Below are 72,089 nucleotides of genomic sequence, written 5' to 3' on the forward strand. Positions count from 1 at the left end.
ACCGGAGCTGCTATCATAATGGACGGAATCGTACACGTGTGTTTTGTTAATTACACATAAAAGTGACAGTCATTGCGCAATTATTCCACTCAACGCGTGTGACATTAAAACTTTTGAACATAACAACAGTGTGTAGGTACAGTTTCCACTGATCGAGTTAACCCGTTTTCGCGAAACGTACTGGTTTCCTTCGGCGGCGGGCGTCCGTCGTTCACACAGGCGTTGTATTATTTACATTAGATATAACTACATCCGTGTAATGTTGATAACAAAATAATAATAAAATAGAGAATATAATAATATTTATAAATATATTTGATGCACAATATATTATCACTAATGTGTCCCAGAGCAGCTGCTGCTGTACGCACGACGCATACCGATCGTCCGCAGTGGTCTTTACGCACAGCTCTGTTACAGAATGCGTCCGAAAAATAAATGGGAAAAAAAGAAATAATAAAAAATTAGGTCGGCCGAGTAAAAATGTATAATATATAAATCTATATACGAAGATATATATATATATATATATATATATTTTTTTTTTTTTGTATTATTTGTTGCGTTGACGGACGGGTATAACACGGATATAGGCAACCGCCGGGAAGATACGGACGCTAAATAATTGTCTCATTTGCCCGACTAAAAACACTCCGGAGCGCAGGCATACAACAATAATATATTACATTGTACATTATACTTATGTATAATATATATATAACTATGTAGGCAACCGCGGCCGCTGACTGTGGCGAAACGCGTGAGACAAATGAATTGGACGCGTGGTATTCGTCTTGGTCTACACTAAATACCTTGTACCGTCGATCTGGTAAAATCCATCGTTACACTATGTACTTGCCCGGTCCATCGTTGATATCGTTATTATTTTTTTAATGGTACCCGGTATATTTTAAATTACGTCGGGTCCAAGCATATGATTTTCGGCGGTTTCACGCTGTACGACGAATAATTCAAACTTAACGAATCTGCGTCAAAGTCAAAAGTCTAAAAAGTCAAAGTTCCACGTTTCCATCTGACTATTGGAATTGAAAATTTTAATCTGCACCAACTAACATATCTTTTGACGGGCGAGGGCGAAATCTGCCCCTCATCAGCGTACCAGCTGTGTAATTTATGCAATTAAACATTTTAAAAACGTGCCTGATCGGAAAGAATATTGGTTCCCTTGATGAAAATGTTTACTTGGTCTAGATACCCTTACGGTACAGCGACTTCATTTCAAAAAAGTAGCGAGGAAATACGGTATCGGCTCAGGAATTGATTCGGTTTTTGGACTATTATTTGCCCTCCCCACGCCTCATAACCCTCATCTGTGGTAAGGTAAGACCCGCGGCGATCGTCGCGCGCCTAGCCAGGGGTATTGGCCCAGTGAACTCGAGCCGGTACCTAAATCCAAAACACAAGGGGACGACGTCGGCATGCGGAGAGACATAATGACGGTTTACGCGGAAAGAAGACTTTTGTGATTAATCAACGCCGCGAGAGAGCAGACAGAGTACAAAAAACAATAACCATGCATTGTCATCGCGAAGGATCAATGAAAACACTATGTGTATAGGAATTAAATAGCTATACCCACATGCGATGCAGATATGTGTATATTATCCGGCGGCCGGTGGTACAGGCGTATTTTAGGTGTAGGTATATAACTATATACTTACGCTGAGCTATTTAGCCACATATATTGTAATTTATTTATACTATATAGGTACAGCCTGTACACCTACTTGTGCGCTCTACACGATTGTCGTGTCCAAACAGTAAAAGTCGACAAATCAGACCATGTAAACACCTCGACGTTTCGGTGTTTAACCGCGGTTGCTCGTTGGAGTAATCATAATTATTACTGTGCTTTCTGTGACTTTATTTTATCATATTATCGTTATTACTAGTATAATTTATTTTTCTTCTCAACTATCGTCGTCGTTGTTGTTTAAACAATGTAATAATTAACGAGGCGCATTCGGCACACTAACGTTGGATACCGTGAAACGACCGTAACCATTTCGGTTCATGATGATTACTCAGTATTAATATTTCGGATAAACGATTCAAATCGGCCGTTGTGTTATTTGAACAGTACGGTCATTACCTATATCATTATCGGGTAAATTGAGCAGGAGATTTTGCGACCATCGCGTGTGCGTCCAAGCGCTTTCTAATCTGAAATCGCCGAATCATTTATAATATTATTATTATTATTATTATATGTGTCCGTGTAGACTCAAAAAGCAATTGTTTATGCATAAATATATTATTTCCTTTTTAATGATTGAAAAAAAAAACGGAAAAACACTTACGCTGTCTTCGCGTAAATAGATTTGCAATGGTTGTTATTAAAATCAGTAATTTAGTAAATATTGTAATAAAGTGAACGCATATAAAATATTATTCGACGTTGGGTTTTTTAGATTTTATCCATTTTATGATATTTTGCCAAATTATTCGTACTCATTGCTACTGGTTGGGATGGATTATAAACGTGTTCAAATCATTTTCGTTTAAAACTTTTTGATAGTAAAACTGTGGACAAATAGATAACGTTTTTTTTATGTTTATTATAGTCATCAGCTAGACTTTATTATCAAATTCGTGAACCCAAAATTGTTAAAACAAATAAGGGGAATAACAGGGTCCAGGGAACTTTTGACTTTAGGGCTGTTCGAGGTATCAATTATGTTTTCTGGTCCATCTGTGTTGTGTGACCTAATGAAGAAATCGGTCAACTGATTTCTGACATATTACATAAAAGAAGAAAAAAAAACATGAATGTAAAAACCAATAGCCCCACAGGTCCACGTAGGATCTAATAAAATATAAATTACAATAACGGGTTTTCAAATTTTGCGACTTGTCACGAATCCGACGCGTCACGGTAATTATTACTGTCACCGACGTGAGTTTATTGTGTACTCATCAAAATAAGTAAACATGCTTATAGATATTTGCTAATAGTTGAAACTTCAATGTTTTATTATTTTTAATTGTTAGATTAATTATTTAACCTTATAAGTGATTGCTTTACAAATATGGGACAGGAACTGCAGAAGCCTCCAAGCGGATTTTTTTACAATTTTTTTTTAGTATATAATATAAATTTTTGTGAGTTGGTATTATTGTACCAATATTATTACTCTAGCATTTCCCGAGGATCCCAAGGCAATACCTATTAACGTTTTAAATATTAATATGCCTGTAACCAAATTGATTCAACGCCAATATACTTTTATGACGATATTTTAGATATTGTATTTTATTAAATATTTTACGGAATTCCTTTATCGGCGTTTCAATAGCGAATAAACACGGTTTGATTTAAAATAACGAAGAGGAAAAATGGAAAACCCGGTAGACTGTCAGATATATTATAATATATATATATATTTTTTTAATCTGACATTCGTGAATTGCACATTTGTACCTGTTATTACAATTTTACTAAACGTCTCGAAATACTATGTAGGCCAATCGTATTATACTGTTTTCTCACATTCTATGAATATTATCTACAATAATAATATTACGGATCTAATTGTAATATATATATATATATATATACATATTTTACTATTATATTGTGTTCGGGCCGGAGTAGAAAACACGATCATAATCCTAATATATATATATATATATAACAATAATAATAATAAGGATTTGGTCGATGCGAACAGACAAACGCGTTGTCTATGATCTGTCGGAATATCGTTTGCGTGGATCGACTTATTTTGGCGTATAATAGTAGACAATTGATGGACGTGATGGATTTGTACAATAAGGAGAAATGAACATTGTTAGATTTAAATGTTTTTTTTTTTTGTCTAATTCCAGGGTAGCTCTTTTGGGCTCGATGATATTGTGCGCGGTCAGTTCAGAAGCACCGCCACCCCCGTCGCCGGCGTCGCCACCGCCATCGGCTTCCTCGACCGAAGCGTCTGGTTTCCGTATGCTGTTCAACGCGTACCGGCAGTGTTCGGACCAACAGGACACGGTGGTGTGCTTGAAAGGAAGAGCCCTGAGGATGTTGGACAGAGCCACGCAAATGGAAAACATCCAGCTCGCAGACGGTAAGTACTAACGCGAAAATCATCCACAAAAACAGTAAATCATGATCATATATTAGGTGCATAATACACTGTTTCTTTGACAACGATCGATGATCGACGATGCCGCACCAAAGAGGACTATTTGTTTTCTCAGCGCCGTCGCCGCAGTGCATACTCGATAACGGCACTCGGTTAAACATAATATAACATATACATATATACATAGTTGGTAGTAATAATAACGATAAGTAATTAAATCTGACAGGATGAGTGTCGAAGTGTTAACAATAATAATAATTAAACGCCATGATGAACGACGCGCTCATCTTCGAAATTTACTGTTATTCGTTCTCGAAAACCAAAAACAGTGTTAGGGCTTTAACGTATATTAGCTGTTTATTATAATATACAAAGTGCTATATATCAAGCAACAGCTATTACAACAGACGAGTTCTGACTTTTTGCGACTAATCATGCGACTCCACGATGAGCACGTTATAGTTTCTATTCAGCACTGAGATGCAAACGTACGGTATTGTTTCAACCCAAAAAAACTTCATTTCTACTCAGCGGTAATACTATTAAGCTTGAATCAGTTTAGTCAGATTCGTCTTACTCGTTTAAGACATTTTTGAGTTGTCGATTTTCTATGATTTCTTTTAACCATTACGCCATTCGACATAGACCAGAATTAATTGCCACTTTATACGTTTCTATTTGAGCACTATCAATATATACAAGTTGTTTTTTGATAAAATATTACAGTAGAGCGAAACTCAAATAACCAACGATTATGAGAGAAGGAGAATATTTATTCGTTTTTAAATAGATTTTGTTTTTTTAAACCTAGGAAAAAATTGACAAATGTTTTATGTGGTCACAAACTTAGTTAAATTTTTTTAAACGTTTTGTTACACCAAAAACAAACCAGCAGATCGTATAACAATGCATAAATGACCATTATAATGCTGTATGAAACTGTACCTATTTAATGACAAACGTCTTCTGATTGTGTTATTGCAGGCGTTTCGCTGGTGAAAAAATCTGAGGCTAACGGCAGATCTTTGGACGTGGATAACAGCGAAGTAGCAGAAAACGTCGTGCCCGAAAACTCGGCCGAGTTCAGCAAACAAGTAGACTCTATGTTGTTCGACAAGATCTCTAGGTTTGCCCGGTCTAGGTCCCTTCAGCTGACCATGCCTCAGTCGTTGACTGAAGAGGGTAGAGACTTCGATGACGGTGTGTACTTGGCCGGTAATGACAACAACGTTTGAAGCACACGTCCAAAGTAAACGTAGTCGGCACGATTCGGCTACGTTCAAAACAACCATAATCAAATTTTAATACTAAACCGATTAAAAGATACATTAACAAATTATTAACTTTACTAACTACGATTAATATATATTTTGTAATTCACCCAAGGCTGGACAGCGTGAATACCTACACTTTTTTTTATCATAAAAAAATACATTTTTTTCCTTCAAAATGACTCCATATAGAAAGTATTAATTTTCTCCTTGATTAAATTTCTTTCTACAAAAATACCTTTCATTCATACCTCGACTTTGAGTTATATTTAACGTTTAAGTAATTGCAATTATCAATATCTAACAGCCAAAACTGATCGCGTGGTGTCATTAACTATCAACCGTAAACTGATCCAGCTTTGCGTTTGTACATTTATTATTATTAACAATACAACCGTAACGGCTTTTTATTTATTATTCAACGCGTTTATTAGTTTTAACAAAACGGGTGCTTGAAATGCTCTTACCGTAATGCGGAGACGCTTACAGACTATCGTTAACGCAATGCGTGTCGATGTAAGTTTTTCGATATGCGACTTATACGATATTTGTTTTCTTTTTTTTTAACTCGTAGGTCGCAAGAAGAAGAAGGACAAGGGCGGTCACGTTTACTTGATGATGCTCAAGGGCGGTCTGCTGGCGTTGGCCTACAAGGCGCTGGCGCTGTTGGCCGGAAAAGCACTGTTGGTGAGCAAGATAGCGCTGACGCTGGCCATCCTGGTGGCGTTCAAGAAACTGTTCAGCGGACACGGGCATTCGTCCAAGACCACCTACGAGATAGTCAAGCAGCCCGTGCTGTCCCATTCCCATCAGTACGCCGCCCCGGGTGCCGTGGACACGTTCGGCAGCTACGACAACAGCGGACCCTACGCCAGGAGCATAGCGCAACCCGAGATGCCTTACCCGCAGTTGGCTGCCTACCGGGCACACATTAAGGGGCCCATGATGTCGCCATCCGGTTCGTCGCCCGTCGTTTCCGGTATCCAACACGACACGAGTCTCAGAGACGAAGCCCTTTGAGAGGCCGCCTCACACCTCACACGCGATTTCCACCATAACATGACATCGTAAATGTCTTATCTAAACGGTGTAAAAAAAACCCTTAAACGGTTAAGATTAGAACAATAAGACTATAACTTATTATTTTTTTTTATTATTATTTATACGATTTTTTATGAAATTATTTATTTATTTTAACTATTGTAACATCGTACTTTGATGATTTTTTTTTTATACTAAACATATTTATTTATTTATTTATCGTTTTGTTATCGATTTTATGTTGTAATCTTTTCGCGCTCAAAATATTTAAGAAAATCTTGTTGAAATATTGCCATGATTTGACGTACTTATACAATAATAATAATAAAAAAAAAATGCGATTACCTTTTCATATTATATATTTTTGTTATCGAATTCCTTCTAATTACACAGTAATGATATTATTCGTGTTTTGCAAAAGTTACAATCGTTTTATATTATTTCATAGCTCTTCGACAAAATAAAATATTTTTACATAATTGTTTGGGTTCCGTCATTATTTCAGTCTCACAATAATTTTAAACCATAGCATTTAAAATGTATATAGTTTACAAAATACGAACTTCAAGTTACAAAAAATATAAATGTAAGGAAAACAATAATATTATGTTTAACAGCATTACCTTAAACAGCACATTTTACAAAACTCAATTATGAATTATTATTATATTAAACTATAACAAATATAGTTATGTTATCCCTTGTTCACGAGCATTAAAACGATTTTCTTATAACTTAAATTAGTGTAAATATTCTTCTAATTTAATGTATTTTTAATAATCATATCTTCGAAATAAAATGGTTTCTGTTCTGGTAAACAATTAAATTGATAATTTGAATAAACTATTTACATTGATTTATGGTTAGCAGTAATAGTTTTGAATGAAAACAAATAACTAGAAAATAAATATAAATAATAATTATACGAAGCAAACATATTTAAGCCTCGTATTCCTAAAGTCAGGCAATGTCGGACATGTTTACCAAATTAACATATTTAAAAAAAAAATTATAATATTCATACCATACTATTTATTGCATAGCATCAATTATTTATAAGAACAGTTTTTTTTTAAATGTATTTATTATATAAAAAAAAAATGTTATAAGACATTCCATGGCTCACCCACCGTACACCATTACCTGACTTTTGGATTTTTTATTTTGCTTAATTTGATTACACGTTAATACCTATAAACACATTTTTTAAAATTGTTTTATCGCAAAAAGTTCACTATATGGTATGTTTTATACATTCTTATATGACATCAAATACTTGGTGGAAGCCAACACTCTTACAAAATTTACTTATGTCAAGCAATAAAATTGATACACGCGTTAAAAAATATATTTCTCATGTATAACAATTTATACTGAAACAAAAAGTGTTGGCTTTTAGTGTAAAGTGGTTTTTTTACGTAACGTTATTGTTTTTTTTCGATTTTCCCATAAAAAAATTAATTTTGTGTTGGTAAGTAATAAGTACAGTATATGTAGAATATTTATTTAAACACGATTTTAAATTTTAACTCTTGTTGTACAGACGATTTAAAAAAATACTTAAAGATGCGATTTTGTTTTGAGTAAAATTATCAATTTAAATGATCATTGTAAACTATTGTCCTAACTCATAAAATAAACATGCATAAAAAATAAATAAAACTAGTATTATAATTTTGTAATATTAACAATATTATTCAATTATAAAGTATTTTGATATTTATAATTATTATATCGAATTTTTATATATTAAAACAACTAAATGTATCATTAATAATTATTTCTTTTACTTTTTTTAAAATACTTTTTTGATTTTATTGTTGTCATTATTTAATAACTTTTAATGTAATAGATATAACGATTTAAGTAAATAATAATTATTTATTGTAAATAAGATTAAATTTAATTTTGAAGCTATTTAATTACATAGTCTAAAATATAATAAATATCAAGTGCAGGCATTAGTTGTGTACACGATTAAAACGTTTTTGCACCATTGCATATTATTATATTGAGTTAGACACCACTTATCTACAACGAAACAAATTATAATGTTTACTTACCTGTTGATTATTTTTATTGTTAACTTGAAACTTATATTATTACTATGGTAAACATATAATCTGAAATGTAACGCTGGTGCTTCCCATATAGGCAAAAACTATTTTTATTTAGGAATGTAGCTAATTGTCAACTTAATATTTTCAATATAGCGATTAGGTTAGTATAATACGTACTGCAATAATTTGAGGGTTTTATGTAACCCGAACTATCATTAAATCAGTCATTTACTCTACTTATCAAATGTTAACAGCTCTATTTAAAAAAAAATCATATGTCATTTACATAAAATAACAATACATTTAGAGGAATAAAAATCATTTAAAAACGGCTTAACCTCATGATCAAAATTTTCTCTAAGTATTCCAACCTGTATAACTTTGATAGTAATAATCAAAATTTATCAATTGTGTTAGTTCAATAGATTGTTCTAACTTTTTTCCAATTGTGAAGGGTAGTCTGTCATTGTAAATGTATTTAGGAGGACATGTTGGTTCGTTTTGGTCTAAAATGAGGCCTCTAATTTTTGTTGCCCCATTTTTAATATGTTTTGCTGGTCATTTATAAATTCATTTTTTTCATATTCAATTACAAAGAATGTTTTTTTTTCTGATTTTAAAATTTAAAAAAAAACCCTAACTGTACTCATCCCATCTTTGAACTACGGCGAAAACATTTGGTTTGAGCGTCCAATTCTATAAAATAAAGACGTTTTATAAATTTTAAAAATATTACTTTCTTTGTGTTCTATTCAATTTTAAAATATTTATTTTAAGACACTATAAGTTTGTAAAAAGTTTTCAAAAAATTATAGACCAATCGGGTCATTAGTTAATTATAAGACCGCATATTGTACACATGTATAAATTATATTAATCGTTAGTATGCGAAGTTTTTGTACAACGCTTAAGTGGGTTCAAAAGTAAACAAAAATGTAAAGATATAATTTTTTACTAAAGTATTGTGTATTGAATTCTTACATAGGCGTTAACTCGGATACACAATTTTTTTTTACTTTAGAAAAATACGTTTTGTGTGATACTTTGTGTACCATTGCCACTGCTTACGTAAATGAAAATATATTATTCGTTTGTATACAATAATCTTACACATTCAAAAGACTGTAGTAAACATTTTTTAGATTTTTGAGTTTGCGTTATAATAATGCGCACCTAACGTCAACAAATGCAGGATTTTTAGAATTGCATGGCCCATCTGACTTATTGACGATTTTCTAAAATAATGAAAAAACGACGATATTTGAATCATTTTTGGTTTTCATCATACAGTAATATTTTAAGGTCATTAGAATTTTTTTTCCTTCGGTAAGAGGATTTAGGGAGGAGCGATATTAACAGGTCGATAAGTAAATATTCAGATTGTCAACCCACACAATGTTTTCAAAATGCACACTTACAGTGTTTGAGTCAATTTTTGGGTTTTTCATTATGAAAAAAAAAAATGTTTTTTCACATTACATTATGTTAGACCTATCTGTAGGTCTAACTTCATATAAAAGAAAAATGATATACTTGATTACACTTGCCATGTAAATTAAATACTTGCAGTTCAAAACTTGTTCCTTTCTACATAGTTTCGTATAGTAGATATAGAGTTTAAAATATACCTACCTGCAATAAATATAAACATAGGGGGATTTAAGAGTGCGCACGGGGGTATTAGCCTCCCCTCCATACCAATTGGCTTTTTTCTTTCAGGAAATGTTTTATTTTTATTTAATTACGAATCATTTAACACTAAACAACGTCTGATATTTTTACTTCATATTTTTTTAGAACTTATATTAAATGATTAGAATTTTAATTTTGTATTATATTATTTTAACTTCGTATTTCTAAGGTATTTCTATAAAACAATGTTTAATTAATTATACTTTATACACATGCTAAAATTATAATTGAGTAATTAAACTATATATTTTATTACAAACTATTCGATATTTACTTATTATTTGTTTTAATGTTTAATTAAATACTTTTTTTTTTTTAATTCCATCACTTATTCGAAAAACAAAGTTAATATACATATTCATATAATTTTTGTTGTTGAGTATTACATAATATTGGAATCTTAATAAAATAAATCCAAATCCTTTTGGTAATAATTCATAAGCAAAAATGATTTAATTTGTTAATTATTCAAGAAATTATTTTTAATCGAGTTATGAATAACAAATATACTTTTAATCGATGATAAAAAAATGTTAAGTAATCAAGTTAATTTTTGATTAAGCAAATTAATATAAATAAATAATAATACATTCAAAATAAACCAAGATAATGGTTCATCTACAAATAACAAATACCTATTTTGTACCTAAAATTTACCTATTGTAATAAGTATTAAATTTTGTCCAACTCTGCTGCATGTGTGATGTGCCCATCTACCCATGGTTTGGTGTAGGTATAGTAGCCATCTCGTGGCCATTATTATATTATTAAGCTCTTATACTGCCCACCATATTAAATGTAATTTAAAAAAACCGGTTGTGGCTGTCGTTTAATGGGTGGAAACGAAAAAGATTTAATATCCGTTTATTAGTGGAGCTCGTGAACTTTGTGCACCAATGATTTGCTTAATATATTTCAATAATATTGAACTACATCTGTTGTGTTTAGATAATATATAAACAATTATTGACGTTTAATACCAAAAAAATGACTCGCGTTACGGTCGACTTAATTACATACAGTTTACATCGTTCGGGCCGGTTACAAACATTACAGTATTATTATGTTAAAGCCGATGAATTGACAGAATCTCCGCCCCGTGGTCGTCTTCTTTTAATTTACAGCGATTACATTTAATGGACTTATAAATGGTCAACAGTTACTTAAGTAGAATACTGCACTTTCACAATACATCAAAATAGCCTACTGGGTTTGCTCGTAGAAGAATACACGATTGTTTTAGCTTAGTTTTTTTATAAGTTATATACATAATTTAATATAATGATGATCTATTTTTTCAACGCGAAACGTGACAGACGCCGTAACTGTATATTATTATATCTACTAATTGTAAGTGTTGCTATAAACAATAACAATTAGTAATAATTATAAAAATGAATTTATATATTATGTTTAGTTTAATTTACTATATTAATTTCTTCCTCTTCACAAATCCATACCTTTTAATTAAATAGGCAATTTCGAAAAATAGTCATGTTTCTAAAATTAAACTTTACAGGATAAAAAAAAGAAAAATGGAAATAGTGGGTCATTTTTCAAAATTGGCGTTCATTTACTGTGAAAGTTGTTATATTCCAAAATAATTATAATTAAACATAAATTAATTCTACTGACTTAAATGTCGGGAATTTAAATTGCTTAAGAATATTTTTAATTTAATTTTTAAATTAGTTTCATGTGTCTCTGTTGTTTGATTAAATACATGTGAGTATTATTTTGTATTATATGTTCCGTTATGAAAAAGAAAAACTCTAGTTGTTTTTTATGAGGTGTTCTATATCGTTAGTAATTAAAACATGAGAAAAGTTGTTATTGTATTGTAAACAGAGACTGAAGAAAGTATAACGCCTAAATAGTGAATGTAAAGGGAACTGTATGAGTAGGCGTTAATTGTAATGTCTTTTTATAAGTCTAACTAAATGTATTGTATGACTGGGTCTAAACAGATTCCGTCTTTGTCTATGTATAAATGATAACGACCATTCATACTTGAAATCTAGTCAATAGATAGTTTATAGAGTATGAGAGTTCAATAATTTACCATTTATCTTATTAAAACAGAGCAGTGCATCTAAAATCCATTTAGCGTTCCGGAATTTTCCAAAAAAATGTACCAACAATTTTTCAATATAATGATTATTTTTTTTCTAAAAGACAAAGTATTTTTTCCAGAAAATAATTGTTCATTTAAAATTATTTAAAACTTAAATGTCTGATTCGTTAACGATACCTTGGGCATTAAATGCAGAGAACAGCAATATTGTTCAAGATCTTTTCGTTGATTTCATAGCTGTTAATAATACAGTAATGGCAAATAAAAATAATATTTTTCACGTGTTGATAATTTCGTTATATTTGACTACACATGCGATAATAATAAATTAATAAAATAACACACAAGACATGAGATGTCGGCGTCGCGGTTATAATAGGCACGCGACCGCTAAAAAAACTAACTACGCTACAAATAAATAATAATATTATGATCAATAAATAATTTAAGGCGCGATAATAAATATGAAAATCGTTAACATCGTTGATTTTATAATATACAAATAAGCCACTCGCTGCACATAAATCCGGCGCGGCAACCGTTTTCATGCGGGATTTCCATATTTTAATTTTTATCTGCGGAAATACCGTTTGAAATCGGCCGCCTTCGGGTTCGTGTATAGATCAGTTAAGTCTGGTTTTCTGTGAATATTATAAAATCAATGACATCATACACACAGAGACGTTGATTAGTTAAGTTGTTCGCTTTGATGGCATCTTATTGCTTGTATGAGCTGTACGCCATTTGATTGGCCACCGACGCCGACCTCTTGTCCCATCCACCGCCCGCACCGCCGCCCGACGCCCAACCACTTGACGGATGCGCCTCGTGCACCACGTGCTCGGAGGACTTGCTCATCATCAGCTTCTTGAGTGCGATGATCAACGACAGGATCAGAGCGATTTTACTAATGATCAAGGCTTTGCCGGCCATCAGGAACAGCACGCCGATCGCCAACGGGATGATCATCATGGCTTTCATCGCCATGCCAGTCATCATCATGCCCATGGTTTTCTTCATTTTTCCTCGTCCTGCAATTGAATAACGACATCAAAATTAATTTAATCTTATACCTGCAACAGGATATCTTTTGTCGTTTTTACATGTATTAATAGCTGTAGTAATATTAGGGGTGTCGCAATGATATTATTGCATTGTTACATATTTTATTGTTATAAATGATCTAGGATGCGTACACCGAGAGCAAGATTTTTCTTACATTCCGTGTAATCAAACAGGTGTCAGCTGTTGATACAAATAATGCCGATAAAGTTGGAAACAACGCCGATCAAGACAGATGGATGGAACATAACAGATGATCAATCACTATACATTCTGTACACCGGATTACCGGATATTTCTATTAGATTACCAATAGGCCAAAAAACAACACTTAAATAGTTTATTTGAAAAAAGGCTTATATTGTCTACCTTTGCGACCACATTTCGATCGCGGCGTTGTAAGATGCCTTAGAATTCGGATGATCCGAAAAATGTGAATGATTCTAAACTATATATTATGTATCATTAAAACTTGTTTTATTGGATGATAAGGTATGACGATAGCGAGGAAACCCGGACAGTTTACAAAGGTCGGGAGTGTAAAAGGGATAAAATATGTCTTTTAGAAGCAAACCGGGAAAGAAGAACTTTCCACCCTCAAAGGTAATTCATAGGACTTTTCGCCTAGCAGCATTGACAGTAGACAGTAGGGAATGTAGGGAAGCGTGTGAAGAATAGGCCCTGGAATTCGTGTGAACTGTCACTTTTGTTTATCGGGTAGGCCAGGAAGAAGGTACTTGATATCATACACTAGTATGACTGGTAATGGCAGATTCTTGGTAGACCTACCATTAGGCTGTCCGTCAAATCGAATTAAAATACTTGTGAAATGTACTTTGCCGTTACGCAACTAGGCCCAAGCGCAAAAATTGTACATACACCGAAAATATATAATTGCGTAGGTCGCATCTATAACACCACTACAATGTACTATGTTGGTATGAAAATAAATAAATACGAGTACTGCATAGATTATAGTTATATGTACGTCTAGCTGTTGGCGTATGCTTCGAATTCGGCGTTCCGTCGAATTATTATTATGTTATTTCGGTTCGGTTCGGACTCGAAATGGAAACGGAACCGACCTAGTCGTATGTAAAATCACAATGTTATCACGCTGGCGGAAATATCATTGTGTAAAACGTGTATAACAAATAATAATAAATATAAATAATAGTAACAATGGGCCAATAACAACGTGCATGGTCTGACACGGCAAATAGAGTACCTTCGTGTTAGTAACGGACCACCTTATGCGATTGTGTGTGTGTGTGTGTAATATTATATTAGTAAGTATATATTATTATATATGTAAGTTGGTCATTATAATATTAGCTGTAGGTACAATATAGCTGGAGTATCTTCGTTACACTTATTTTTGAGTCGTCCGAATACAATATACTGTTTTCGGGTCGTTAAAACGGGATTGAAATTGCCGGCCTGGTAGAAGTCATGATATTATTATTATTATTAGTGCTATGCGACTTATAATACACGGTGTGTACAGAACACAACCCGTAAAAATCGTAAGTCACGAAGAAGCGTCGCATATATTAGCGAAAATAATAATAAGTTCTACCGGCCTGGTATTGTGGATAAAAGAGCTATTGCTTAGTAATGTATTCGAATAATATGTTAATGCTATTTTTATTTATCAGTGTGGTACTTTTGAAGTTACACACATTTTTGTTTGGAAAAGAGGAAATAAAAAATTAATTTGCGTTGGAGTTGTTGAAAATGCTAGGTGGGTCTCGCCGCTTTTATCCGGCCTACAATACAATAATTATTGTGGCGGATGAAGTACTAATTACATTAACACTGGATTGCGCAAAACTTTATTGCTCTCGTGAATCGTGTTCGAATTTAACGCCTAGTACTAAAAATATAGAAAAATGTAGAAAGTAGAAATAATATTATTTATGAAACCAATTAAGTCTTTCACAACCAGGTATTAAGAGTATTTTTTTTCTAGAGAATTTTTATTGTTACAGTTGTATTCTAATTTAACTATTTGAGTGCATCAAAACCAAAATTGTTATAAAAAGTTTGCCATACAGAGGCAGGGATTAAAACGATTCGAATTATGTATGATAATTATAATTAGGTAAATCGCTCGGAAAAATAATACATTATCGTTGGTATATCTCGATAGAATATAATTATCAATTATTTTAATTTAAGCCTGTAATCAAAATCATTATATAATATTTATAATGTTATTGTAACGACCATATTTTTATTTTTATATTTTTTGTACTGTGTCATTAATATAATAATACATATTTACACATTTAACCCTCTTTTTAGGACGTCTGTGTATTAAAGTAGTAATTTCATCAGTAACTCGAGTGTTTAAAGGTATCACAAACGAACCGTGTGCACGGTAAACGATTTTTCTCAACGGTATTAAAACCACCGTATTGTTTTCCTTACACTAATTTCACCTCGTTAAAATAGCGTATAAAATAAATTAACTAGACAAATTTTCTCAAACAATATTTTAAAGCAGTGGCAGACTGGGCTGAAGACGAGAGGGTAATCGGTCTCAGGGTCTCTGAAGTTTTGGACTTCTCTAGCCGTTATACTCATTATTTATAAGTATAAATTAACTAAAAAGGGATGATTTTTATGTAATAGACCTAAAGTCCGGATTTATATGTTTTTACATATTGTTACTGAGTATATGCAGTCTTATGAGGGTAAAAAATGTGGACGATTCATTCATCACAGAGTTCATAGGAAAAAGTTTTTTTTGCATATTTGAGAATATTTCATGGTTTAGGGAATATTTAGCTTATTTAGCATATTTTGGAATATTTTGTAAATTGTGAGAAAAACATAATAATTTATTTTAATTTTAAAATTATTATAATTAATATTTTCATAAAAAAAATACACGCAGTGATATTACTATTAAGTCGCCGCGTCGTGCCGTGCTGTTTACCAAACATGGTGGCTAACCTGCATACTGCATCGTTTTCATGCTGATAAGAACAACAAAAATTTACAAAATGACCAATAACCTGGTGAAAAGGGTAACATTATAAAAACCAAAGTGACTCAATTATGTGGAAAAAATAAAGGTTACCAAATGTTAGGAAAAGTTGGGAACATTTTATCTGGAAACAATGAAAATCTCCCAGAACATTTCACCCCTAGTGTAGTTGCTGATATGAAATTTGCTCCTTTAACATCAGTTGATGTTGAACGTTTATTTAGCCTCTACTAACACTTTTAAGCGATAGAAGAACTAACATGAGCCCAGAGAATATCGAGGAATACATAATTATTAACTCATATAATAAAATTTAAATAAGTGGTAAGTAATTTAAATTGTACTTCAATTTAATTCAAGTCAGAATTAAATTTAGAAGAATATTTAGTAAATATTCAATTTCAATAAAGGAAATATTGATTTTCATTCATTATTTTTGTTTATTTTTCTAATTTTTAAGAGAATATATGGAGAATATTTGTAGGTTTTTTAGAGAATATTAGAATCATATTTTAGGTGTTTTAAGAGAATATTTATCCGGACCTTAAGACTAATAGTAGACCAAATTTTAGAATCGCTCGGGACGATATTTTATCACAGTCCGTCCATGCTTTTAAAGTTGACGCCTTAAGTCTAAGTTTTAACATTGGTAATTGTACACTTCGCACCTTTTAGGAAATTTGTGTTTATGTTTTTATTTGAGAAATTAATTGAAATTTAAAATTTGTTACAAGTGTAATTTTTTGACTATCAGTTAGCGTAAACAGTGGTGAGTAAATATAGAGTATTGCCGTGCAAACGGTTAAGTGGGTTTACCTTCTTCGATGGATGTCCTCAGCTGTTCGGGTGTCATGCTGGGCAATCCGATTCTGAGCACGTAACCGTTGATCAGCCTGGCCACGGTGTCGAACAACATGCGGTTGAGCTTGTCGTGCCTGGTGTCCGGATCGCCGGCGGCCGGTACCGCGGCTTCGAGTTCGGTCTCGGTGACGGCCCTGCCGGCGCGGTCCGGACGGTCGCCGTCCCGTCGCACCAGGCTCAGCGAATCCGCCAGCGGTATGCTGTCCGCCCGGGACGCCCGGTCGAGCGTGGCGATGGCCTTCATCTTGAGGCAAGCCACCGGGTCTTCGGCGTGGCCGCAAGCGTCCGACCGGCCGAACGCCAGAGCGGCCACGCACAACAACGTCCAACGTCCACCGCCGCTCGTGCTGCTGCTGCTGCCGCTGTTGCTCCTGGAAACGGTCATCTTGATCGGGTGCGTTTGCGTGATGTGCGTGTATGCGTGTGTGTGTGTCCTACGAATGTACCGACGAAACGTGCACTGCATCGGCTGTTTGCCGCCCGATAGGTTTTATACACCCGTCAGAGGGGGGCCCGGGCGTACGCGCGCTCTCCTAGGGCCGTCTCCCCGCCCGGAACACGCTCGCACTTGACCTTTAACACTCTGCCGGCGTAAAAAAGCACTTTCATATTCCCACAGCACAGCCGCCGACCATTGTTGTGTGGCGACAGATTCGGTCTCGCTGGGCCGTCGCACGGTAAACCACGATACGCGTGTCTCTGGGCGCAAATCGTGGACTCGCGACGGGACGGGGTTTATAATAAAACATAAATAATAATGTCATATAACGATGCTGATTATCACTGTCGTGGTACTAACTCCTAGTTGTCACAAAGTCAGCGAAAAATGCACAAGAACAACACGAACGCGTGTATCATGTATGATCTTCTTATCTGTACAACGAACGATACTGAAGAATTTTTATTTTTTAAGTGACTTGTCGACTTTCCATTTTTTTTTTTTTACAGAAATAGCACAAACATGTTTTTGATTATTTAGAAGAAAAAAAACTACAATATTATAATATACCTTCTACGTTTTCGACAATTATTACACTTAAAGGACAACACAAAGTATCTAATATTAAATTAATACTAGCATGTTAATTGACAGCGACATATTACTGACGGTTTTAAATAAGGAAAACGGATACTTGATAAATTGTTTTTCCATGTAGAGTTTTTATTCGATTATACACAAAATATGACTGACTTGTAGCCCGTAAAAAATATATAACTAGTATATTATACCTTGGGTCTAACTTTTGACGAATGAGCTCCGAAGTTTCTATTTTCCAATACGCTCTTTATTAATTTCTGTGCCAAAATATATCTCATAACATTTTTCAATTATTGTCCTAAAAGCGCCATTTTGTTAGTAATCTAACTCATTATAACTAAAATTTGTCCTTATTTAACCCAATCTACAAATATGAATATCATAAAACTAAAAGCTCTTATGAATTATTAAATTGAAGTAAAAATAAAAATGTACATTAATTGTTTACACCCTTTTAGTTTTATTTCAATTCAAGACTACTAGGCTGGTACATCACACAGTGGTTAGACGATCAAAGTTTGTTATTTGGTAACTAGGACTAGTATATAATATAATAAGTATAAATGGATAAGTAGAGGACAGGTTGTTTTGGAGACAAATTTTTCGTGGAATACGAATCATCATCAGTGCTATGCTGTGTTGTAGATCTCGCTAAGCCACTCTAAAATAATGGACGGACAATGTAATAGAAAAAAGTATTTTACTCGACGTTAACGTAACTACCGAAGTTTTGTGAAAGAGTACAGTGGGACATACAGTAATCTACTATTATATGTTGAAGAATTTTTACAAAAAGTGTTATTTTATCTGCCCCGGACTGATGACCTTAGTAATTGTATTTTGCGAATAACTAACGTCATTTAGGGGAGCTGCTCTGGGTCGACCTAGATACAGTGGCGGTCGAGGCTTATGGCTAATGTGCCGAATAGGTCGTGTATCTTCTTAAGTGTTTGATTGTCTTATAAACTCGAGTGGGTCTACTCCAACATCCCCACATGTGTTTGAACTCGGCTCAGCTCTGAGGGTCTCGCAGTAATATTGTTATGAATAAGCAATGCGCTTTATTTGTGGTTTCACCGACACGGAACACGTTTTTGACTTTTAGGTCAGACAAACATACCGGGTTGTAACGACATTACTTTTTCATATTTGATTGTAATATAAAAAGAAAAACACCGTAGACTTTCGCCACGTCTCAAGTACAGTAATGTCGTAGTACGTCGCTTGTTTATTCAGCGATCTCGGTGATTCGGCGATTTTTGTTCGTCTACATAAATCTTTGACTGACCATCGAACGGCGTGCATTAGTCTTCGACGTTTCTCGACCTGTCATATAAAAATTAAAAATGTACAATAATAGTTTTAAGATACACTAAAAAATATTTAACAGTTACCCAGCTATCCGACTAGAATTTATAGTTTAGAACGCGTTGTACACGAATCAAAATATAAACTATAATTTTCTAAAATAAAAGTTACGGTCTACTTAAAGTCTCACGTTTGAGATTATAAAACATGGAACATGCTTTAGCCTGCTTGAATAGTGATTATTTCTGATCTCCTTGTAATTTATTATGATAGTATAGTCTTAATTATATGTTCTGGCCAAATAAACAATATTCTTGTTGCTTAGTTATTCCGCTACTTTAGTATCGCCATTTAGTGTCGTTTTTTCGGGCTGGGAGGCCAAGGCTAAAGCATGTTCTGTGCTAATACGTAACAAATCTGATTTATGTTTTTTAGTTTTTTAAAACAATTGTAAATTATTTTCCCTCCCTAACAACTAATATCTTTCAGTCCTGATAGACATCATGTTTCCTTTAGAAATACAGAGCAGAATGATTATAGAATGTTTGTTTTTAAAAACGATTTTCGCAACATACGAGCTTCGAAAAATATATCCAACGTGTCACATTTAAGCCAACATATATCACTGTTTATCACTCAATAACAACATATTGGCATATGGTATTAGAAGCTGCCTAGTTAAAACTCTTTCCAGAGATTGACAGCGTTATGAATGTCGAGATGAAAAATGTATTCCAATTAGTAATTTTAAGTGCAACGTTTGATTAAATACGGATTTAGTGTACAATCTCTTAAGCTATATTGCTCTGGAAACGCATTTTAACACAATCGACTATCTTGACCACCAAGCAAACTGTGGTCAACTTAATTCATATTTCTTTTATTTCATATTGTCCTGAACTGAAGAGTTGTCTAAACGTGGAAACTTTTACCCAAATATTCAACATAATGTAACGCATGCAAAAAGAGGATGTCGATGATTCTCGTACTCGCGAAAAGTTTCACTATTTCTTATTCGAATTCGTTTTCTTTCGCTTTCGAATCGGCCGAAGAAAATGTACAACATAATACGATTATTACAAACTCAAAAATCAACATGCCAAAAATAACAAGGCACTTCCCGTGGTCGAGACTCACTTGCGTTTTCGTCTTGTTGTACCAAAAAAAAAAAAAAAAATACATAACGTGTGCGCTTACACCGTGCGATAGGATGTCGAGTGCTAATTGTTATTACCGTCTTTGGGAATTCTACTGTACGAGGTTCACACGTTACCAATAACAAAATGAATATATTATTTTAATTTTTTTTTTTTTTGATGCCAATTGGTCTCGCACAACGACATCCGGCGAATATAATCCATTTTTTATCCACACAATATTATATTTTGTTGTGATACGTACAATATAAGAAGCACCGGCCATAGCACAACGTCATTATATCATGATAATAATAATATTTATATTTATTTATAAATTGTATTGACGGAGAGATTTGCTTTCGGAGCCAATTGACCGGTACCTAGCCGATGGCCGGTGTTAACGGGCCGGAAAATAATAACAACAACAATAATGCTGAAAAATATGAAACAAACCGAAAGCGAACACGATGCGCAAACGGAATTAGCCGCGAATAAAGGCGGTCTGCTGATCGATTAGAAATACTTTCTACATACGCGCACACACATGCACACACCGTGTTCTGGCACCCAAACACATGATACCTATTAGACTGCACTTGAATGCCGTCTATGTATTATCAGACGGCTCGCAATCGGTATCGAAGCATGCAAATCGGAACGCCGTTTTCAATTTGTCTATTCCAATAACAATAGACCAACGGCAGCATAATACTTAGACACGCCGACAACAGCTCAGTCGCCGGCGCTTGCCGTGGAAATTTAATTGGAAACTCTCGTGGACCGGCAGATAATGATGAATATATTTCAATAGGCCGGGCTTACTGTGTGTACATAATATTATTATTGTATATTCGATCTTCACCGCTCTAGACTGTACCGGCGACCGGTTTATAGTCTTGTTCTTCATCTTCGCCTTACACTGCCAACTACATGGGACCGGTTACCCTAGTCCTCCACCTCCACGGAGCTCGATATCCTACGGGTTTACTATATTTAGCCTATCCCTATGTATAGTGACAGTTACACGAGTCTCCTGAACCGTCTGCGGGACGCCCGTTTACCCATTGCCCATAGGAGAACACAGACACCATACATTCAGGGACTCCTGAATGAGACCACAATAGAAACACTCCAAAGGGCTCCGGGTACCTAAAGAGATATGTCTGTACCTTTGGTCTTAAATGCTCAAAGCTCACACCATCTTCCTTGTGATAACACATATATTAATTATTAATATGGCCATATTTTTTTTATAATAGCATGCCGATGTAATTATTGCAGTGTATAATTTAAAGAAATGACGGTCAAGTGCACGACTTTATTCGAGGTCTTATAATTGAAGGTTATGGGAAAAAATGGCTCCGGGTCGTCAGACTCCGATAATAACAAATGTGTAATATTATTATAATGGAAAAAATTGCGATAATAGACTCTATTTAATAAAGTTAATTATCATAACCGCCGTTTGGAAATTATTGCTGAAACTAAAGTGTATATAGTCGTGGTTATGTCGAAAATAGATTTTACCGTTAGTTAATAGAGACTGCTGCTTAAGTAGGCATAATTTGATTAATTAAAAATTATTATTGAAACGAATCATAAGTGAATAACTTTATCGGCTTAGAGTCAGACGATACAGTTCACACAATAAAAAAAAACTGCATTAGTAACTCAAAAATATATATTTCAATTATAAAATATTTTATCATTTTAAAATTTTTAAAGCCCCATAAATCTATTTTCCAGGACCCGTTTTGACATCAAAGCAATCTGCGGATTGATAGCTATAGATGAGAAGTTTTCAGTGTTAAAAGTGAACCAAAGAAATAAGTGGGTAAATGTGATAAATAAAGTCATGGAGATGTGTGGAATAATTAAATAAATAATGATGTGTACAGTGTAGAGATATTTTGTAAAAAGGTTTTAGTTGGCGACCTCATTTCTAAGAGATAAGACTAAAAAAAAGAGAATTTAATTTTTTTAAGGATTCTTCTAAAAATTATAAACAAAATGGTTTGTGTTGTTAGATTTTATATGTTACTATGTATGTTTCAAGGAAACTTGTAAAAGTAGTGTTAATATGTAAATACTATTTAGTGGCTACAATTTTAGGATTTAAAACAACTAGAAATCTAAATATATATGTTGTTTTGTATTTCTTGGATTAAACCTGAAATCCAAGTTAGCTTGCAAGTTGCGGTAGTGCGTGAAACTAGATTTTTCGACTTCTTAAATAGGCATAATATTATATTATTATTATTTTATAAAAAAAAACACATAATTTATGATGGGACAGTTAAGTACTTTATTCCAAATAACTAGCTTGACTTAAAAGACTAGATTAGCATTTATCACAGTGAAGTTCTTAACATACTAATCTTGTGGTGTAATTAAGCGGCAAATCCAAAAGGTCTCAATAGGTGATAATTCTTCACATAACGGCAACATTAAATTATCATTATAACTTCAACGATCAAAGAGGCGCACGTAGCACATTTTTCATAGTAAACTGCTCTTACAGATTGAGAACAGTAGTTAAACTTTATAATAGCGTCAGTTTCACATAAGTCCTTTGTGAAATTTAGAGTAGTTTTTCAAATGTTTTTTCAGTCTTTTGACATTTAAATAACAATAGTGATACAACTGATATTTGATTAGATTTCAATAGACTGACAATTGTATAATTAACTGTTAGTACAGTCACAAATAGTACTTAGCTTATTTAGCTTGTACAGGAATCGTTAAGTTAGATGGAGTCAGGTTAGATTTGTCAGCGTTGTGATTGAATACATACATTTGAATTCCAAGTCAAAGTTTGTATGTCGAAATGAAATATTTATCGGCAAGTGCTCGGGGAAACTTTAATGCACGGCCCGAAGACCCCCAGGTTAGTTTTATAATCTTAGGATTTGCACGAAGATATTATATTCACCCGTCTAAACGGTGGAATGCACGTTTCTATACACGCATTATGGTCGTCATTACTATAAACCTCGTTTCGGGTAATAATAATCTTACATACGTCTTGCCAGTTTTATTGTTTTGTTTTACTCGCCCCGTTTACCAAACGCACAGTAGGTATCTCTATGCGGTCACTATTATATTATATTTATTTACATATACAAAATAACATGATATTTTATCATGTACGTCGCGTTTGTTTGTAACATTCTGAAAACATTTGATATTTTTAAATAATTTTGATAACTTTTTCAAGATTATTCAACGGAGACTTGATTTGGAACCATCTAACAGCCCTCACATGCACCGGAACCGGAGTTTAAGTGCATTATCTTTGCCGTCATCTTCTCTAGGCGTATAATATTATCATGTGAGTTATATTTCCACACAGTCATCGCTGTTTACAAAACATTTAAATATTCTGGAACGGCGAGCATACGCGGTTCTTGAAAAATAGTTTAATGCACAACACAAAACTGCGTGCTCGAGTTAAACTAATAAAACCGACCTAGATTTTTTTTTTATCTTTTTCGTTGTTGTAATAATAATAATAATGATAATACCTAATAAGTCGACCGTCTCGACATGGGATGCGGTAAAAACGAAACACCGTTCGGTAGGAATAATTTTAAAAGCGAATCAATCAAGGACCGAGAAAGGTTCAGCACAAGAAGGTAACGCACGGTCGGCCGACAAAGAGACCAAGACGTTATACGAACTTATTTTCAATTCTGTGTATTTATTATTATTATATATTTTTTTCTTATTCTTTTCGCCAAACCCAAATTACTCACTCGGGTTAATCGCGTTTGCAGGACGGATGGAACAAAAAATTCGTGCTAGGCGACAAGTCCGCCTAATGCATAAACCATTATAATGTAGTTGTATTGTTTGCGGGTCTAAATTAGTACCCGTATATTATTATTGTTATTATTATTATGATTAAAAGCGGACAAGATTGCCGAGCGGCAGTGAAAGCATATATACATATATATATACATATACACCTGACAATGGTCGCAAGAAAATCAACAGCGGCGACCGGACGCGGCCAAAGTACGAACGGTTTTGCTTTTACGAAAAGCGACAGTCAATTAGTCGGCCACGGGAATGTGTTATACATACAAAGTGATTTATTTAAAATTAAATACCGTTTCACTTCGGTGAGGCGTAATTTGCTTTTTTTGTTCCCCGGCAAAACTCGTCCGCGGCGCCCGATTTTCCTTTTTAATTATTTTTTATCGGCCACTGTTTCGCATGAAATATGTGTATTTGATTAGGAAGACGACTCGGCGACCCAATTTGTTTTCCGCACTATAAACAGATGACATCACACACACACACACACACACACATATATAATTACAGCTGCTGATGCGGTCGCATTTATTCAATCCGTAGAGGCCTAACGTTCAACTATTTCGGACACGTCTGTCACATTCTGCATATTATCGTTTCTCGTTATTACCATTGCATATAGGGCCGAGGCAGACGGTGACCACGAAAACATATGCGAAAGAATTCGCAGTGCCCTACACAGTTTCGTCTACAAAGTAATAATAATGACACCTAATAACAAAAACATTCGTACACATAACACACAAGACGGTGTTTGTGGTAATGAACAATATAAAAAAATTGTCTAGCGGCCGAGTTGTGTGCGGAAAAACACCTGTAGATTTCTTGCCTCGACAGCTCCACAAGAAACTCGCCAGACTCTTGGAAAGCTCTTGTGCAGTCTTTTGCATTTTAATGCACCATAAAAGAACCGGCGGTGTAACTAGGACAAATTATCGTGGTCGCCAAGAAGGTCATAGGCTAAAACCCCCCATAAATTTACATACTATTATAATACTTTATGTCACTCAACGCCGTCGGGAAATGGAATGGGGGGGGGAGGGGGCTTTGTCTACCACACCTTCAGTAAGGCGTGGTTATAATTATATCTTGTTCGCCAAATGTTGTTGTACATAGACAATAAAAATTAATAAAATCACTGAAATCGACTTACACACTTATTCACAGTTGTTACAGATATATGCAATATACATGCATAATATTGGAATATTTTTTCATATTAATATGATATAATACTAATTACTATCTTATTTTAAATAATGTAACAAGACGATTTAAAACTGAATCAAATTCACTGAAAAATGCCCTTTAATCTTATTGGATTTTTGAAATTATTTAATAGGCAAAAAAGGAAATTTTAGACGTAACAAAAGTATACTTTTACCGCCATGACATATTTTTTGGAGTTACTCCTTACTTCCGCCAAATGTTATGGTTCGTTACCATATCATAACTAATATTACATTCTTAAGAGGCCTTTATGTTAAATATTCTGTTTCTTACTCGCACGAGCCATGCAAAACGCAAACAGACTTTGGGAGAACAATTAACATTAGCAATATTTGCAACAATTATTATTGAGAGCTTTGGTTTTTTGTCTTAAATAAGTAAGATTATTGTTTATTATTGTTTACTGGTAAAATACAAATTAGTTGTCAATTCTGGCACAATAGTTTGATTTGTGTAACAAAACGAGAACCTCATTTTCGTCATAACTATTTCAAGAATATAACTATATTACTCTTACCCACATTTAAATGTAGTCTTCAACTACAATCGTCAGACAATTTAATTATGGGTATGTATTGTCGAGCAGTGCCAGTAACCAGTAAAAGTGATCTAGTTACTGATCTATTATAAATAAAATAATATCTGACGAATGAGACTCTTTTTTCTATGTACATTATACTAGTGATAGTACAGAAATAATAGTATAGATTACGATCTTGACCATTCAAGTTAAATAGTACTTTGTCTGCACCAGAGGCGAGCACGGAACACGTATAGAATAATATTTCGTATTCTTCAGTAAAGCGAGTAATTAAGTTTTGGATAGGTTTACTCTGGTTATTAAAATTGGCGTGGAAATAACCTACAATAATATTTTATTGTTGAAAGAAAATTGGAAAATGTTTGGCTGGCGACCATAATAAAATAAACAATGATACAATTAAATATATTACCATGTTTATATAATCACACTAAACATGCTGTAGTACCTATAGATCTTAAGGAGAAAAATATTATAAAATGGCAAAGTACAAGAATTAGTATTTTTAAATTATAAATTTGAATTGGAGATTTCTAGCTAGTGGAGAGATTTATTTTTCAGGGGTTTTTCCAAGGAAATACAGAGTTATTCATTAAGTATAAGACACTCATTATCTCTTAAAATAATTGCAGTTTTGTAGTTTTAATTTTTCGAGTTACTTTAGACTGTGTATTGTGCAATGTTATACAATATTCAAATGTGTATCTTCTTTAATTTTTTCTAGAGCGTTATCAACTTTTTAAAATTAAATGGGAACGTATATATTTAATTTAAAATATAGATTATACATCCGAAAATGGGAAAAACTCAAAGTACAAAACTCTGTATATATAATTGGCAATATAATAAAATAGTAGATTTTTCGAATACACAACATCGTTTTATTAAGGCGCAGTTCATATGCAACACATATTGTTTGTGAGTGTAGAAAACAATTCGCCTGAAGATCGTGATATTTTTCTATAATAAACGTAATAGGTATTTTAGAAATTGTTTGATATTATTTTGTTGGATTAGAACTGATAATAATGTAAGAAGATTTCTTATGCAAGGTTTTGTAAATTTAAATAAATAACTATAAATTCGAAGAAAAAGACTAGGACATCGTGCATGCAATATGAATAGAGAAAACAAAATAATTAAATAAATAAGTAGCAAAAGTATAGTCTTAGTAGATAAAAAAACACATTTTTCAGGAACCAAAAAAAATGTATATAATATATACATAAATTTGTTTTGTAAAAAATCAAATTTGTATGGTCTCATTCCTATTTTTCGACATAATTATTATAACTGTTTACTGGGTTGCTTGCAATGGTTCATCAAAAAGTGTTTTAGGATATAAATTTAATATAACATGACTGGAAGACAATTTTGGACAATTTAACCTGAAGTATGTTTTTGGGATGAATACATTTTCGAAAATCGTTCAACGTTAAAATGAAGTAGCTTATAATGTTATATCTTTTTGAATCTTGTATAACTATACCGTGGTAAGGGAGGATTGATTGATAAAAGAAGAAAAATTTAATATAAAATACTTGTACTTTTATCATAACAAAAACGTATTTATGTAGTTACACCGAATGTCTTACAAGTTATAGTCATTGAATTTGTCAAAACTTTTACCTACTCAAAACCTAACATTTACTTTTGAGTCCCTTTATATTAATTTATCTTACCCATTTTACTACTGATTATATTTTTCTTTCTGTCGAAATGTCCAAACCATCTTAATTCGTGGAGAGTCATGTTTCCAGTTATTAATGCATTTTTCTATTATGTATTGGATTTTCTCAGTATATTTGCACCGATTTCACTTGGGGTGGATTTGACAGTATATCAGTGTTTTAAAACATTTAGATATTGAGTTTCTGAAAAAAGAGTTGTAAAAAAAAAAAAATCATTATTTGCGAATACACTTTTCATGTTGTATAGGGTGATTCATTGCGGATCGCAATATACTCGTTTCCTCCTAAAATAATTGCAATTTTAATTTTAAAAACATTTTAGTTTATGCTATTTTACAGCATTAGACAATATTAAAATTTGTATGTTTTTTAATTTTTCCAGAGTGGTATTAACTTTTAAAACTTTAAAGGGAACGTATACACTTAATTAACTTAATATATTTTTCGCTGAAAATGTTGACTGATAGATATCCAGTTTTTGATAATTACATTAATAGTTGTTAAAGTTTAAAGTTTAACACGAGAGGAAGGGTGTAGTAGGGTAGAGTAATTTTTATATGCGCGAGTTGCTCAACCGCACTCCACCTCCCATCCTACATTTTAAACTTTAAAAACTCTAAAAGAAAATATCCAAAACTAGTTATCGAAAAGTCAAAATTTTTGGAATATGATTTTACTTTCAAAAAGTTAATTTAAATATTTACGTTTCCATTTGAGTTTAAAAAGTTGATGGACCTTTTGGAAAATACTAAAAAAGGTAAATATTTAGTAATTTTATAATATTCGGAAAATAACAAAAACAAAAATAACTACAAAATTGCAATTGTTTTAGGAGAAAATGATTGTCTTATCCTTAATGAATCACCATATATGTGCCCAGTCGATTAGTTTTCGGTTTGCACTTAAACTGAAAACGGAATATTTACTAAATCGTCTGCAGATATTTGAAGTAATTTAATAGAACTACAGTTGCAAACCGACAAGTCATTTAATTTAATTATTTGCATGACTATACTGTTTTTGTCGTCACCCGTAGGTGCTGTTTGGGTCGGAATTTATGGAGAATCTTTAGATTTCGTCATTGAGAATATTCATGATTAAGACTTGTTACCGTTATTTCAGCATGACACAAAAAAAAAAAATCTGTGACACATTTGCTTTTTGGTCTTAGAATATACTATACCCAAGAATTATAAAGTGTATTATACCTACATGTAGCCTTTGGCACGTTTAATTATTGTCCCGAGCATAGTCAAAAGTTATTAAGTTAAAAACATGAATTTTACAGACAAAAAATCAAATTCATAATATTTTAATTTTTTTTTTCGAGCAAGTTAACTTATTGCTTTTATAGTTGAAGTAATTATTTAAAAATTTTATATTTTATGAATTTTTAAGATTAGGTTTTTATTTTTACTGAGACTTGATCCGCCCAGATAAAAAAATTTGAAACAACATGAGTTGCATGGTGTAAGGTAGTCATTTAGACTTAGTACACAAAGGATGACGACGCACAGTCAACTTACCGGAAAGATAATCAATGTCATAACTTATAATAAATAAATTGAATATATTACCTACAATAAATTCGTCTATATACACTTTTTTGGTACTGTAATAACTAATAATGATTGACACCGTATGAAATTGTACGGTCTGGTGGAGTAACATTGTAAAAAAAATACTAGAATAATGTACATTTAGATATTTTTATTAGAGAAAAAAATACAGATTTTAGATTAACATTGTAACGAGAGTTACGAGGAAGATTTAATTAAATAACTAATAAAAAGTTAATCAGACCGAATAATTTATTAATTTAAGTACAAATATATTATTTGGCGGTACAGGGATTTTGTAACACTATGTAACACGTATTAACAATTAAAACTTTAGAGCTATCAATTAAAACCATCAAAACTCATCTTCTGCCTAATTTGATATTTGAACCGTATGTATGAAAATTTTTAACTATAACATGAGTAACACCTGCTTTAATGGAGACGTATGAATGATGCTCTGTGGATTCAAAAAATCTGTGCTTGAGTTTTGACATGGTTGGAACCGAAAGTATTGATAGGAAATATTACTATTATCTTTATAACGTCTATAGAAACTCATCGTCTCAAATTACAATCATGAGTGTAACGAAGTTATTAATGTCTTCTTACAAACAATGCACGTGGTAATAGTAAAGTGTTTTCACTGACATGTTCAGAACACCATTGAATTAACACTGTACAACAGTTGTACTAGTACTCTTTCTAGAAAATGAACTCGATATTTTTAAAAACAATGGGTACTACAAGAAGTACATTTATAGCTTATACTCTGTACACACTTACTAGTGATAGGTATTCTTCCAATTTATATATTTGTAGATTTTATCATTATTTTTTTTTTTAACACTTTTACCTCGTATAATATTATATAGGTGATATGTGAAAAAATGTATACCTCTATTTAAACTGATCGAAAATGTGCTATGTACATATCATATTAATCTTTCTATATAAATCCGTATTAATTTGAAATTATCCTATTATGAACAAGAATAATAATTTACATGTTTGATGTTTTTTAGAAAGTTTATCGAATAATGGTAGTTTTATTGACAATTTAATACCTTTGGGCGCTAGCATAGCAAAGACTAATAATAATATAAATAATTGAGCTTATATGGCATACAAAAACCCAAACTATAAGGAAAAATATAATGGGAACCTACTCTATAATATCAATGAATAATAATTTTAATCGATTTTTTATTATTTAGCTATAAAGTCGTAATATTAATCTTTAATGGCCGTTTACACAAACAGTACGATATTTAGAAAATATATTTTTCCATCAGTTTCATGTTTTTAAGTTATACAAAACATATTTTCAATAGACATTTTCAAAATAGTCATACCGCAACAATATGTTTCGATTTCGTGAATCTATGCGGCAGGCGATTGAAATTGCTCTGATTTTTTTTTTTTTTTTAATGTTGTTTTGAAAGATTGAATGAAAACAAAAATCTAAAGAATCTCATTGAAACGGCCGTTTACAGACACAATAGTTGCCAATTATCGTTGTTTTGAAAACAGTAACAAAATAATTAAGTTACACAACGCTCTGATATTAAATTGTTTATATGTACTCCCTAATTATTGCCATAATAATAATTATAAACTCATTGTTTTGGCCTACTTGTACGTTTGGAATACGGCCGTTATGTTGTGACCGTTACTTGCATTATGTATTATGATTTATGCATATTAAAGATTTACTTTGCTGCTGATTAATTATCAGCGGATTAGTGACCATGTCAGTATTGTGTGCAAAAAAAAAGCACACGAAGCTCCAACATTTTTCACTATGGAAATAGATAACATGAAAATGTATATTATATATATTTCACGATAACAATGCGTCGCGTCGTACTCATATGATATAAAATTTGTTGCCAAAAATGTTGATTTATTCGTGTCACGGTTTTATGTATAATATTATACTATAAATTTGGCGAGATGAGATTTTGGTCGTACATGGATTAGAAAGAAAGTCTATTCTAGTTCTTAACCGCAATGGGAAAACGGTAACGTGCAGTAAACTAAATTTTAGCATCGATTGTAAATAGTATTTAAGACAATGATATCAGCTATATTTTTGCGCTCTATATTGTTTACAAATGCATTAATTATAGGCCCGAACAATTGATAAAAACTCTCTTGGTCAGCGAGCAACAATTTTAATTAGTGCAGAAACTTAAAACATTTAATCATTTTTTTTTTTAAATTTCCAACACTGATATAATTGACTGATGTTGTTTCTTCGATCAGCGGTTCAATTTGTCTTTGTGTTAATACATTTTGAGTACATCTTGCTATTTCAACTTTTGTTTGTTGATTAAGGTAAGACGCCACCGGCACCGACAAAAAAAAAATTTTTTTTTAATATTTTTTTTTTTGGGATTTCTCCACTCAGAGATGTGTGTTAATTAAGTGCGACAATTAGTATTTATGACGTCAAAAGCACTTAATATAATTGTTTGAACCTGTTACGGTAGACTGTTGAGGTGTACCAGAAATTTGCGTCCCTGTAAAATCAAGATTTATGTCATTCGAGGTAAATTTATTGGAAATCTAAGAAATATATCGGTCTGTTTTTTTTTTAATATTCCTGTACTTTGGGGTCTCTTGGTACCTACTATTGTTAATATTTGCGAATGGAGAGCGGGAATTTTCAAAATAAAAATGTATAAGCTTTTTTTGCAATGAGCACCAAAAATGTAGTCTTTTTTCTTTCCAACGATAAAGCAGAGAGAAAATGTGATTCTTTAAGGCGTCAAAAATAATCTTCAACTGATCAGTCAAATATTTTTCAAAAAAAATACTTTCTGAAACACTCGAAAGCACATGGGAAAAAGCCTCAGTGTCAGCCCCCTTTAGTGTACATCAATTGTTTCTGTGCAGGACATCTTTTGATCGCAATGGTTGCACGTTGTTTAATTTTTAAAATGTTATTAATATTTGACTTTTGAAGTCCATACATTAAATTATTATATTATTGTCAAAAGGTAGGTAGCAGAAAAAAAATAAAAAGTTTTGTGACTGAATTATATTTGTTCTGGCTTTTATATTATTAGTATTAGTAAGCTAGTATGATATTTAATTTTACTCTCTATTCGCCAAAGTATGTTCCCCGTTTTAAAATATTTACAATTAAATTGCAACTATCAATCTAACGGACATTATTATTATTATTTTCCGAAATGTTCACACACTCCATTTGCGAATTCAATGTGAACGTTTTATGTGTGTACATGTCAACCGGACGGATCAATATTTTTTTTAACATACTAATAATAGTACAATGCTTGAAATTATGTCACGTTTACAATATCCCAATAAACCGGCGATGGATTTGTGTTTATTTATTATATTTCTAAAGCCATATTATTGTCGTTTGTATGTTTTATTATGTATTATTGTGTATAATATTGTTAAGAATGTTGAGTTCGGCATGCCGGTATTTTAATTTTATTTTTCCCGCTAATATTCGGTTACGGTGACTGATTTGGCCAAATTCGTGTTGTGGAAGAATTACGTTAACGGTTATAATATAATATACATCTTTACTCGTATCGTCAATATTATATTGGTCACATACATCAAAGACACCTTTCTATCAGCAGTAAATTACAATATTATAAAATGATCTATTCTTCCCGCTCCCCGCCTGCCTTTGAAAAACTATATTGCGGTTTAGACGGTTTCGCGATTCACCATTGCAATAACATACATACTTAATGAACTTTCCTTATCCGATTCACATTTTTGTAGATAACTGATAGGTACTTTCTTATTATCAATTTTTCAACAGACGAACGCCGTCGTACAAGAACATTCTCGGTGATGCTGATTCTCGGTTTATATATGTCTGTGTGTATGTGTATGTGTAATGGTATTTATTTCCCTAGGACAATCTAATTACTCGGTTGGGTTTCCATATAAAGTCCACTTTTTTGTCTGTATATACATTTATATAATATATACGAACGCGAATTATACATCTAATTGTTTTCTAAGATTTTTTTTCGCATGCCTTTGTCTATATCTGTACACAAGTATGATAGGAGACGCCAAATTAAAAAAAAAAATCCGTTTTCCATTGGTTCTCTTAGCGCTCGTGTTATTATAGTTGATATTTTCTACATCAGTGTATCAAAACATAAAAACAAAACACCATTACTCTACAATAATTATTAATACCTTCTACCTACCTAGCTTCGCATGAAAGCTAAAAAGTAATTTAAAGTAATCGCTATAATCCCATTTTAAACGTTTATAAAACACACACACACATACACTGGTTGCATGAACAATAAAAAATAATAAATAAACACATTACCCTCATTCTTTTGCAGTCGGATAAAAACTATAATCGAATCCATATACAGTTTAATAACCCTTATAAAACGTTTTTTTAAACAATGTGAATAACTTTTCAGAATGAATAAAACTCTGAAACATTAAATAATATATGTATATATATATTTTAAAGACGTGATTTTGTATATTTGTGTGATGATACACACAATGTGTGTATCATGCTGTTTTTTTTTTAAGATTTATGTTCGTTAAGACGTGCTATAATATTTTATCTTACCGTCAAGCAAACTATATAAGGATATACTCAATGCAAGTGTTCGTCATTTATGAATAAACGTGAATTATAAACGTCAAGCTAAATTGTTACAACAGTATAATATGATAAAATAAATAACTTTTCAAATATAAAATTTTCTTTGTCCAGTCATCTCTTTTTCATAATCTAATATGATGTGTATGGTACATGTAAATGAAATATTCGAAGAAAGTTGCTTTAACTTGCATTTATTAGTTATGAGTTTTGACTGGTAAAATTTAAACATTTAAAAATAAGTTTCACTAAAACGAATAAAAAATTAATACAATTAATATTTCTTATGTTTGAAAAAAAAATAAGTCTTTATGTTCGTGATTTATCTGGAATTACTTATTTGACAATTAAAACAATAGACTTGTCCCACTGGATCGGATGATAATACAATTTTAGTTGTCATTGGACAGATGTGTCACATACGATTTTTTTATACTGCCTGTTTTTTTCTAATAATACATGATTGACTTATAACTCATAACACACTTGCTGTTTATTAAGTTGAACTTACAACGATTTGATAAAAAAATTGAAGTTGTTCAAATTAGGACAAAATGTATGATCATAGTAAGGTAATAGCATATACTATAGGTAGCATATAATATATTATAAAAGCGAGCGTTAAACTCTCGTGCCAACTTAAAATATGCTCTTTTTCATCAATAAACTTATTATCTATGGTTACATATTATAATTTCTACTTTTAGCACCAATACAGGAATAATTTTCTTTTCCTTTTACAAACTATGTATGTTTTAGCAATATATAATGCTATGTCAAGTGTTGACTGACTACAACTTGGCCTAATTTTCTGAAAACTTACTGTTGCTATCATAACTTTAAAATGTTTTTAAGTTAAAAAGTAATCATTCAAAACTAGTTATCAAACAGTCATTGTTTTTATTAGAATATATTCTACTACTAACGTAATTGTTAAACATTTAGACCGTTTTAAAATTAAAATTTAAGAAAGAGATGATTTTGGTGCAATTAAAAAAATTTTAATAATTTTACGTCAGAAGTCTACGAAAGTAAAAAAAAAAACTGAACAAAATTAACGACAAAATAACAAGGTTAACTAATCACCTTGTAGTTATAATTTGACGTGAACTTTAGTATTAAGATTTAAGTCATGTATTACTTGTTTTAATTCTTGTAATTGTCCAGTGTTATGTATTTTAAACAAAATCTTACGATTATATGTATGCTAAGCAATGTTTCATTATTAAATAATCGATCAACAGCAGAATAATCATTATATTATTGTTTATATGGTTACTTATTATGTCCAATAATAAATGTAGCAGTTTTTCCCAAATCATAGTCGGTTTATAGTTAATAAATACTCTTCTAAAAAAAAAATACTCTTCTTCTCCTTCGCTTTTATCTCAATTATTTGGGATCGCCGCACCCTGGTCCCAAACCTCCACTCGACACGATCTCCCACATTATCTTTGCATACACCAGCCTTCCTCATATCATTCTCAACTGTATCCAAACACCTTTTTTCGGTCTTCCCCTTCCCACCTTTCCTTCTACGTTTATTTTCATTGTTATTATTACCGACTCGGATTCCTCTCTCCTCGTCGCTATCTAGGGAACAATAGATACCTAATACTAAGTATAACTTTTAACTAATTTAATAATTAATACTAACATTTCCTAAATTAAATCTATTCAGGCTGCAATTTGCTGTATTTGTTTTTTTTTTGTTGAGAAATTCAAGTATTACTTTAAAAAATAACGACTAGCTGCTTTGAACTCTATAGATCTCGCAACACAGTCATTGTGACGTTTACTCGCTACTGTATTATCATTAATATTATTTGTGCACATTGACAGCATTCCTGAATGGTCATGAAAGTCACTCGGCTTAATGATCATTGTTTTTTAAAGTCATTTAGTATAGAAGTTCAATATTAGCGGTACGGCAAACGACATACGCGAAAAGAGGACTATTCGTGGCGTGCGAAACACTGTTTAATTAGTTGCGAATATGACGATGAAACGAAACTTTCTTAATGACCAATGTAAGATGATGGCACAGCGATATGGCCGCGAGTGGTCATCATTGTGTTTAACTGGTAGCCGGCGGCGGCAAAACAATAATAGCCAGCTAAGAAGAATGTCACCGCCAACGAAGAAGACCGTCTTCTTCTGAAGACGTGGACTCGACAACGAGGCGAATAATAATTATTACTATACGTATAGTTATCGGCGAACAAAAAGTGAAAAAAAAACGTTTTCTAATAACAGCACCGGTCGGTGGCCAGCCCTAATGAGCGGTGCCCAAGAACATATCTAGGTGTAATAATTTGACCCGAATATCGCTTTGCAAATAACGAAAAAAAAAGAAGGTATATCGCAGAAAGAAAGAGGACTACCACAGCTGTAGACGACATTGTATCGTTTTACATCCATTTGGATTTTAATTGGAACGCAAAACGCGTTTTAAAATTATTATTGTTATTATTATATCTTTGCATTGTACTATACGATACATAGTTGCGGGGAACACCGTGAAAATAGCTGTTAACACAGTTCGCGGTTTTACAAACGTCTGTCTAAGACGAATTGGCAAACAGTGATTTTTGTTTCCATATATAACTCCGTACCTCACATAATAATATCAGCTATAATAACGCACTTCTTGTACTTCCACCTACTACATGCCACTTCGCGTACAGTGTCGTGTATACCTACCACACGTCTATTATTATTATTTGTCTTTTGGCCGGCGCGCTAATTGAAGCGTGATAAACCATTGGACCGGCAAAACGCCATGTGATATGGATACGGTGGTAGGGGGTTGGCGGCCGTCCCGGGCTCGTGTAACTTCGAGCGGCGCGACCAAGCCGCTGCCGACGCCGGAACGTTCGCTTGGTCCGTCAACGCCGCGGGCCCGTTCAGTGTAAACAGCGTCCGCAGACCGTCACGATCACACGCCACACGCATCCCGCGCCGCAGCGATGATTGTGTACGGAAACGACAACGACACGCGCCGCCGACGACCACATATTGTTGTTAATTTATTATCGTTAGTGTACCGCCTGTAGGATTACCCGTACGCACAGTAACGCAATGCTGCCAAGGATAGCCAACTTCGTGGCGGCGACGGTGCCCATACTGCTGCTGCTGCTAGTCCAGCAATTTAGGGACGCGTGCGGTTCGTCTGCGTTTGCGTCCGGCGACGACGACGCGCCGGCAATGTGGTCCAGGTTTGGCCTGGTGGTCCAGCGGCAGACCGACCCTGCCGCCGGCATGCCGCACACCACCGAGACGTCCGGCATCATTATCAGAGCCCCCGACCCGCCATCGCCCGCTGCCCGGGACGCCCTGGGCAAGTCCTGGACCCAGATATCCGTGACTCCGCCGCCCCGGCCCACAGTCCCGGCCACGTCGGCCGTTTTGACGGCTTCCACGCCGATAAAGTTCGCCTCGACGTTCGTCACGGGCCCGGCGGCCACCACGTCTACCTCGCGGCCACCGACGTCTAGCACCCAGGTGTCCCGAATGGTGCCGTCGTCCAAGTACAAACATACGGACGGATCGTCCAAGCCCATGATCACCATAACGTTCCCGCCTCCCTCGTCGGCCCACACCGTCAGTCCGTCGGCCAGCATGGAGGTGACGTCCAAGAAGGTGAGACAATACGAGGACGACGACGACGATGACGACGACGACGAAGACGAAGAGGAAGATTACGAGGACGACGATCAAGGCGATAAGGACAACGAGGAGGAGATCGAGGAGATCGTCGAGGTGCAACAAGTAGACCCCGACCGCCTAGACAGTGAGTATAGCCAAAAGATAACCAAACAATTGATTCGAGTTCGAGTATTTGTTGTTTGGTTTTTTTATTTCATGTTTTCAATTATACGTTTTTTTTCATTCCCTTAAACATTTTTGAAAAGTAAAACCCGAGCGATCAACATGCGTTCCGGTCGGCTGACCGAAGCGGATCGTTCATCCGACAAATTGTTTATAGGTATGATCCAAAAAACGACACCACCGCCGCCGCGCCGGGTATTTGCTTTCGGCAAAAGAAAGTTACTGTGGAGTACGGGTAAAAAAAAAAAACCCGGCGCAAGTATGCGTCTTCGCCGGCGGAGTATCGATTTGTGGTTACGACCTTGGACACGGTATATTGAACCAAGAAACTAGCGCAATTCGCACCGACGCCGAAAACGCCGGGATTAGCAGACCTATTAGCAGACACGTTTTGCATTCATTTTGCACCGATGCCGAGCCAAAACCGCTTTTTATTGCCGTTTTGCATGCGTTTTTTTTATTATCGTCAATGATCGTGGACGACACTGGACGTGACGAATCCGTCAACGGTGATCGATAATCAACGTCATTGTCAAAGCGTCACGCCAAGACCGGCGGCTGTGGCGCCTTCGGCTGTGATTACAATACGTTATTATATTGAACGTACCCGTTAATTCGATTAAGCTGTTAATGTGTTCTCAAAACGCGCGAGTTAGACGTGGGAACCGGCCAACGGGAAAGCGACGACGGCGGTGTTAAAATATCACTCGATCATTGTTTTCTCGTTTAACGGTAATGAACACTGGCGAGTTATGAACGCGAGCGGAATAAAAAAAAAGTGCGAGTCAGGACTTTAACGACAGGGATAATCTGCTATCTGGAAAACGGACAATAAATGGACGATGATTTGGCTTTCTAAAAAAAAAAAAAAAACGCGCTCGTCTTCTGTAATGTCGGGCTAAACAAATCCGTTTGTTTTGTTTCCCTCCTCCTCCCCGGTGCCCTTGGCCGCCAAGACAAAACAGTCTGTACTACTTTAAATTAAAGAAACTCCCGTGACTTCGCAGGTTCACGGCCGATAAATTCCGTACTAAACGACAAATAATTGCATCTCGGGCGTTGTCCACGCCATTCAGGGATGAGATGAAAATGTTAATTTTTTTTTAATAACCGAATCATTCTAATTTTAATTTTTTTTTATCATTTCATCTACAATTAGCGATTTAATGAAAAATATTTTTAGTAATAGTATTTATTTTTTTTAGTGTTCTCATAAACGAAGTCGAACAACCAAATCCTCACTACATTTTCTTATATATTCCACATTTTCCATTGGTGTTTCTCTAAAATATTTCTCATATCATTTAAAATTAATGTCCTTCTCTTTTTTCAACATGACCTACCGTATTCTGTTTCATTCCAAGTTATAATCGAGAAAAGATAAACAATCTCGTCTCTAGTCTCTACTGTTATAACATGTACTTCTAATTGTAACCATACATACATCCAACGTGCTACCTTGCCGTCTTATCCTAGCGCCAAACCTACCCATTATACTACTTATATTGTTGTTGTTTTTGGAAATTTGTATTATATTTGTTGTGCGTACCCTCCTAGGTGGTTATGCCGAAGACAAGCCGACCATAGTGACGAAGAAACGCCGGCGAAAAAAACACGGCAAGAAACACAAACCGTTCAAGGTAAAGGACTTTAAAAAGCTGAAGAAGTTCATGCTGCCCCTGCTGCTGGCTTACAAGCTCAAGTTCTTCACGCTGGTGCCGCTCATGTTGGGCGGCTTGGTGCTCATCGTGGCCACGACGGGTTTCGCCGGTTTCTTTTTTGCCCTGTTCGCTGTCGGGCTGGGACTCAAAGGACACCGTTAATCACCTAGTCGGAAGTACGTTGACCCTTTATCAATTACATTAATACATTAACTCAGTATAAGATCACGATTCCTTGTGTATTATTATCAAGTTCGATTGTTGAGAAACACGATTTAAAAAGAACATCTTGTAACACTCATATTAGGATCACGTGCGGTAAGTACGACCAAACGGGTCGAGGAAAATATTTATTGAACTTTATAACATATTTAACGCGATTAAACATTTACCATTTTCATCACTATTGATTGTTTCTTAAAAAAAAATTGTGCACTGACGCATTGACCTTATTTAGTTACAATCACTCCGAAATTCATTACTCAAATTTTTAATTGATCTGGAAATAACGCCACAATGTTCGAAAATAAGCAAATCAACGGAAACTATAACAATTGGTCTACCAAAAATTGTCATGTGTGAGATCCATGTCACTTATCCATGGCAACGTTTACACTGAGCAATAAGTACCCATTTTTATAAGGTATATTGCTGATGCATTTGTGGCAGCGTTTACTGAAACCGCGTATCTAATCCGTTTAAATCTGACGGGTCGACTAAACGTGAGCGTTTGTATAATAATATGAACCGCAAAGAAAGCAAAATCTATTGTTGACGTTTTGGTACGTCAATTATCATACAAGTTGTAAATCGCAACAAAACAAATTATAACATAAATTACAATATATATTTCTGTAATCTGCATTGTAATAAAACATTTCCATCCGGTAGGCACAGTAAGTCCGAGCAAGACATTGAATAAAAAAAAAAATATATATATATATATATATGTATATATTATTTAGAAAGTGTGAAATGAAACGACGATGTAATACCCTATCAAATAGGCAATTTTCATTATTTTTCACTTAATGAAACTCAGTGGACTCATACACAATAATCGCCAACGATTACCGGATACAGATATTATATGTCCGTCAGTATTTTTTTTTCCTTATTTTTTCTTTTTGTACATTTTGACAGGTAGGTACCAAAGAACTCGTCTCTTAATAGTCCATGGTTGGAAAATATCAAATTAACGTTTTTGTTCGTAACAAATAACAACTAAACATTTATTATTTTTTTGCCACGGTAAAGGTAGAATGTACACATTTCTAAAAATATATTATCGTGACAGTTAAAGTACACACACACACACACACATAGAAGATTTGTAATTAAACTGGCGAAACCCAAAACTAGAGTACAAGTGTCAAAATACGTTACGGTGGAGCAAAATTAAATGCTCATTTTCAACGCACACTTTATAGTTTCGTTTTACATTTGTTTTGTCAAATATAACTTTTTTTTCTAGTCTTTAGTGAATTTCAAAGGTAAAAACTAAATACAATAATAATAGTAGAAAGCAGTTTTGTTGACAGATATTGTATTTTGTTACTTATAGTGCTTAAATGACGCTTGCGTCTAAATAATGATTTATTCTTATCCTAAACATAAGAAATAGTCCAATTATTGTTTTCTAATTATTATGCTATATAATAATAACGATAGTTAAAATTTGGACCATTCCATTATAGTTTTATACATTACTAACATTTTATTACAAGCCTAATTAATGAACCGTTTATTTGGTCGACGAATTCGAGACGGTTAAAGAAAATGTGTCAAAAATGTTGACACAAATTTAACGACCAAGTTCAAGGATGTTTTTGTTTCATATTTTTGCCCGGTATACCGGCATTAACCGCATGGGAATATCGCTAGTTTCGTTGGTTTTTTCTTGTTGCTAAATTTGTGCAGTTTTGTGGCGTTTGGTTATGGATAATTTAATCCGGGCGATTTCCGTGGGTATACGTGCTTCCAAGACGTTACGTTGAAAATAAAAAAAAATATATAAAATAAAATAAACAATCTTATGGAGTGAATCTAATCTTCGCCGGGATGACTAAATTCTGCACGGTTTTAATCGACACCGAGTCTAATGTCCGGACAAAAAAAAAATTAGTTTTGGTCAAACGACTATAATAATATTTAAAGTATGCAAAAAAATGAAGTGTATTAAGACCTAAAAACTAGTATGTACTTTAAACAGACGGTGTCGTTTTCAGCGTCGTGCCGTAGCCTAGATATTTTTCAATTATACATTTTAATCCGTAATATTAGGCCATTTTATGAAAACCCCGTCGACACTATTATTCCATAACGAGCACATCGTTTATTATTTAAACTACATAACGGACCGACATTACAATATGAGACAAAAAATAGCTATACGAAAAAAAACATAATACATCACAAGCTCGATGAATACAAACAACAAAAAGTACATACCAAATCACCTTTATGATATACAGAAACAAAGAACCAACGAAGAGTAATTTTAATCCGTATTTTTCGTCCATTTCATAAGAAAACAATAATATCATTGAAATTGAAATTATTTCTGCCATTGTTTTGGTTGAATGATTTACACCCAAGAAAGACTAATATCACGATAAAATATAATACCCTTAGTATTACTTTTTTTTATTGGTATTTATTATATTATAGTTTATAACAGATTAGCATAAATAAAAATATTCCGTTATAATATCCGCATTTGACTCTCTTAGGTGCTCCGCAGCGCTGGTTTTTTAAAAACAAATTGTAAAGCTTAAATTTTTAACTTTGGAATTTAGATTGCATTATGCATTTTCGGGAACTTGTTTTAACCTTTTAGTGTTATGAGAACTAGATTTACAACAATATAAACTTGAGTTATGCTAGGGGTAAATAAAAAATAAGAAATACCTTATATTCTAAGTTTTTCTAAAGAAAATAATCATTTTGCAATCCACCAAATCGATTAAAAATAGATAGATTTTACCATAATATTATCTTAATCTTAAGCTATAGTACAAACAAATTATATTATAGTTAGTAAATTTTAAAAGGTAGTATTAAATCATAGCAGCCGTTAGAATTTTTATTTTTTATCGCTTTATTGAAATCATCGTTGTATTTAAAATTATGGGTAAAAAAAAAAAAAAAAGAATAATCGTTTCAATTGACCAATTTTTTGGAATTCATTTAACGTTTTTCGGTCCGTAAAGAATTACACGTTTTATTAAATTCAATAACCTATTCTGTGGCAAAATTAAAAATTAAATTAATCACAACAATAATAATATTATTTAAACGAACATTTAAGTATTGTGACGAAACATCAAAAACGTTAATGTACAGTATAGTTCCGTAGGCCGTCTTGATTCATTATATTTAGTTCTGGTCTATTTAATCGCTCATCGGTTCTATTTGTACGACCTGGATATTTGCGTGTATAATATACTTTTATGCCATACATATATACAGCGTCCATTATTCTTCAAGACTTATAAAATATAATATTATATATATTACGTATATATATATATAGTATCGGCACAATATCTATAGATGTAGATTTATTATTATAATTTATCCAAGTAGCTGTATTATTTGTATATTAATAGGTTAACCGATAAAAGTATTCATAAACAATTTTCTCTTTAATGATAACAACATGACAGCATACGCATTAAGTTCATTCGGTCACGTACCATGTATAAGGCAGGTGAACAAATTACAATTTTACCAAAAAAAAAGAGAACATTATAATATATAAATTGCTTGTAATCGTTGGCGTTGGACATTTAAATTCGAAAGAACGTTTTAAAAGCGAAATCTTTTGAATAACAAAAATCGAATGAAATAGAAAACTGTTTCTGGTATATTTTACCGTGGTTCCTGGTCACTGCGCATTCTTCAGTTTCTGTTCGTATTTTATTTTACTTATGAATAACTTACTTACCCATGAATAACTCCAATGATATAGACGACTTCCTTATTTTCCATTCATCCATTCGATCACGCCTAAGCAATTTATAGGGTTAAATAATGAAAGCACAATGAGTGAGAATAATGTATATTTACAACAAAAGTATAATTGTTTTGTGTTACTACACTCGATTGGTTTTTTCGTCTCTGATAGATTATTACCATCTTGTTCTGATCCGATGGTTTGTCACTGATTTGTGAACAAATTTCACTTAAGATAATAAAATTTCAAAAGCTATCAGCTTTACATTGACACGCAACGCGCAATAGAAAGATTCCTTTCTATTTTAGTTATGCAAGTGTATTTGTGTAAGTTGTAACTATAATAATCATACTAAATATACTAATTTATACATTTATTAGATAATGTAATTTAAAAATGAATTTAATATTTAAATTACAAAGAGTTCCATTTTACCGTGTGTTATTTTTTGTTTGGCATACGTTTGAATAATAGATGCCACGTTTGATTTGTTAGCCGAATAAAATATTATGACATCCTTATTAAACTTATTACCTACTAATGACAGCGTGCAAAACCTTATGCTACTTATACATGTATATTGCTAATAAGTATTTAGATTTCGGTAATGCCAATGGCCGGTTTGCTACATGTCAATGTATTCTATTAATTTGTATTTTGTGACAGGAAATTCACCATTTCAAGGTGTCCTGCAAGAGCCTTCGATAACCCGGAATTGTATAACCAATTGTAAAATGACACTGGTTGTCATTCGGTCCGTTCATCTTGAATGTGATTATTAATGATATAATTTATGTGTAAAACATAATATTATCTTGATGTATACTCTTATGTCGGAAATTATCTGTACGAATTCCGATAGATAAAAAAAAACAGAGGTTATTTATGGTGATATAGAAAACAAATGTTCTGCCTTCTTGTCTATTATGTAGGCTATCCCGTCGTTAATGACATTTGTAACGGAATAAATTAATTACCCCGAATTCCGGTCGCGCCGTCGGTCTTTTTTTGTCTAACGCGATTTGACTCGGATGTTGTACCGATCAGTGTACAATATCAAATATGTGTATATACAATATACCCATCATAAGATGAAGAAATTCTTGGCCAACGCTAACGTATTGCACGCGCTGTTAATCAATTACCATTAGCTCGAGAGGAAATAAAAAGACCTCTGTGTGTGTGATCTAATTTCACGTTTTATTTTCAAATTAATATTGTTCCTTGTCTCCCTGCGCGTATACCGTTACGGCCGACCGACGCGATACTATTTTTCCATGCTAATAATAATAAAATAGTATATAATATTTTTTTTCGTACGGGACACGTCGTATGTTTGCATTCTATATTATTGTTAAAATTATTACCATCGTCAGTACCATCATCTCTGTTGACAGCCGGTTTTTTTGCGTGGGTTCCCATGGTTGAAAATTCTTAAACCAAGAAGTCCATCACAACAGACACAACGGTGTCGCGCGCGCCTTGTGACAGATATACAATAATAATGTTAGGAAAATACACACAAGAAGTACACGGTGGTTTTTTTTTTTTCATTCTCATTTCTCTGTATAATAATATCACATATCATTCCTAATTGAGTCGGTGACATTTGATGTTATTATTATATTTGCTTCGGTTTGTGTACAGTTGCGAATTTTTTCAATATCTATGTATTATATTATATATTTTTTTTTATCGTTTACAGGTTCTTTTTAGTGCGGTACTACCTACACTACTATTAACCCCACGACGAAGACGAGGTTGCCATCATAGCGGCGGCGGCAGCAGCAGCAGCAACAGTAACGCTGGTTTTCATATCATGATGTGATACGTGCGAACACACAATGAAGATAACACACATATCATATTATTATCATCTGTCGACACCATTGCTCAAACTCTATAGTTTTGCTTGAAACATATTTTAAATTTTCATCATCTGTACATATAGTTCATAATTATATATTACTATAAACATTTGTTTTAATTTATTTTTGCTAATAACTGTGACTGTCATAGATATCTATACTGTCATAGATAGTTGTATGTAATAGTTATTTATAGAAATATAATACATGCAAAGAATTGCCAATTTTTTGTCGAACAACGTGATTATAATATTACCTAGATTTAGACCATCCCCGTGTATATACAATTATAACATTCGATTTACATTAATCATTACGTTATATTTAATAGTTGTAAAATAAATATTGTACAAACGACCCCCCTCCCCTAAAGTTATATATTTATTTCATGATTAATATTTATACATTAATTAACTTATTTGATTTTAATAATTATTTATGATTTACATGTTATTGCAAAATTGATTATTCAGCTAAAATAAAATTGTAAATTCCGTGGCTGTGTCATGTATAAGCTATTATGTTATTACAAAGTTGACCGTCAAGCTTAGATCGTTGTATTGGTATAGCTCTATCTATAAAGGTATATTAAGGTATATTAAGATATACCTTTATGGCTAGAGATTTATTAAGATCTAAGCTATATAAGGTATAATTTCTATGGTATTTGCTACTTAGGGAAACTAATATTATTGCATTGTCACCATCATTATTGTTTATAATATATTATATACGCAACTTATTTATTAACCATTATACCTACTCAATTGGGATTTTTTATATTAACATGAAATTAAAATGTTCTATTATCAATTCCCACTAATATATTATTTTTTAATTTAATTAAAATCTCATAAATAATGATTTTACGATTATATATTTTTTACATAAATTATTGTCATTACACATTAATTTGTTAATATTTGTGACAAATTATTAAATAAACTATACTTAAAAATTTACAATTATTATATCGAATTGAATTTTTTTTAAACTATGAGTCCTAAGCACACCCAAGCTTCCCCCAAAATGCACCTATGTTTAAAAGTTAAAATGTCAGTGTAAAACACCTATACCTAATCAAGTTTAGTAGAAAATAAAAAAAAATTAATTGAAAAATGATATTGAGCTTACTTTAATTTGGATTAACTAACGAGCATCAACATTTTTTTTTTAATGTATTATATAAAAATAAACATAATAAAATGTACATCATTCTATTATATAAATATGTTAGATAAACATCATTTCAAAACTTAAGTAAATAATAATATAATAATGTGATACAGTGTTATATTTAACAGTAATTAATGAAAGTACACTAGAGTACTATATTGAAGCCTGTAACTTGTATTTATTGTTTATAAATCGTATACTAGGTATCTAATTAATTGTATAACTGTTTCTTGGATCTATACACCAAACAGTTAAATTAAAACCATATAGTAAAATCATATGGTAAAATCATACTCGCAGAATAAAATATAAAAAGTTTTGTACAAATATTAACACGATATAGTCTTATGGAAAATAAAACTATACCCAAGGTACAGACATTTATTTTGCAGTAATTTAATTCAAAATGCATATTATACTAAATTTTTCTCGACTTACATAAGTTAATTCAATAAAAAAATACATCCAAGTTGTTTAACTGAACATTTAAAAATATTAACTTTGTAGATGCATGTGTAAATAATTGAAATTGAACTCAACTCATAGAGATTAATTTTAGATTTTATGAAATAAACCACAATAATACTAGTAAATCAAATGTAATTAATATACTTTATAGATAATACAATTTATTAACGTTTGGTTATAATGTCAGTTGAGTTTTTTACTTTTCAAACAAAGTAGCAATATTTATTTTGCTTCATCTCATTGAACTTTGCCAAAAAAAGCATGTGTTAAGTAAAAATAATAATAATAATATAATATAATATAATATACATAATGTACCTATATATCATGTTAGATTATTTGTATCTAAATTACAAGTCTCAACAATAATAGAGATCTTGTTTTTTTTTTTTTTTTTATAAACTGTTCATTATAGGTAGCAACTATCAGTAGTCACAATATTGTTATTATTTGTTTGTTTATAGACCTGTCATAATGCAATCAATAAGTCATAAAATATCTGATTTAGGATAAAGAACTTGTAAGTAAAATAAATTAGATAATTATGTATGTTATTTAAAAAAAAGTTTACATTTTACACTTAAGTATTTTCGAAGACTGTTATATGGATTCAATTAAGTAGGAAATGTAATTTTTTTGTTTAGCTCATATACTATACTAATATGTTGTTTGAACGCATAGATCATACACATTTATTATAATTAAAAAAAAAAAATTTTACAATGGACTCTACAGCATATTATTTGGAAATAAGCAAATAAATATTACATATTAAATTTCAAAACAATAGTCGATATAAATTGTAAATACAAAATTTCATTAAAATTTTTTTGATAGATTAATGTTTTAGCTTTTTTTATTACTATTTGGATCAATAACACTAAAAATCAGTACACAGTAATGCATGGTAGTTTTCTCGGGGGTGAAAAATTAAATTAAACTATAACTTTTTCTTTCCTCAAATCGGGAATATAATTTATCGGTATTAAGAAACAAAGTTTTTTTAATTCAGTAGTATCGTTTAATTTTGCTTTGTTTAAGGATTACTATTATTACTATTATTGGAGTAACAGACAAATTTATATAGTAGTGTTTTTGCATAAATATACCTAAAACATATAATACATTTTAAAAATCCACAAGAAAATATTGATCGAAAACACACTTTAATTTAGTTATATTAGTTTTAAAATTATACTACATTAAAAGCTTCATTGGTTATACAAACTTCATAGGTATTCAGCAAATGTACACATATAAAACAATTTAAGACGTTATGCTAGCTAGACATGTATGTATACTCTAATACTTCTTTTGTAATTAGCTAATAAAAAATATGATATATTTAATAAAAAAAAATAATTTACACTGACCACTAAAACATGTTGAATATAGGTGCAAATATTATAATGATATGTGCGAAAAGTAATCAACGCATTGAGAACTATTTTAATTGAAATGTTAACAATATGTTGAACACGCGAACCTACATTATTATAAATAATTTATGTAGAACAAAGACCGCAGATTTTGAAAATCGATTATAATTTTTAAATCGAAATACTTTTTTTTTAACTAGGACTTTGTCGCGAATTGTTCACCCATATAATAAGAAATTTAGTCGACGCTATAAGACCACAAGCCTTGCGTGTGCGTTTTATACTTTCAATATAGTTTCTAACCGGCATACAAAATTATTTTTTGATTTTTGGTATCCAAAGGGCATTGCCATTGCTGCATTGAGTCTGTCACGTTAGCTGCCCATCGGTAATTCACTGTACTAAACTCTATTGTCATGGTGATCATCCGACGGTATGCCTAATAATTGTGTAAAACCAAAGAAACCGCTGAAACATACAGGTCGCACGTGATCGGTGTACAGATAGATCTTGGGTGATGATATAAACCGCGAACGGGTGGTCAACGATGCGCAATCATATAAATCCGTATAAAACGGAAATTGCTCATAATTAGTCGTTCATTTCTGATCGGACGTCGGCCAGATTAAATTTAATTGGCTCTCCGGTCGTTGATAATTTGTGAAATTTGTGCAAAACGCATAATGGCCGGCTTTCGATTGGCGATTCTACTGGGTGCGCTGTGTTCGTGCCACTCGTGGCCCAACGACTTGACTGCGATGCTGGACGAAGGTGAAAAATGCGCCAAAGTCATGGACTTGTGGCCGTGCGTTAAGAGAGGCGGCTCGAAAATCATGCGGACGGTGTTGGACTACCAAGGCGAGATACCGTTGTTGGGGTCGTACTTGTCCATAGTGCCCACCAGAGGAATGGCGGTGAACGACGAAGGAAGAAAATATGCTTCGAACGACTCGTCGGTGTATTCGAAGATGCTGGAATTTTCTGAGAAAAGCCATCTGCGGATCATACTGCCGGTAAATACAATCACATGGTTGGTCGGTGCACCGATCACGGAAGGACGGGGCAAGAAGGACAAAGGGGCCGGAGTGCTTATGCTCGGGGGCATGATGATGATCACCACGTTGATGTCAACCGCTTTTGGCGCGTTGGCTCTGATGGCAGCCAAAGGCCTGATGACCAGCATCTTGGCGTTAATGCTTTCCGCAATGGCCGTGTCTAAGAAAGGCGGTCATGGACATGCGAGAACCACTTATGAAGTCATAAACGCCCCTCATGGTTATACTCAAGGTTCCGACTACAAGTTTACACCCTCATCGGCGGCAATTTCGTCAGAAGTGAGTTTTTATTACATTTTGCTTTTTTAAATCTCAAAATTAACTATAACAATTACTTGCAGTTAAGTATCAATGAAACGATTATAAATACAATTCGTTTTCAGTAACAAAACCTGATTGTAGAATGAAATATTTTAGTAGTTCTTTTGATTATTGAAACGTTGCTTACAAAGAACATAATTTGTATGTTCTGTCGAGAGAATTAATTTTAAGTTATGTGATGAGAGCCAAACTGGTACAAGTGACATTGTTTTCAAAAACAACTTTTTGATCATATATATTTTGTCAAATAGTTGAATAACTAATGAATGTCTACTCGTGCTGTTTTAAAAAATTGTAATCGATTTCTAAAAAAGGTGCTAGACAAAAGCAATGAAGATCGTTTAAAATAAACTATCATGTCATCCTGTAATTTTTTTTAAAAATCATTGAGACCTTTTTGATTCTTACCACTTAATTTAACGAAAAAAGTAAAATTAATACTTACATTACTCGCTTTGTAAAATAAGATAATACAATTGTTTTTGTATATAAGTTATAATGAGGTTTTTAGAAAATGTTACAATTAGGTTAACTAGTTTCATGCGTTATCCCTTTTTTTTTTGCTACCTACTTTTTTCAATTTTAATTTGATACATTACTCGCATATCAAACGAGTCATTTTAATAATCGCGTGTTTATACGGGTAATACAAATATGTAGCCCATAAAAAAAAACAAATAATTACTTGCGGTTGAGTCAAACAATTTTTAGTTATTTATAAATATAATATACAACATATAAATGGTTAACGAGTATTTATTAGGAAATCAATTGTTATAAACAATTATTTTCCACAAATGACACACTTTTAATTTATTATTTTTATTAAGCATTATTTTATTTTAATTGTTAATATTTTAAAATTTAACTCCAAAAAGCGAAAAATTTTAATATTTTCAAAATGTTGTAAATACATTTTATAACATTTTAAAAATATGTTCAAAACAGTTTTTGTAGTAAAAGTTTGTATCTATATTTTTAATAGTTCAATAATTATCTACAAAAAGTCGTAAAAAATTGTTTGAAAATATTTCAATTGTTTTGCTGACCGGGAATGGTATTTAAATCTCTTGTTTTTGATAGTTATTACATAGTAATAATTATTAATATTTAAAACATAGCCAAGTGTCGTAAAAAAATTAAATTTTGATAATCTAATTATTTATATTAAAAATGTTAAAAAGATTTTAATAAATTATTACTCTATTTTGTAAAAAAAAATGCCTATATATAACTTCTGAAACGTTACTTTGAGCTTTTGTATGTTTCTCTACGCTTAATAACTATTGTATATAATGTATTTTATTTATTTGTTTTAGACCTTTTAATAAAATGTGTGTTGCTCTTGAAAATCATTTAAACTGAACAATGTGTTATTTAAAACACAATATTTTAATAATTTCAAACTTTTACATTTGTTTCAGGCGAATAATGGATATAATACTGCTAGTGAACCCATTCAGTATGGAAATCAACAATACGATTAGGAAGAAATTGACATTAGGTGTATTGTTGTAGTTATATAATATTAGAAAATAATCAAATAAAGTGTTCACAAAATAATTAGATACAATAATGAAGTGTAATAATTTAAAAACAAAATAATTTATTTTTTAAATATATAATATCTATTAGTAAAATATTTGATTTTTGTGTATTATTATATAAAACAATAAAATTGGTATTAAAATGATACGATAAATAAATTTAAAAAAAATGTTTACTGGAGCGGTTTCCTTTTCCATTCACGATGAGCGTCAAATCCTTGTGAGACGATTCCTTTTTGGATGATCCCGAATCTTCGCTGTTCTTCCAATTAGACACCACCAACAATTTAGCAACCAGCGTGAACAGCAATGCTTTGCCAATAACCGCAGCCGTGGCGTTTATGAACATACTCATTAACGCCATGCCCACCATCATCGTGGCTCCGATCATCATGTTTAACGTTTTTTTCTTCATTTTCTTCTTTCCTCTGCCTGCGACAAACACAAATTTTGTCAGCACGCACGTTATATAACATTTACCTCGCATGTTTAGGTACTATATTATACTATAATATTATACTCAACGTTACCTACTGATAAATCCGATCCGGCTTGGTCGACGACGGTCACGGTGGAATCCATTGCGGCCAGCTCCAACGCATTGGTTTCCGTCAAACACAGTATCGTTTCGCCGTACAAGCTGACTACCAGATACAAGCAGAGCGCGTACAAACATAAACGCTTCATCGTTTCACCGATAATGCGGAAAACTAATACTTAACGAAATACAAATACGGGCGCACACATATTTTACTTGTGTGCGAGTCCGTCACTCGGTGCCGTCGCTGCGGTTAGAGGTGTCATGCATATCCGAATATGTAGGTGATTGAAAGTCGCGTTGCCGATACGTCGGGCGATTGGATTGCGCGCGTTCGCTTAAACTCGGCGGTCGCATTTGGTAATTAAAGAAAAATAAAAACAAATAAAAAAAGAAAAGGACCCAAATTCGAAAGTCATATATAAATACCCGGCGCGGCATCCGTCCGTCGATCAGTGTGTAGTCCGCTGTCGTCAGATATGTCGTCGCTAAAACCGTACATTGTTACCGCGCTGCTGGTGTTCGCCGCCGTCGGGGCGACATCCGACCCGGTCGGTTCGTCTTCGGCTTACAAGGTGTGCTCGGCCAACGACAGCCCGGGAATATGCTTGATCAAAGGTCTGTTGAAGAACGCCATCGTTTATTTCACTCAACCGGACAAGGTCGACGACGGTGCGGACGCTGCGGAAAGGGTGTCGGACGACAACGCGCTAAAAGAGTCCAAAGGCATCGAAGACTACGTCGTATCGCAGCTGCAAAACATCTTCGGTCTGTTTTCGTTTGGTTTAGAGTTGCCCGAAGTCCCGTGGGCTCTGCTGAAGTCGTCGTTTTTTAACGGTTAGTCCAGTCGTGTTGTACATAACACAATAACTATTGGTGCATAAAAAATTGTATGTGACAAATTTAATGGATCAATCCAGGTTAGGATTTGTTATGATATTGTTACACACTGTACTGACTGTAATCAATATCCACGGTGTTGATGGGTTGCATTGAATGAATTAATAATGTTTTAAAAAAAAATTAGCAATAACAACTTGATCGGTGATTCCCTAATATTAAATGTAAAGTGATCTATTATTATATTTATGTCGATCACCGATCAGGTCTCGTTGATATCTATATCGTATTCACGGCATAAGAGGGCGAAAATTATATTGATCACTAAGAAAGTTAGACGTTTTTGTACAAAATTATTAAGCTTAAGCATTTTATTTTTTTTTACTCTAGCGAGAGGCAAGAAGAACAAAAATCTGGGACCCATGTTGGCGGCCGGTGCAGCTGTGATGGGCGGTACTCTGCTTCCTCTGGCGCTGGGCGCTCTGTTCTTGTTGGCCGGTAAAGCCATCATGACCAGCATGTTGGCCATAACCATATCCGGTTTGATAGGACTGAAGTCGCTGTTCAGCAAACACGAAACCGGACACGTCAAAGCCTACACTTCCGTGCCGACGGCGGGTCACTACTCCGAACAATACGAACAGGAGATGGGCTTGTACAAGGGTCAGACTGAGGCCAAAATGCACGCAGGGTTCTATGCCGGCGAGTCGACGGGCCAGCAGACGGTAGCCGGCTATTACAAGGGCGAACAGCAGAGCGCCGGATCCAATCAGCAACCCGACTACTATGCGCCAGCCAGCACCAATACTAATCCGAAGTACATCAGCAGCAGCGGTAGTAGTAGTAGTAGTGTTAACGCCAACAATAATATCGGCCACTGATTTTTATACATGTTTTTGTAAGTTTTCTTATTGTAAAATATTGTGTTAAATATTTATTTATTTGTTTGTACGCGTAATAACGCTATCGACGAATTCCTAAAAGAAAGGTACTTTTGTTAGTAATAAATTTAAACAAAATTGTTGTATTCCGCTTGCTTGTACATTTAATTAGTAAACCTCGTGGGTATACGGTATACTGGCGACGTTGTTAATAACATACCCGGTATACCACTAGTCTGTTGATGAATATTAGAACGGTTCAATAAATTAAAGCATATATTTTAGGATAAAAAAATTAATAATAATAATGATCACCTCATGCGTGTAGTCATTTCTCATTTAATTGGCGAATGTGGAACACTTTGGATACTGTTTATAATGTTGTAAATTGTAATTAATGGTTCCACTCAAACGCATCACGATGTAATTATTTAAATACGTTTACACGATTGATTGATTTCCATGTTGATTTTCTTTGCGATTGTTAAAACTAGTACCTAAATATTTATATTGTATACTAGTCATCATAATTATAAAATCACATTGAACCCAAATCATTACCACTATTATTAAATAGACTAACACTAATAGTATTATACTATATTTCCAACTTTAAAATTACTTTTCATGTTCTTCTACTTATTTCATATTTCAAAAAATTAAATGTGTGATTATTTTTTTTTATAATTTCGTATGAAAATAGTTTTTAATTAAAATATTAAACTAGCATTTGAATTTAATTTATGAGATTTCTGCTATTTAGTTATATACATCAAATATTACTTTACCCATAAGTTACGTTTCTTTTTACTTTTATTCCTTTTGAAACTTATAGGTGTTATCAGGTGTAATCAGCGCACAGAAATTCTGTATGGGGGGAGGATGTCATAGATAATGTCATGTAATTGTGGTTAATGTCTTTGTTATCATTTATCAGTTATCACCACAGCACATATTTTCGATGATAAATTGTGTTTTCAACGAGTACATAAAAGTTACATAGTATGTTGATGAACTTTAATGTTAAAAGTAAAAAAAAAAAGACCCATGGGGAGATATATCCCAATCATCCCCCCCCCCTGTGCACGCCACTGGGTGTAATCTATAACAATACAATTTATACCTAAAATCATGTCTTTTTTTTTGTAATAAAAACTTTCAGTTTTATGAGTAACTGATTTATTTTCAGCTATTTCTATAAACATTTAATCGCTTCTTATTTTCTCATTTTGCACCTCATTAACATGTTTCATTTATGAGATAAATTTAAAACAAAAATATATACGAGTATAATATATTTTATCATATGCAAATTAATTTATCGACGATATGATCATAAATTAGAGATATTTGTTTTGGTATAAGTAACTTCACAACAAAAATACATTATTGTAAAAACGAATTACCTAATTTATATAAATAAATAAAACAACTATTCAATTTCAAAAAAATAGTATACTTTTTAATGGTATTTAAATTTTAAATGTTCTTATTTATAGATAATATTTAAACATAATAAGTGTTTATTTTCAGAATGAAGTGAAAATGAAATAAAATAAACGGAAAAGGAAACTAAAGTATAATAAGTACTATAATAGAGAATAAAGTAAAAGGAACACATTCTTAACTGTAATTTTTTTATCGAGAGAACTAGTTTTTTTTTTGTAGTAAATACGTTTTTGATAAAAACAATAATACTTTAACATTACGTATACTGGAAAGTTAAATTTTTTTAAGTAAAACAAAAAAAACCAATAATTTCAAAAAAGTAACACCTATAATATTATAGTTAACTTGCTATTTTTTTCCGTTCAGAAAAAAAATAATCGAATAAATTAGGTATAACGAATAATATTTATTTTTATTATTCTCTAAAAATACATTTCTTCTTAGTTGGCTCGAATTCGGTTAAATCCGTATACTAGTTATGGTTTTTAATAAATAAATAAATAATATAAAATTACATTGATCAATAATTGTCAAAAAATAAATAACACAAAGCTACTACGCTGGAACGGCTGTCGTTACGTTCACCGGTATACCGTAGGCCAGACTGTGAGCTAACGACCGTCCGTGTCCGTGACCGGTGTGCGAAGGTACGTTGATTACTTCATAGGTCGTGGCGCTGTGACCGCCACCACCTGACGCCAATTTCTTTAGTGCAAGTATAGCGGCGAGCATAAGGGCTATGACGCTGGTCATCAGGGCTTTGCCGCTCATCATGGCCAGAGCTCCCAGTTTGATCGGCAACAGCGTTCCGGCTACCATCATAGCTCCCATCAGTAACGGACCGGCGTACTTGTCTTTTTTGCCTCTCGCTAAAAAATTTAAAAATACCGGTTAACATTTTTTGTGCGTTTCTATTTCGTAAAATTAAACAACGGGCGAAATCCATTGGTATACAAGTAAATAATTGTAATGTATCGGAATTTATTCTAGAGCCTAAAGTCCATAAACAAAGCTAATTTAGAAAAAACTTAAACAACAATCGCGGTTATAATTAGTAGAGAAATAAAATAATGAAGTATTTAGAAAAAGAAAACTAAACCGCAAAAAATAACACACAAAACTAATAATTCGACAATTTAATTTAATACTCCTCAGTGATATAGATTTGACATGTATAAAATGAAATTTTTGAGAACCTCAAGTCACAAAGTTTAGAGCGCTACTGAAAAGTACAATCAGAACAATGTGGTTGTAGGAAAATCGTCAACATACTGGATAATATATTATAACTATTGTACAGATAAATAATTGTAGGCTTGCTTTTTAAATGCATTTATATACGTAAAACATTACTAATTATTTTACTACAAGCTTTTGAGCATCGTTTTAGCTTATATAAAATAAATATATTATTTTTATACACTTCTAGATGTTTAAAAATACGGTGTAAAAATTAGTTGTAAATTTTTTACTGCGCTAATGAAGTGGCTGTAAATACCTGACTAGGAACAAAAGGGACATCACTACGGTAGGCACATTAGAGTATAATAATTTATGACAATATTATAAAAATATTATTTTGTTTTGTTTTGTTTCGCAAAAATGAATGCCAGCTATTATAATAGAAATTGTTATCTACACAATATACGCGATATTAGTTTTAATTGTACCACAAGAGAAAGTATTGAAACCACTGTTTAGAGTGAATATTGTTAATTATCAATAGGTATTTATTTTGAATTCCGATATATTTTTAGATAATGCGATAGCGAGATGTTGAGTTTTTGATATTTTGATGATACAGCAAGGTTAGCATTACTTGGCACACATTTATATTCCCTATCGATGATTACACAAAGGTAATAAAGTAAGGAGGGCACTTTTCCAGAAAAGAGCGCATCCCTAAAAAAGGTAAAAGTGAGTCCTTCTAATTGAATTTTGAAACAACGAGCTTTTTGTAAAATTAATGTGTAGGAAAAAAATACAAGTATTCATTTAGTGTTTTATATTTTTTATTGTTTATTACAAATCAAAGTTTATACGAATTTGTAGTAACTTAAGAAATGAAACCAAAACTAACGTAATAAATGAACTTAAACTTTTTTTTTGGAGTTACACCACTTTTACAATGAACGACCTAAATATAGAAATTAGTAAGCGTGAACCGTAGAGATTTCAGTGTCTAGTGTTCTAGCAAAACAGTAAACTAACCTAACTTAACCCTGCTTTTATTTTTGAGACTTGACCTGATTTTTCAAATTGAATTCAGCTCATCTTACAACGCTGTATCGATCCTAACGGGATAATCCCCGGGCTTACCTTGCATCACGGTGGTTTTGAGCGATTCCAAAACGTCGGCCGGCGCCTTGAGGCTGATGGCCCGAGACTTGACAAACGCCATCGCGGAGTCGACGAACGACGGGCCGGACACCGCGTTGATGTCATCGGCACTTCTCTTCAGGTCGAGTCCATCTGGCCGGCCGTCTGCGTCGTCGTCGTTCTTCACCAGCGTCACGTAGCCCGGCACCAGCTCAATGGGATCCGACGACTCGGCCAGCGCTCGCACGCCGGCTACGGCCGTGTCCGACAGACAGTCCGTAACGCTGGGGGCGCCGGCGCACTTGGACACGGCCTTGACCGCGGCCATCCTGATACCGGTAACCGTGGTCGGCGCAACGACAGCGTGGGCCTGAGGTGTGCGGCTAAGCCCGGCAAAGGCTACGGCGGCAACGCACAAAACGCTTACCGCGGACGACATGGCGAAACACTATGAACGACAAACCGGCCGGGTTATCGTTATTTATACGGACCATCGGTGTAAAATCGAAGGTGTCGCTTATGTGTTTTTTTTAATGACTCTTCCATTCGGTTTCGATCGCGGCCATAGTCGGTACACAATCCCTGACCGCAAACGCATCGCTCCGTGACGAACTGAAAGTCTAAATCGCTCACATACAAACACACACACACACACAGAGGAATCGAGTGGACAGCAAGGAAAAACCAACAAACCGACATCCATGTCGCACGTTTGACTCGAAAAACGTATGTAGCCCAAGTAAAAAAAACGGAATGCAGTCAAAAATGTACACCGCAATGTAAATGCATAAGGGCGACTAATAATGGTGCTTTCACTGTCGTTGAAAAAATATACATCGTTTCGCTCGAATGTAGTTCCAGTTTGATATAGAGAAATTAATTTTGTTCTTACATCATTTTTTTTTTTTGGCATTCATATTTTATAAGCCTTAAAGTTGCATTCTCTGACGGTAACTCACCACCGTGGGCTGGATTAAAAATTCGCCGCCGAGAATGTATAGATTGATCGGTCCATAATGTTAAAGATCACCTTGACTTTCAAGGATAGTTTTGAAACAAGTAGCAAACATTTACTTCTGATAAAATTAAATGCCTCGCGGTTTTCAAAAAGGTTTTTGTTTTTTCTTCATGTTCATCTCTTGTATTGTAAACATTGTTAATCGGCGCATAAATATTTCAAATCTAATTTTCAAATGAGATTAACTATGAATATATTATATATCTATTTTGTTTTGATTTACAGTTAAACCTCTAGTCGGGTTTGTCCTGTAATATCAAAGAATTGTTTTCTAACAATTTAAAAATTAATGTATTCTAAACTTTTTAGTACAATTTTTATTATTTATTTTAACTTAATAATGGGAGAAGCGAAAACATTTTTAAGTTTAACTACTCGTATTGCAGTTCTGTAAAGTATTGGATTAAAAGTATTTGGAAATTTATTTCAAATATTTTTTAATTAATATTATACACATTTGAATACAAGTTGATGATATTTGTTTTAATCTTTTATAGTTGATAGCTGTCTGAAGTAGAACCATCAACCAACCCACTTTTTTCGAATCCAACTATATTTAATTGAGTTATCGAAATTTATTTGTCATCGAGTGGCAAGTTCTACCCACACAGCACACAATATATATTTTAAAATTATAATATTTTGCTATAACTATTTTTGCAATACTTCTTAATATCTTGAACATTATATAAAAATATATAATATTTAAGATTTATTAATAAAAAGTGTTTACTACGTGGCGTAAACATTTTACAACACAATTTAAAATAAAATCTGTGAATTAATTCTATTAAAAGTTACATTTTAATATCCTTATATCCTTGTATGTACTTGTGTACTATTAAAAATATTTCTTACAACATCCCCAATTTTCACTTACAATATTTCAAGTGATAATGTGAGTAATATGCACGTTTATGCCATAGTCTAATTATTGACGGTTGGAATAATTTAAGAGGTTCTGTAACATCGCAACCATGTTTTTTAAATAAAATAATTTGTATAGAAACATATATTAAAATATTATTTTACGAGTACGTCAATTTGATATTATACGTAAATTGACATAATAATCTCAATATGATCAGATTAGATTATTAGCTACACGGGAAGAATGGCAAAGGTTCATTCGATTTTTTTTTTTGCACATACTATACGAGTCGAATTAAAACCATTAACCTCTCTATTTATAACTATGTACTTTGATTAGAGAAATAATTTTGCGCATCTCAACATCGACTGTTGTGTATAAAAACCGTGTATAATAGTAATGATTTATGGACGCGTAATTAGTCGTTCAAGGAGTCTACAAAAAGCCTACGGGTGACTGTTGTTGAAAATAACAATCTAAGAAACACATCTGTGTCGAGTTATAAACTCAATTTTTTTTTCTAAAAATGTCTAACCACTTTCATACTTAATACACAATTATATATTTTTATTTTTATAAATATGCATATCATGCATAATGCATGATTACTCAAGTATAGAGTGTTCCGATAACACATTATGATCTATGACAATATGTATAATGTATACTGTATACAATTATTATATTACTTCATTAAAAATATAAAATTAGGTACATAATTTGGCCAGTTCACGGAGAAGCAAACTCTAAGATAGCTGACAATTGTAAATATTTACCCTTGTATTATACATTTAATTTACATACATAAAATAACAAAATATTGTATTAAAAACTACTCAAAATTATTGAACGTAGAGGAAAAATTGTATTAAAGCTCCATTACGATTTTGTTAACAAAAAACAAAAGTAGATTTAAAGAAATGTAAATATTTTTGTCACTCTGTTCTCTTTGTAACGCCATTACTGAAATATAATTGTACGGAAGAATAACGGCAGTACAAACTATATTATTTACATGCTGAAATATATAAATTAGAGTTTTAAAATTATATCGTTTATGTCCAACCGCATAAATTATTCCTTTTTATTTATAGATAATAGCGTTTGACCGCTAAATGTGTTTAACCAAGATGAAAAAAATATTTACAACTAATAAATACCTAGTTTGCTTGCGCTACGTGGAATCTAGGATAACTATTCGCTTGACGCTACAACTAACAGTCCATTAATAGAATTACCACAGTTTGGCTTTAATGAGAGGGTTTTATAATTTTAATTAAAACTAAGCGTTTGATACGTAATCCTCATGAATTTACTATTATGACAGTATAAATTGAATGGCGTTATGCAGAAAGCAACCAACCCACAAAACTAAAATCTCGATTTTTTTTTTGTGGGTTGGTTGCTTTCTGCAAAACTCAATTCAATTGCATGTGTAAAACTACTTCAAATGGTTATGTGATAATGAAGCTGATATTTTGATTTGAATCTTTTGTGTAAAAACGTGTGGAAACGTTTAAAATATTATTTTATTTAAATAATAACGAATTATTTAAAATATGTATGACATATTAATAATACCCACTCTCGTGATCTGAACGAGACTTAAAAATGTTAAAACTTACAAAAAAATTTGTATTTCAACTATTTAAATCCATCTTTGTTTCGTGCCACAATATTAATTCGATAATTTAACCACAATCAATAACCGATGGTAAATTAATACGTCAATCTATGTTGACTCTGTCATAAGAATTAAGAAATACATACTAAATTATTTAAACTAGAGAGCCTGTATTATATCAGAGAGCAGACCACACCCATCAAATTGACAGGGTAAATAATATAGACAAATATTTAAAATGTTTTAAATTATTTAAAATATTCAATAAAATAAATTTAGTTGATAATTAATTTAGCCACCTTGATGATCTAGTTTCAACTTGATCTTCATTAAAAAAATTATTAACTGAATAATATTATTCAGCAAAAAATAAATATCTAATAACGTGATATAGATCTTTTAATTTCATTATTAAAGTTCCTATTTAACAATTCAATTATTATTAATTTATAAAGAACTATATAAATCTATCTATTGGTAAGCAAACTGTTTTTTTTTAAAGCTATTTTTATAAAAATATTTCTTAACAGAATCCGATATGCAAATGTCAAATGGTTTAAGGTTTGACACAGAATACCTGATGTTATATAGTTCATGTATAGATGAGAAATGTTAATTTTTGCAACAAATAAGTAAGATAAGTTAAATAAATGCGTTTTATCTTTGCGCCTCGTGGTTACTGTTACATACAATAGATCAAGCTCTGAAGTAGGCTTTGTTGCCTATACAAATACATCAGGTTGTTCGTACCACGAAAACAATTTTAAACAATTGTATTATTTTAGGCCCTTATAAGGAATACAAAAGTATTTGTGTGCATCATATTTAGAGGCGGACTTTTTGTAGGCTTTAGAAAGTGTTACACGACATTTATAAAATATTCCTATAAAAGTATAAAGTTTATATTATTATAGGCTTTTATAGCACCCACCAACATACACAAAGAATTATTTTTTTCTTTATGGAACCTTTTTTTTCTCGCATTGTACATAAATAAAACAAATCAAGTACATAAATTAATACTTAACATTAAAACCTTTTATTTTAAATACATCCTATTTTCATTAAATAGAATAATAATATTGAAAAATCGGGTTCGAGCTCACTTGTTATTAACACTGTGCTCGATTTTAACAATTTTACAATAATTTATATCTACTACTCTATTGGCCTACAATAATTATTTATCTATACAGATACTTTTTTTTATTTGTTTTAATTACATTTTTTATTATAAACAAATATGACAAAGAAAAGGTACATTGTATATTAGTGTATAATATTGAATGTTGAACAAAATTCTTCTAATAATATACTATAATTTAATTGGTAATTATCGACAAAGAAATTTTATACCAACGCGCTTGTTTAATTAATTAACGCATAATTTTCATTACTAAATCATTTAATTTGTTACCATAATATGTTTTATAAGGTATGTTTACAATTAGGTTGATATTGTAATGCCGTTAGGAAGGCAACGTAGTAAATTTTGTGAAATTTGAGTAGGAGGTGAAATGGTGTCGTAGGAACTTCTATTAGTACACAATATGTTCCCAACATGATGCATGATGATTTATGACTAACTTATTGACAATATGGAGCATATTGACCTATTAAAGATGTTTGCATAGCTCAACTATTTGTATGTATTTTATTATTTATTGTATGCTTAAAAAAAAATCGAAGCACATATTTGTCTTTAAATCCGAATTAGTAAATACAAATAACAAAAAGAAAATTAACGAGTTCAGAAAATACTTCACAATGATATTATAAGTGATAAATAAGTTAACTTACTATGCAATTTGTTGAACTTGAGTTCAACCCATAACCAAACAATTAAAAATTAACTAGAAATGTTATCCTTCACTATGCTTTTTATATAGTCGGTGTGTATGTTTAATGTATATAATATGATAATTAATATATTTACAAAATATACGTACCTACTTGTGTTAAGTGAATGCACATTTTTTAATATATATATTTATCTTTTTCTACTGTCATAGTCTAACTCTCTTAATTTTATTCACTGAAACGCCAACCTGTAGGTCAGGTGACTCAGCCCTTCTCTGGAGTGATTCATTGGGAAAAAAAAAGTCCGAATTATTTACCCGGATAAGCTCTTTGATGTAAGATCCTCAGTCAAGTATATTTTTTATGTGAACGATAATCATTTTAATAACAATAACAATTTTTATATGAATAATGTAAACAAAACCCTTGGACAATGCCATAGGGTAGAGTCACAATAATAATATAATGTATGAACATCCGTTAGCTTGGGAGTAACCACTGGACCGAAGGCGATTTTGTACATTTTGAAAGTAATAAAATGGATTGACTGAAGAGAATACGTTTTAAATATAATTTTAGTAAATATTTAGTAGGCAAATTGTAAATATTGGGCAGTTCTTTAGCACAAATCGTCTGTAATTAACGGGCTTCTGTTGTTTTTCTCTTATTAATTTACCACGTTTAGTATATACGTTTTAGCACAAAAACATTAATTTTTAAACCAGGTAATTAGTGTTTTAACTTATTATGTTATATATTCATAGTTTTTTTAACGTTTTAATCTAATAATCATCTTTTTAAAATTTAAAATTTATGTTAAAATACTAAGTATAGAGAGTTAGGCTCTTCAACTCTGTGATAGAGAAATGGGAAAGATTATGGGAAACTTCGAAACCAACCTTAGGGTTGAAAACCGAATAGGAGAGTTAAGATACAAAACTAAAAATACCAAACTATCGTTGAAAGTGCAAAAAGCTTATAAATGTTGGCTCTATCTTAATCACAGATAGTAATAAATTATAACCAATAGTGTTATCTTAAAACTTTTTGGCAAATTCGGTATTATTATTAAAGGTCGAAACCGGGTGGTATGATTATTAAAGAACCTGAACAGTTTTTATTGGTATGGATTTATTTAATTTTAATATTGTACCAATAATCATTATGATTAATTTAACAAATTGGTCAAGGAGATTTAGAGATAACATCCGGACATGCATAAAGAAAAAAATCATCACCACTTCAGCTTCTTGCCGGAGTTAAAATAGAAATTTGTTTCCTATTAGAAATGTTTAATTAACTGAACGACCAAAGAGACGTATGTCAACAGTATAATATGATAGGTACGTGAAGAAATGTCTAACGAGTGAACATAATGTTATTGTGTACATCGGTTTGTTGGTTTATGGCGAGGATGTGCAGACAACCTACTCGCGCTTATTTAAATACAATAAATAGCTGAGCCAGTTTTCTCGTTGTTTATCCTCACCTTAAGCCTGTTGCCAAATGTATAATACTAACGGGTTAATGTAGAAGTATAATTTACTATAAAAACTAATAGTAAACTATCACTATTTTCTCATTTAAATTTGAGTTAGTATTTTTTTACTTTCAACACTCTTTCTACGTTTCCAACGAATTTCTGCCGATGATTGAGAATTAAAAAAAAAAAAACACTCTCACCCTAAAACCAAAGTTATGATTAGCGCATGTTTAATCTGTCCGGAGTACTTTTTCAATTATTTTTTAATTTTAATTTTGTCTGCTATAATACTATTTAAAACGGGTAATCGATTCTCGTATAATATGGTTGACCCGGTCGAATTGTCCTGACAAAACGACGGTTGTTGTCTTATTAAATTAAAATTGAAATCTATCATAATATTCATGAATGTTGAAATGACCCACCGCTGTGTTTATAATAATAATTGGTAAACGCTTCTGGGTAACGTGTTTGACTACAAACAGGGACCGACGCTCAATCTAATTAGACCAGACACGGTCGAGATGCATGTACTTAAAACATATTTTCGACAAGACGTGTCCTTGACCGGACCGTTTTTTGAGTACGACCGTGTCAGTAAGTAACCGAAATAACAAGTTCAAGGGCGGTGGCTACCATTGTTAATGCTGGATTCGGTCCCGTTAACGTGTAAACGTAGGGACTGTGAAGATGGCCGCGGGCGGTCCGACTCCAGAACACTTGTTAATTTGATATTTTTTATTATTATTATAAGCGTCACGGCGGTCGGCCGGTCATTATCACTATAGCACCTCTTATCATGTGAATCTTCTTCATTAGTACTTACATACGCCCACAGAGCTGTGTCCGTAACACGGTGGTGGGAGAAGGGAGGAAAGGAGTTAAGGTTGCTGTGTGTGCTACTAAAACGCTGCCCGAACACGGAGTAAGGTGTATTATAATAATATGTATATATTAGAACACGGTCCGGTCATAAATCACTATATTATGTTCTACGATCCCGCGGTATTACAAGTAATTACTAGCGTTTAGGAAGAATAAACGAATGACATATTTGGACTCAAAACGGTACATTCCAGCTTGATGTGGCACAACAGCAGCTAATATATAATTTATAGTCGATGAATTAGCGCACTCAACGTAATATGAAAGTGTGTAATGCTACATTGTTCCGCGAATTTAGTTTATGTGACTTTTAAAATTCTCGCTTCCAATAGGTTAGGTACACCATATGTTATAAGGCGTACAGAACAAAACGTAGAAGAAAAAATATGATTTATACATAACTATAAATATATATGAATAAATAATGTTGTTATTATAAGTGAATAGACAAAGAGCACAAACTGGATTTAATAATTATTATACTTCATAGTTGGATAATTTAAAAGATAACATATATATATATATATATATACTTTATTTTACATCCATACTTTCCTCGATATTGGACAAATAAATTTAAATACAATATCTGATTTCATAAAATATTATTATGTAACTGGTATAAAATAGAAATAATCTTTGTCGCCGGATGTTTGACAACAGCCGTTGTTAGCTTAAGAAGTTACTTATTCCAGCCGATCAATTCCAGTTTTTAAACTATCGAGCTCATTCAAAAAATACCTGATTTTGTCGGATAACCACTATTTATACAAACACTTTTTTTTAGAAAAGATTATAATATGTATGTAATATGTACGAGTGTATTATTTAAATAAACCATATTTATACCAGAAAATTCCATAGACTTTCTATTTTGTAATGAATAATAATAAATGACAAATCAGAAAATCTGTTTTAACTTTACCGATTTGTGGGTAGGTTTAAGATTTTAAATCCATAATTAGTATCATTATAGTTTATGTACCTACAGTTAAACTTATACTGCGTTTGCCTGTGTTTTAATAGACGCTTAAAAAGAGAGAATGTTTTGTTCATAAAATACGAGTATAAAGCGTCTTATCGGTCGTCTAACGTGTTGACTAATGACACGGTGACAAGCAATGCATTAAAGAGTTATAAACCAATTATACAAATTTGAGTGTTAATTAAACAAATGTGTTCGACCCGTTGTAAAGTCAGTGGTGTTATTATACAGCTACTAAATTGTGATCACGCGATTAAGTAGGTAGTACTGCTGTTTGACGTTTGTATTTAGAAATTTTCATCTTTTTGGTGTGGACAAGCCTAAATAATTGTCAGGATAGTCGTTGTATTATACCTATTATTATTATTATTGAATGTTGTTTAATATCGGTTTTACGGTTGTCTTTACAGAATAATATATCAGTGGATACGTTTACGGATTAACAGGTACGATAAAGGTTTAGGTTGATTTTTTTAGAAGTTAAGCGTATCCGAAGACCGGAACCCGTTGACGTGACAGACGGGCTGCCACGGTTCGCGCTCTGTTGTAATTGGTCATAAAAAACAGTTATTATTATAAAATCAATAAGTTTTCTGTTTATTCTAAAGATAATTTCTTTGATAGTTACTTTTCACCATACGTCATGATATAACCGACGCGTCATATATTGGACAGTTGACGTTAGGCACGGTTTCTAATGCTACAAATTGTCCAAGAAAAAAAATGTACACCACGATTTTGTAAAAGCACTAAAATACATTTAGCTTTTGGATTTTTTTTTACTAACCTAACCTAACCTGACCTACCCAAAATATTTTAACGGTATAGGTTTTTTTCGCCGAATCCAATAAGATATTTTGTATTATGTTTTATATTCCTAAAAAAAATAAAAATGTTGTTATGTGGTGTTATGTATTAATCATGTATAATAGTATACAATATAATATATAATGTTATAAGTATTAGGATGAATCTTTTATGAAATTTTAGAGCCGGACCTGTAAAAAATCAGTTTTAAATGAATAAAAAAGTATTCTCATTACTCATTTACTAAGATTTTTTTTTTAATCCATTTGTCACCCTGATTAAGCAAGAAGTTTGGCTTGTATTCTCAAGAAAATTATTACAACGAAAAGTTGTATAATAACATGTTTAGTTTGAAAATGATGAAAAAAAACTTAATTATCGAAAAAACAAGGTTTTAAATGTGTTCACTTTGTTAAAAACTATTTTTTTTTTATTAATCCAGATCAATTTTTTACTGAAGTTTTTGGCGAAGACAAATATTCATCTAATATTCTTAATACAAATCTAAATATCTTAGTATTCTTTTCATGTTTTAAATTAGTTAAAATATGCTTATATTTTTTTCAAAATTTATTTTTATAAAGTATAAATGAGGAAGGCCTATGTGACGTTTTTCTAGACTGTAAAATTGTATTTAATAAACAGGTATGCCTACAGAGTACAGGTATTCTTGGGGGAAATTATTTTTGAGCTTTACGCTCTAACTAGAGAAGAGAGAGACTCTAATAAAAATCTCAAAAATTCGGAGTATTTTTTTATCTTGTGTGACTTGTTTGCAGGGATCCAGCTTGAAGTCAAAAATAACGATCATCCTAATATATTAGGATAGTATGATATTATCATGTACATGCAACTGATCATAGGGCTAATTATTATTAGTACCGGCTGGTATAATTTCGTTCTTATAACATAGTAATAATAAGTAATAGCGGTTCTCCGCGTGACATCGGTCTCTGGTTACGTAAACTTCTTATACTTAGATCCGTATCGCCAACATATTTAGTATCTAATAATAATAATTGTTGTTGACTGGTGGTGTCTGTGTGTAGGAATGTAAGAGTCGACGACTGCGTTGATGATGATGACAGAGTTCCCATCTAGGCATGCGGTAGATACACATACATATGTATGTGATTCGATTTTGTTTTTCGTACCGGAACTCTTATGGTAACTTTCATTTATCAATGGTCTATTCCGTAACCGTTTTGTTAATGAAGCCAAATGATTCACCGTGCGTTGATTTTTGTTTTCTTCATAATATTCACCGAACAGGATTTTATATTGTGCGCATACATGACGCAACAACCGGTTCGATTGTGCGGTAAATACAATAATAAAATGTAAGTACATGATATAAAAAAAAAAAACACGACGGTGAACCAATACTATCAAAGACTTATTATTATTATTATTATTACAGTTGTTTTGTATTATTATGACCGTAAGCGCGCTGCTGTTGTAGGTATTAACGTTATTATTACTATAAATTATTATGAATCCCATCACTTTCACTCGCGTGCATTACATCCGGTCCATTGACTTGACCGTTAGTTAATCGATTTTTAACACACTCGGGACTTTTACTAATGATTTATACATACATATATAAATCAAAATAAATAGTAACAACAATGCAAGTAAAAAAATTGGGGAGTGTTGTGACGAACTACGTCCGTATTTAAACGGAAAGAAAAATCGTAGAAATCATAGGAAGTGTTTTTTTTTTAATGTTATTACTGCACTACCGTGGCGACTACTTCCTTGTTTTCTACAATAATAAACATTGGTTCACGTACAACAGTTTAAGGATAAAATGAAAACATAATATATATAATAACACATCAATTATTAAATGTACGCAACAACTGAAAAATAATTTGCCTCGAACACATTTCTTTCATTAAATTAGTTATTTATTTTCCACTAAAAAAAACTTGAGGATAAGCGGTGAGATGGAAAACGTCTAACACAATTAGTTTTATTTCCATCTTACCTCTTATCCGTGTCTTACACATATTTCGTCTTGTTCGATAATGGATTTAAGGTAAAAATATATGCATTTTGTGAAAATTAAAAAATATTAATATTAAGTTCATATTTTGTCAAGGAAATTGTATATACTAATTGATATCCAATTCCCTGTCTCATGATGATGAGGAATCAGAAAATTTATTTGAGATCGTTTTTTTTTTTACTTTTTTTAGTTTTAAATTTTTACGCCTTCCGAATTTGATTTTAAATTTTACAAAGATGGTCGTACAAAATCAATTTGTTACTCAAACTTTAACTAAAGGTGGCGCAGAACACGAATGATATATTTTAATATAGTAATTAACATGTAGGTAATAACTTTTTTACCGAAACAAAATATTTTTTTTTTAATTAAACTAATTTGAATTATTATCATGTACGGTTTGTATTCATGTTTGATCCCGTTTACACATAAACCGGTCAATTAATGCGCAGCGAGGTCTGGAATGTTGACAATCGTCGACAGGTTACCGTCATCTGATCCATATAACGGCCAAATGTTGTGACAGTCGGTATCTCTATCGATCGACACACAATACTCATCGAGATTAAGTGTTCACCGTGATCTTCTATATTATTAGTTTTAAGGCATGAACCTTTACCACGGTAGTGATTGAAAAAACCTCACGTGAAACTTTTAGTAACTGCAATCACGGAAGACAAATAAATTCCAAAACAGTAACCAATATTGACTGTACAGGTGATTATTTTTCTAGGAAACATTCGATCTTTGAGTTACACGCACGTTTCCACGATTGTCTTTTAAATGTGTTACGTTATTTAGAAATTTTTGTGGTGTAAAATGGGTATACCTAATACCGAGAAGAATCAGTGACTCGTCATTAAAATAATTCCGTTAAACTCTGCTGGTGCTCATTTAGAGACGTCTAGACCCGTGCCCTCGCCGTTCACATAGTCAAACCGTTGAGTGTTGAGTATCGATTCACAATTTTTTCTAAGACTCGAGCATTACTATTATCAACATATACGATTAGCATAGGTTGAAATTTCAAACCAACCGGCGGTTTTACGGATTTAAATGAATATGTTTGTTTTGTAATCAGATTAGCCCGATACGTCCCATTATATGGAACGTGAATGTAATGCCAATGTACTCTGTAAAGACTTTTCTCTCGTGACTAATTCATGACAGATGATTCGCTTGTGCAGTCGGTTTTCGGCCGGCCTCGTACACAATATGCTAGACAATATAATATATCTATATTATAGACAAACGAGAGACATGTCGATCTGCCCACTGACAGCTGCTGGTGCCGTCAATCGTGTGACACGTGACGTCACGTTTTCGATTTTGAGCACTCAGATTTTTGGCGATGCGTTCAAAATTATAAGTGTGTTCTTAGCGCAGATCTTATAGTGTCTAGGAGAAAAATACCGCCAACACTACCAGAGACAGACAGGCTAAATTTGTATTACCGGGAAATTACAGGATGATTCATTAAGGATAAGACACTATTAGTTTTCTTTAAATAATTGTAGTCTTTTAGTTTTTATATAACTACAAGTTTTTTATATGGGTAATTTTTTCATAATTTTAGTATATCATCAAAGAATTATGTGGATCATGGAATTCTGAACACCTTGTATATAAAAAGAGCCCAAAGATAATACCATATTACCATATAACTACTACTTTATACATAAGTATATGAATTAGAGTACACGGAGACGACTAACGGAAAGCCTCGCTCCGCGCACAACTTTTTATATCTTCTCCAAAATCTATTCCGTTTTATTATTTTCATCATGCACATTTAATACATTTTTAAAAAATTTTTAATTTTAAAATTAAATCTTTTCGGTTGAGCCTCAAAAAATGTAAACAATATTGAAATAGTTATAAAAAGTGTAAAATATCCTGTACTTATAAAATATGTAAACATACGTTTTCATATGTTCAATAATAATAATTTATAATAATATGTAAATTACTATTGTTATTTTTTGTTTTTCTCTATCTTAAAATATATTTTTGAATTAGAAGAAATGATTAAAATTATTGTTTATTAGTAGGTATTTAGACCGTCGGGCTTATCCGTCTATGAACACTACCGGAGTGTCGCCAACCCGAACCTAACGGCGACGGCTTTTGGAAACGTCGTCGTCATTATCTTCTGGCAAGTCAATACAGTGTACGTATAGTCTAATGAGAGCCAATATTTTAATATTCAGACTAGGTGTATATATGGAGTTCCAGCTGGCAAACACCGTGCGGCGATAATAGCGGCACACTCCTCCGGAATATCCGGGCCTGTTGCTATACATACATGTTATGTGAGGCAAACACTGCGAATGTGGGACAAGTGGTAATTTCGACCGTCGTAAAAGACCAATCCCATTGTTTTCGCCTAGACGGTGTTATGGTTTTGCGACGGGCAAACGAGCGGTTCTAAGTACGACACAGCCCGTGCATGGCCTATTAAAGATTTGAATAATATTTATCTTCGGAGATTCGGTCGGGGCAAGCGAGTGACCCACACGTACCGCGTCTCTCGTGCACTACAACCAGTACGGTTCGGTTCGAGCTCAGGCTGACGTCATCGGTTTATTATTCGCTGTTCCAATTTGAATTGGAGTTGTAATAGAAAAGAACAAAGTTGAAACAAATTTGTATAGGCAGCAATTTATAATCTAACCCGAGGATCTTAATCTCAAGAGTTCATTCGTATCTTGTTTATGGTACTATCCACATTTGTCTAGGACCAGAATACAGATGTTGTTGAATACAGAGGGAATACCACTGATTGGCTATTCAATACATTAAAACCTCTGGCGTACCCTACATTTTAACTTAGCACGTCTGCGTTTGGCGTGTCAACTTTGTCAAACTAAAAATTGTCTTGACATCTGCTTAACGAGTATCGCGCACAATGATAATATAAATGTTATTGTTTTCTAGTAGATTGTTAATATATTTTTTGTTAATGAATTAATTCGTTTGTCGCGTGTCAAACTATAGTGACGGATATTAGATTCATATTAAACATAATAGCATATTCGATTAGTTTTATTCAAAATGTGCAACTATATATTGTATACTTTAAAAGAATATTATTCTATTGTTTTAGTTATTTTATAAGCTTTAAGGGGATATTTAAACAGTACTGGTTGAAACACCATTATCAGAGTATTGGAATAAAAATCAAATATTAGGTTTT

General features: G+C 32.5%; 7 protein-coding genes across 8 annotated transcripts in view; 4 read left to right on the forward strand and 3 right to left on the reverse strand.

The window, feature by feature from the left end:
- The window catches only part of LOC126843572 (uncharacterized), a 9,293-nt gene extending 2,552 nt beyond the window's left edge, over positions 1-6,741 (forward strand). The window contains exons 2-4 of one of the 2 annotated variants that reach the window (XM_050581176.1): positions 3,850-4,085; positions 5,088-5,303; positions 5,949-6,741. In XM_050581176.1, the coding sequence (XP_050437133.1) occupies positions 3,850-4,085; positions 5,088-5,303; positions 5,949-6,394 (898 nt within the window). In that variant the 3' untranslated portion in view covers positions 6,395-6,741. Of the gene's footprint in view, positions 1-3,849; positions 4,086-5,087; positions 5,319-5,948 lie in introns of both variants that reach the window. The other variant, XM_050581175.1, reaches the window with a different exon arrangement.
- A 5,711-nt stretch (positions 6,742-12,452) lies between these two features.
- Positions 12,453-17,609, reverse strand: LOC126843584 (uncharacterized). Its single transcript, XM_050581196.1, has 2 exons — positions 17,115-17,609; positions 12,453-13,272 (listed from the first exon to the last, which is right to left on the reverse strand). Exons 1-2 carry the CDS (start codon positions 17,542-17,544, stop codon positions 12,959-12,961), a joined length of 744 nt encoding a protein of 247 aa, XP_050437153.1. The 5' UTR covers positions 17,545-17,609; the 3' UTR covers positions 12,453-12,958.
- Positions 17,610-37,013: 19,404 nt separating this feature from the next.
- Positions 37,014-46,214, forward strand: LOC126843566 (transcription initiation factor TFIID subunit 11). Its single transcript, XM_050581170.1, has 3 exons — positions 37,014-37,908; positions 39,504-39,783; positions 45,271-46,214. The coding sequence occupies exons 1-2, from the start codon at positions 37,197-37,199 to the stop codon at positions 39,767-39,769; spliced, it is 978 nt and encodes a 325-aa protein (XP_050437127.1). The 5' UTR covers positions 37,014-37,196; the 3' UTR covers positions 39,770-39,783; positions 45,271-46,214.
- Positions 46,215-49,065: 2,851 nt separating this feature from the next.
- Positions 49,066-51,407, forward strand: LOC126843586 (uncharacterized). Its single transcript, XM_050581198.1, has 2 exons — positions 49,066-49,790; positions 51,257-51,407. The coding sequence occupies exons 1-2, from the start codon at positions 49,140-49,142 to the stop codon at positions 51,317-51,319; spliced, it is 714 nt and encodes a 237-aa protein (XP_050437155.1). The 5' UTR covers positions 49,066-49,139; the 3' UTR covers positions 51,320-51,407.
- Positions 51,408-51,539: 132 nt separating this feature from the next.
- Positions 51,540-52,170, reverse strand: LOC126843025 (uncharacterized). The gene is made up of 2 exons (XM_050580320.1): positions 51,910-52,170; positions 51,540-51,811 (listed from the first exon to the last, which is right to left on the reverse strand). The coding sequence occupies exons 1-2, from the start codon at positions 52,064-52,066 to the stop codon at positions 51,540-51,542; spliced, it is 429 nt and encodes a 142-aa protein (XP_050436277.1). The 5' UTR covers positions 52,067-52,170.
- Positions 52,171-52,379: 209 nt separating this feature from the next.
- Positions 52,380-54,294, forward strand: LOC126843578 (uncharacterized). Its single transcript, XM_050581185.1, has 2 exons — positions 52,380-52,754; positions 53,148-54,294. The coding sequence occupies exons 1-2, from the start codon at positions 52,397-52,399 to the stop codon at positions 53,636-53,638; spliced, it is 849 nt and encodes a 282-aa protein (XP_050437142.1). The 5' UTR covers positions 52,380-52,396; the 3' UTR covers positions 53,639-54,294.
- A 1,222-nt stretch (positions 54,295-55,516) lies between these two features.
- On the reverse strand, positions 55,517-57,845 carry LOC126843028 (uncharacterized). Its single transcript, XM_050580324.1, has 2 exons — positions 57,407-57,845; positions 55,517-55,956 (listed from the first exon to the last, which is right to left on the reverse strand). The coding sequence occupies exons 1-2, from the start codon at positions 57,843-57,845 to the stop codon at positions 55,643-55,645; spliced, it is 753 nt and encodes a 250-aa protein (XP_050436281.1). The 3' UTR covers positions 55,517-55,642.
- Between the last annotated feature and the right edge of the window lie 14,244 nt (positions 57,846-72,089).

This window comes from Adelges cooleyi, unplaced genomic scaffold (genome assembly GCF_023614345.1).
Source record: "Adelges cooleyi isolate 19-005CV unplaced genomic scaffold, UGA_ACOO_1.1 ACOO_flye_CR_arks_rails_tigmint_CR_PRNA_574, whole genome shotgun sequence".
Lineage (NCBI taxonomy): Eukaryota > Metazoa > Arthropoda > Insecta > Hemiptera > Adelgidae > Adelges > Adelges cooleyi.

Bases quoted from the DNA above. Each gene is read 5' to 3' on its own strand.
- LOC126843584 (XM_050581196.1), bottom strand. From the start codon at position 17,544: ATGACCGTTTCCAGGAGCAACAGCGGCAGCAGCAGCAGCACGAGCGGC. The intron at 13,273-17,114 runs GTAAACCCACTT...ATTCAATTGCAG, and splicing joins GAGGACATCCATCGAAGAAG to GACGAGGAAAAATGAAGAAA.
- LOC126843566 (XM_050581170.1), top strand. From the start codon at position 37,197: ATGCTGCCAAGGATAGCCAACTTCGTGGCGGCGACGGTGCCCATACTG. The intron at 37,909-39,503 runs GTGAGTATAGCC...GTACCCTCCTAG, and splicing joins AGACCCCGACCGCCTAGACA to GTGGTTATGCCGAAGACAAG.
- LOC126843586 (XM_050581198.1), top strand. From the start codon at position 49,140: ATGGCCGGCTTTCGATTGGCGATTCTACTGGGTGCGCTGTGTTCGTGC. The intron at 49,791-51,256 runs GTGAGTTTTTAT...CATTTGTTTCAG, and splicing joins CGGCGGCAATTTCGTCAGAA to GCGAATAATGGATATAATAC.
- LOC126843025 (XM_050580320.1), bottom strand. From the start codon at position 52,066: ATGAAGCGTTTATGTTTGTACGCGCTCTGCTTGTATCTGGTAGTCAGC. The intron at 51,812-51,909 runs GTAACGTTGAGT...TGTTTGTCGCAG, and splicing joins CGGATCGGATTTATCAGTAG to GCAGAGGAAAGAAGAAAATG.
- LOC126843578 (XM_050581185.1), top strand. From the start codon at position 52,397: ATGTCGTCGCTAAAACCGTACATTGTTACCGCGCTGCTGGTGTTCGCC. The intron at 52,755-53,147 runs GTTAGTCCAGTC...TTTTTACTCTAG, and splicing joins GAAGTCGTCGTTTTTTAACG to CGAGAGGCAAGAAGAACAAA.
- LOC126843028 (XM_050580324.1), bottom strand. From the start codon at position 57,845: ATGTCGTCCGCGGTAAGCGTTTTGTGCGTTGCCGCCGTAGCCTTTGCC. The intron at 55,957-57,406 runs GTAAGCCCGGGG...TAAATTTTTTAG, and splicing joins CAAAACCACCGTGATGCAAG to CGAGAGGCAAAAAAGACAAG.